We start from the raw sequence: 72,089 nt of genomic DNA, 5'->3' as shown, positions 1-72,089 counted from the left end.
GAAAGACTTTCTCAAGGTGCCGGAGGTGAGAATCAAAATCTGGGGAATAGACAATTACATCATCCAAATACACCAAAACTGAATTCATCAACTGACCTCCAAGACACCGCTGCATCAGGCGCTGGAAAGTGGCCGGAGCGTAACAAAGCCCGAAGGGCATCCGATCCCACTCAAATAATCAGAAGGGGGTCGTAAAAGCGGTCTTCTCTCGATCTGCTTTGGCCACCTTCACCTGCCAGTAGCCACTGGCCAAATCCAGAGTGGAATACCATGCCGACCGCGTGAGGCCAGCAAGAGAGTCTTCAATCCGTGGTAGGGGAAACGCATCCTTCTTTGTCACTAGGTTGAGCTTACGGTAATCCACACAGAATCTCCATGCCCCTGTCTTCTTCTGTACGAGCACAATGGGTGCCGCCCACGGGCTACTACTCTCTCTGACAATGCCTTGCCCCAGCATGCCCTGCAGAAGAGTGCGTACTTCCGTATACAAGGTAGGTGGGATCGGTCGATATCTCTCCCTGCTAGGTCCAGCGTTCCCAGTGGGGATGTGATGTTCCACCACCTTGGTGCACCCATAATCTTCATCGTGCGTTGCGAACACATGTTGCCACCTCCGAAGGAGTGCCTGCAATTTTTGTGTCTGTGCCCGTTCTAGGCTCTCTCCCTGTAATGACTCGCCTCCCAGGTGGGTCGGCACACCCTGTCCAGTACTTTCTGTCGGGGCATCCACCTGTGTCAGGGCCACCTCGATGACAGTGGGGCACACCTGACGAAAGCCTGTCTCTCTCCTCCCTCACCTGGTGGGGCGCGACCACCGTCAACCAGGCCAACCGTTGGTGTCGATGCAAGTGCACCGCGTATGGGTGTTCGTTCCGCACTCTCACAGGGACTTTCCCACGGTGGACCGTCGCCAAGCCCCGTGCTACCTCTACTTGTGGGCAATCCACGTGGGGTTCGACCAGCACCCACTCCTCCGGCCCAAGTTCCTACTTCCTCACGATCCTTACGGGCCTGTGTCATCTGTACTCGTTGGCAATCAGCCACCACACGTTCCCACTTGGGTCTCTCAGCAGGTGATATCTTTGGGCCCGGCCTAGCCCGAAACAATTCCTCCCAACATTCGGAAAGGACATTCATGCCCAATAGAGCTCGATGTGTACCTAAACATTTGTCCTGCACAATGATCACACCTTTCTGGGGGACCACCACCCCTCGAACTTCCAGGTCCGTCAGTAAGTAGCCGAGGTAGGGGATCTCAAGGCCGTTTGCGCCCTTCAGGGTCAACCAGGGGGCCTCCGCTCCATGCGTCCCTTGTTTACCAAACACTTCTCGGGAAAGGCTCTCGGCAAACAGCGTAGCTTGCGAGCCCGTATCCACCAGGCACGAAACCGTCTTGCCACACACTCTTACCTCCGCCGTCGGGCTATGCCCGACCATCTGGCTCCTAGAGCCATTTCCTCTTCTAGGGTCTTCTCGAGGGGTCCCGGCCACACGACCCACTGTGGCCGGTCGACTTAAAAACCCCCCTCAGATGCTCTGCGGGGCCCACACTGGCGACTATAATGGCCTGGTTTTCTGCAACGGTTGCAAATTGGTCTCCCCTGTTCGTCCCATTCAAAACGGGGCCGATTAAAGTGGTCCGCACGTCCAGGGGGCTCTCGGCCCCTCTCGGAATACACTCGTTCTTGGGGTGCCTGCCTCGGCTCCTCCCGCACTCGTCCCTGGCGCAACTCCCCTAGGAGGGTTTTAGATAACTCCGACATCTGGTCCCGGACATCTTTCAGAAGTTCAGCCCTCAACATTTGTTTCCAGTCAGGGCCCTCCGGTTGCGCCGACGTCGCTTCGCTGACCACCGCACACACTGGGGGCTCACCCAACTCAGTCTCGTCGCCTTCTAGAGCTAGCGCCTCCTTTCTCAGGTCTTCGAACGTGAGGCCTGGATCTCTCCTAAACTGCACTCGTAGGCTCTGTCTCACCGGGCCTTCCTTCATCCCCAACAGAAATTGATCATGCAGTAAGGCTTCCCCGTCTCCCAGCCTGTGATCGCGACGGGCCTGCAGTCGTGTAAACTGCTCTCGCAGCCTCAGGGCGAAAGCTCGAATTGGTTGGCGGGGACCTTGCTTGCAATTAAAAAATTGGGAGCGGAGGACGGCTACGGGGGTGTGGTCGCCATATTGCTCGGTAAGGAACTGGAATACTGATTGGGCGGTGGCACGGACAGCTTCAGGGGCGGCTTGCACTTCTCTTCGCGCTTCTCCATCCAGGGAATTTAGTACAAATTGGAGCCGCTGGGCTGCACTGAGGCCCTGCAAGTCGGCCAAATATTCTAGCTGGGCTTTCCATTCTGCTAATCGTACCTCCGACTCTGTCCCTCCATACTTTTGTATCCACGGGCTGCCCATAAAGACGGGCATAGCACGGGGTTGGGCTGCGGGCCCCGTGTTGTCGGTCATTGGGCGACCCTGGTTACTCAACTCGAGGTGGAATCCTGCCGACTACGCCAAAATCTGTCACGGCCAGGGGCTGGCTGTTCTAGGCTAAAGCCCCGCCCCTTCTCAACTTCCACCTCGAGGAGGTCCCCAAAGCCAACCCAATGACCAAACAACACGAGAACAGGTAAGTATAAAACAATCTTTATTGAATTTAAATATTTAAAATGTCTTGGGGAATGGGGAAAGGGGGATTAAAACTAAATCTAGCTCTGCCCTCCAGGTGGGCCTCAGCCGGGGGATGACGGGAAGCAAGGGGCCAACGGGGGTCCGGGATGTGGGACTCAGGCTCCGGCCTGGCCTTAATAATCCGTGGCGCGCTCCTTCTTCCTCCTTGAGGCAGAATCAGAACCAGTATGAGTGTGGGGGATTATTATATTGGTCGCGTACCTGAATCTTCCTCGGGGAGGCTCACAATTTTCGTCAGGTTACTCACTACTCCTTTCCTTCTCTCCACAGGTATCGACTTGGACACAGAAGCACAGTTAGTTTGCTTTAAGATGGCTCTCACCTCTCGACTGGACTCAGCGTACCGTAAGTACAGGTTTTTGCTCGGTTTCTCCTCAGGTTCTTCCCCACAAGTCTACCGGATACAGTGGATGCTCCGTCTCTATGGATCGACAGCTTAAGAGATTAATAGGCACACAGGCAGCAGTGGCGGACTTACAGCAGTCGGCGCGACGTGCGATGGGGTAGGTAGTTCCTAGGTGGCGTCGGGGGCGAACCCTCACGACCGCTAGATGGTGGCAGAGGGGTGGAATATCCCAACGTCTCACCGGGCCGAGCGCTGCCCTTTCCTCATTACCGTCGGCGTTCGAACTCTGGACAGGGGCGCCCCTTTGTAGAGGCCACGGGACGATGGAATTACGTCACCTCTCTCTCTGCAACAACAATGTTTATGCAATCGAAAACGTCAATAATAATAGCCCCAAATCGTACTCACACCTCTGCTGTTTCCTCGGCTCTTCACCGCCACTCTTCACATCCGCCCGATGTCTAGACGGGGGAAAATCGCTTCTGGGCACCGTACTATTTCTGGAGGCCCGAAGCACGCTCACAACGTATGCTGTACTGAAATGAGCTAAAGCCAGCAGCCTCTTTGTCTTCTCTCGACGAAGTGCGTGAAGGCGGGGGTTAATCTGACAAGACACACAGCAATACACCGCAACCCACGGCAATATACAGCACCACGTCAAAAATAAAGGTTTCCACAGCACAAAGACTCACCCACCACTCCAAGTGTACGAAAAAGACGCCCGTCTTCCTTCACCTCGCTTAGTTCAGAGTTGGCAATGGAAATATGCGGCCCAGCTAGTGATGTCGTTCTTGTGTCTGCTTCGGTAAGTATTTCCTCGGCTCACCCACCACACTCTGTTAGGGGTAGGGCCGTCCTCCTTCTCCTGGAGGGAGTTAACATAAGCCAGGTTAATACACAAGATACTTTCAGCTAGATCTAGGTACTCACAGCAATGCCGTTTTAAATCCCCTTTTTCACTTCGTCTCAATCCGTCATGTGTTCGTTCTCCTCACAACCTTTAAGGTTCGCGATGACTTCCCAATCAACAGTTCCAGCCTGAGAGAGAGAGAGAGAGTTAGACAGCCACAAACAGCGCACCAGCGGCCACAACACAGCGCTTCCACACACACCCAAAAGGTCTCCAGACTGTGAATAAACTTGGCCTTAAGTACTGCCTTGTTCAGCGTATCTTCCAATCACTAACCGCTGTTCCCAACTAGGTACAGGTGCATCGAATTCGACGATTTTCCCGATCGCGGCGCTTAATGGAAGTCCGGTGTTCGTCTTTTCCGGTCCGGGCGGAAACACTTCCGGGCGGAACCAAACTTCCATAATTTTGGTTCCGCCCCAAAGAAAAAAAGATCGTCACCTTGTGACAATAACAAGCTTCTTCTTCTTCTGGTGTTTAATGGCGGTTGGCAAACCAACTAAAGGTGCATTTTCCGCCACCTACTGGATTGGAGTATGGAGCACAATTTGTAATAACAAGCTACAATAGCACATACAGGCAACCGGAAGCGATCGCCATTTTCCGGTTTGGTCACTTGACGTTCGACATCTAGCGTATTCTGTCCGACTTGTCAGATGGTTTTTTTTGTAGCTGGATATATAACATTTGTTGAGTCTAAATATTAATGAGGATACGGTTTTTTATAAATCAAATTTTATTGTTGTTCTTATAATCATTTAGGGGGGCTTAGGAACATTTTGGGGTAGCTTCAGCCCCCCTAAAATAGGCCTAACGACGTCCCTGGTGAAGAGGAAGATGCGATACCCCAGACCCAACAATACAAAAGAGCTGAAGGCCACTATCAGAGCAACCTGGGCTTTCATGACACCTTAGGAGTGCCACAGACTGATCGACTCCATGCCACACCGCATTGCTGCAGTAATTCAGGCAAAAGGAGCCCCAACTAAGTATTGAGTGCTGTACATGCTCATACTTTTCATGTTCATACTTTTCAGTTGGCCCAGATTTCTAAAAATACTTTCTTTGTATTAGTCTTAAATATTCTAATTTTCTGAGATACTGAATTTGGGATTTTCCTTAGTTGTCAGTTATAATGATCAAAATTAAAAAAATAAACATTCTAAATATATCAGTCTGTGTGTAATGAATGAAAATAATATACAAGTTTCACTTTTTTAATGGAATTAGTGAAATAAACCAACTTTTTGGTGATTCTAATTATATGACCAGCACCTGTAGATGGACCTGACTGTACACACACACACACACACACACACACACAGGGCTGGACTGGTAATCTGGCATACCGGGCAAATGCCCGGTGGACCGACGTCCTTGGGGGCCGGTGAATATAATATGATTTTTTTTTTGGCCAACGACCGGCCCATAAAGCATGGACAGCAGCCCATTGGTACATTTTCAATACTGACACTGGTTTGGCCCAATCATCTCTTAACAACCTCCACCCCTCTGTTTCTTGTGTCAGATAGACAGAGCGATGATCTGACACAAGAAACGGAGAGCGAGTATCATACAGACTTATCATACATCTCACACTACTTTTGTCTGACCAGCCTATAACACTTGTACATCGCGCAACGCAGAACGTTGCTTTCTTTCTTTGTTTCTTATTTGTTTTAATGTAATTCATTAATGGCGCTAAAAGGCGCGGTTACAGTGTTCATTAATGGTGCATAAAGGCGCGGTTACAATGTGCTGCATTTTTTCAGAAAAGTTAGCGTAAGATGGGTTTTTTTTTCGGACAGACCGGCCCAGGAGACACCTAATCAGCAGCCCATTGGTTCTTTTTTATTTGCCATTTGACTAGCCCAATCACAACTTTTAGGGCATTTTATGAAGCATGCAGCGTTAGTGTGCGTCTGTCAAAATAAAAGACGTCTGAGAAGCAAGTTGACGTGCGGTAAGCAGAACTGCTTTTAAAACACTGTTGTTAGATATCCTCTTGACAAAACGCAGTCAAAAACACTAATCACACAATATTAGTGATAGACTAATGGCTGTTTGCAAAATGACAGTGATTACACTGCAACAAAATACAGTGTGGGCAGAATAATTAGGTAGCTACATCAAACTTTTGATCACAGTTTTTATCAAACATATTTTACTAATTCCAAACCAAATTAATCTTAATAACTACCATTCATTTAATAAATAAGGCATTTATAAGTAATACATTATTGTTAATGATGACTGGCTGGAGAAAAAAGCACCTTATATTCAAGTGTGCAGAATTATTAGGCAAGTTTTCTTTAACATTTAAAATGGGCCAAAAATGTTTAACACGCACACTGGAAATTCATTTTTTGATGTCCATAAGAAAGATGCCATGCATGAAAATTGCAAAATTGAGGTGTAACCATTACACAAGAAATCCTGATATGGGCTAGCCTGGGTGCCAGCCCATCTTAGCCCCGCCCACAAGATTTTGTAAACGGGAAGATGGGTCTGGGGTTTCTGCGTTGAGGAGCTACTATTTTAGGACAAATGCTGGTCGAACCAATCAAATTGTCAGGGCGGGCTTTATACGATGATGGACAGATAATCAACAGTAACGTAATGAACCACGTCACCAAAGAACGCGTGTGTTGAATGGCTGCCGCTGTAGAGTTCAGATGTGTGGATTCTGACATTGAGTCTGTACTAAAAGATATCGACAGAGCATTGATTTTAAAAGAGGAACAGAGAAACGCGAGCAGGGCATTTGTTGATGTCCTATTCGGCAAAAGTTGGTCGCAACTGAAATGGCTAACGTTATCACGGCGATGCAACTCAGTGTGCACGACGAGATGGATATAATTAGCGGTCGTTGCCAGCTTCTTTTCGGAAGCCCGGAATCGTGGTTGCTAAATAAGTGGAGGGACATGCTAGGCTCCAATATTTTCAAGCAAACATAATGGCTATCGCCGTGGATGAAGTTCGCCTAACGTACAAATGGTAAGAGATAGTCTTACTCTATGACTTAGTAAATACTTCATGTTGTGATATAAACGAAATGTTGTAAACATAATAGGTGTTGATGTACATTCGCTAACTCGGTATAATCACAATGTTAGTGTCATTGTAGCGAATAACTACCAGTTCGGTCAGGCTGCAAAGACGTAATTTCAACATACGTTACACACTCGGTTGCTCTGATTGGTCGTAGGTCTATCCAATTGAGTGCAGAGGCATTTTTCGGTTGAGACACGCCTCATAATTATAGCTCAATGGAGCGGTATCAGACTCAAATTCTGACTAGAATTGAGTATGGCAACGTCAGGCTAGATATGGGCAGCAATGGCATAAAATAGGATGAAAGGAAAAGATATATACAAACTTAATGTTAGTTATTAAAATTACTGTGGTTTGGAATTGGTAAAAGGTGTTCAGGAAAAAAAGTTATCAAAATATTCTGCACACACTGTTATGGGACTTATGGCTCAGCGGCGAGACTGCGACTTCATTGTAACATTTATCAGGTCTCAGTGTAATCAGGTGTTCGGAATGGTTAGTTTAAACATTGTGCACTCACTGACTAATACTATTATTTTTAAAACCTGCAAAGCGTTACATTTTTGTAATGTCACGTGTCAGCTCTTATACTTTTCTACTTAATCATTATATGGAGTTGGTAGTCAAGGTTGCACAAAGATTTGTGATCCTATGTAGTGGGCCGGTCTGGGGCAAAATGCCAGGGCCAATTTTTTGTCCCAGTCCAGCCCTGCACGCACACACACACACACACACACACACACACACACACACACACAAAACAAACACTACAAGTAACTCCCCACTGACTACAAGGTCTCTTTTGACTTTATACAAAAGCTACATTTACTAAAGACAACAATTGGAAGTTGAATTAGTTTGCATCCATTTATGATTCTTTGTTTTTCTTTGAGGAAAAAAATTAAGTCCCTTTCATCATGGCTTTCAATTTTTATTTCATCTAAGACAAAACATCTCTTTTTGTAATGGTTTTGTTCTGTGTTTACTTGTGTTCTGTGTATTTTTGTATTTTGGACTTTTATTTTGATACCCTGCTCTGTTCTGACTTTTATTTTGATATTCATCATGCCATGTCACAGTTCACACTTCCTGTCTGTCTGTATATAAGTCACATCCTGTTCACCTGCTCCTGGCTGATTATTACATCGCCATCCTGTTTGTATCTGCCTGTATTCTGATTCTGATTCTGTTATTCTGTTATTCTGTTTATCTGTTACCCTGTTACCTGCATCTGCCTGTTTTTGACTTCTGCCTGTATTTTGGATTTAATGCCTGTTTGCCGCCTGCCCTGATATATTTTGCCTGTCTCTGGATTACGATTGTGGATTTACCCTGTTTGGATTTGTTTGCTGGCCCTTATTGGGATTTTACTAATAAACACCTTTAGCACATGGATTCTCCTCTTCATCGCTTTCTTTAAAGCACACCACCCGTTACAGAATAATCAGCCATAACCCGGAATCCAGCGAAGGTCAGTAATCTCCCACCAGCACCATGAAACCTGTTTTTGCACTGCTTGCACTCCGTCAGAACCACCGGCCTATTGAGGAATATGTAAGTGACTTTTTGGAATTGAGTAACCAAGTACATTTTGATGAGGACACTTTAAAACCAGTTTTCTACAATGCTCTTGATGAATGGCCGCGCTTGTGTATGCCCCATGATATGTCTGCCTGGTCCCTGGAGAGTTATATTGACTTTGCCCTGCTATTGTGTGGCTCACCATTCACTGTGGGTGTTGCGGATACACCTCCAGAGAATGTACACAAACCACCAAGCCATGTCATGCCTGTTCTACCCACACCTGTACAAACCATGCTTGCTCCTAAAATGGCCGCCACCCTGCCTGTTCCCAAAATGGCCGCCATCCTGCCTGTCTCTGCACCTGCACCTGTCTCCAAGAAAACCACCACAATCCTGCCTGTCCCTAAAATGGCTGCCATCCCGCCTGTTCCCAAAATGGCCGCCATCCTGCCTGTATCCACACCTGTTTTCGAGAGAGCTACCATCATACCTGCACCTGTATTTCAGAGAGCTATCATCACCACCACACCTGCACTCATGAGGGCTATTAGTCACCCAGCACCTGATGTCAAGATGGCCACCATGCCTGAACCAACGACCACAGAGGTATGTTTCATTGACTCAATACTTTCTGAATTTGCCATAGCCCTGTGGTGCGTCTGGTCTGCCTTCTGCTCTGTTGTTCCCGAGGTTCCTCAAGGCCCCGCATCTGAACCATCCGACTCATCTGATCTGCCCGTCTCGTCTGATCTGCCCGTCTCGTCTGATCTGCCCGTCTCGTCTGATCTGCCCGTCTCGTCTGATCTGCCCGTCTCGTCTGATCTGCCCGTCTCGTCTGATCTGTCCGTCTCGTCTGATCTGCCCGTCTCGTCTGATCTGCCCGTCTCGTCTGATCTGCCCGTCTCGTCTGATCTGCCCGTCTCGTCTGATCTGCCCGTCTCGTCTGATCTGCCCGTCTCGTCTGATCTGCCCGTCTCGTCTGATCTGCCCGTCTCGTCTGATCTGCCCGTCTCGTCTGATCTGCCCGTCTCGTCTGATCTGCCCGTCTCGTCTGATCTGCCCGACTCGTCTGATCTGCCCGACTCGTCTGATTCGTCTGATCTGCCCGACTCGTCTGATTCGTCTGATCTGCCCGACTCGTCTGATCTGCCCGACTCGTCTGATTCGTCTGATCTGCCCGACTCGTCTGATTCGTCTGATCTGCCCGACTCGTCTGATTCGTCTGATCTGCCCGACTCGTCTGATTCGTCTGATCTGCCCGACTCGTCTGATTCGCCTGATCTGCCCGACTCGTCTGATTCGCCTGATCTGCCCGACTCGTCTGATTCACCTGATCTGCCCGACTCATCTGATTCACCTGATCTGCCCGACTCATCTGATTCACCTGATCTGCCCGACTCATCTGATTCACCTGATCTGCCCGACTCACCTGATTCACCTGATCTGCCCGACTCACCTGATTCACCTGATCTGCCCGATTCACCTGATTCACCTGACCTGCCTGATTCACCTGATTCACCTGATCTGCCTGATTCACCTGATCCGCCCGACTCCTCTGATTCTTCTGATTCATCTAATCCATCTGATTCATCTGATTCGTCTGTCCTGCCTGATTCACCTGTCCCATCTGATTCGTCTGTCTCACCTGATTCACATGATTCGTCTGGCTCACCTGGCTCACCTGTCCCGTCTGATTCACCTGGCTCAACTGACTCATCTGATTCGTCTGGTCCACCATCTGGAATATCATCACCCTGGTCCACGGAAGCTTTCCCAAGTTTTTTTTTTGGGGGGGGTAGTACCCGGACACAGGAAGGAGGCAGAGGACACCAAGGCGGAGGCCGAAGTGTGCTCGGACCCTTCCTTTCCTTGTGTTCCAGGTCTATTCCTGCCTCATGACCCAGGTCCAAGCCTGCCCCATGACCCAGGTCCAAGCCTGCCCCATGACCCAGGTCCAAGCCTGCCCCATGACCCAGGTCCAAGCCTGCCCCATGACCCAGGTCCTAGCCTGCCACATGACCCGGGTCCTAGCCTGCCCCATGACCCGGGTCCTAGCCTGCCCCATGACCCTGGTCCTAGCCTGCCCCATGACCCGGGTCCTAGCCTGCCCCATGACCCGGGTCCTAGCCTGCCCCATGACCCAGGTCCTAGCCTGCCCCATGACCCAGGTCCTAGCCTGCCCCATGACCCAGGTCCGAGCCTGCCCCATGACCCAGGTCCTAGCCTGCCCCATGACCCAGGTCCTCACCTGCCCAATGACCCAGGCCCGCATCTGCCCCATGACCCAGGCCCGCATCTGCCCCATGACCCAGGCCCGCATCTGCCCCATGTTCCTGGACCATCCTGGCCATATGACCCAGGACCTCTCCTGAACTGCCCTGCCTTCACCAAGAGGTCCTGGCCCGCCCGCCCACCCTCTATTGGACTGTATGTTTTGTATGTTGGGCTCCGGGAGTCGCCCTTTAGAGGGGGGGTTCTGTAATGGTTTTGTTCTGTGTTTACTTGTGTTCTGTGTATTTTTGTATTTTGGACTTTTATTTTGATACCCTGCTCTGTTCTGACTTTTATTTTGATATTCATCATGCCATGTCACAGTTCACACTTCCTGTCTGTCTGTATATAAGTCACATCCTGTTCACCTGCTCCTGGCTGATTATTACATCGCCATCCTGTTTGTATCTGCCTGTATTCTGATTCTGATTCTGTTATTCTGTTATTCTGTTTATCTGTTACCCTGTTACCTGCATCTGCCTGTGTTTGACTTCTGCCTGTATTTTGGATTTAATGCCTGTTTGCCGCCTGCCCTGATATATTTTGCCTGTCTCTGGATTACGATTGTGGATTACCCTGTTTGGATATGTTTGCTGGCCCTTTTTGGGATTTTACTAATAAACACCTTTAGCACATGGATTCTCCTCTTCATAGCTTTCTTTAAAGCACACCACCCGTTACACTTTTACAACAACAATGGGTCGCTCACTAGATCCTGGACATGGATGTCAATACTCATTACATTATCCTCATTGTGATAATGTATACACTATCATTTACTTATTTATTTGAAGCACCCTTTCACTTCCATGGCATTTTCAGATGATATTCTGATATTCTCTATCACACTGTCTTTCTCACTCAGGCAAAGTGTGTTCATCAGTGTATAAAGTCCTGTTGAGGGAATAGTATAGTGCATTGTTTCCCAACCCAGTCCTAAGTGGCTCCCCTCCCAGGATGATTTAGATCTTTCTTTATATGAAACGCCTAATTCAGCTCATCAGCTTCCTCCCAAAATGATGGAGATGTCTTCCTGATTAACACACTAACAAGATTATGAGTTAAAGCAGGTGTTTTATATAGGGAGACATTTAAAACATTCTGGGATGGGTGCCACATAGGCCTGGGTTGGGAAACACTGGTATACTGTAAAGCAGGGCTATTCAATGCCAGTCCTGAAGGGTCACTGCCATACAGAGTTTAGCTCCAACCCCTTTACATTGTACTCTTAATATCTTCCTCTGTCTCTGTTTCCTCTCCCCAACCTTCTGTTCCTCAAGGAAAAAAACTGTGCATCGGGGAAATCTAAGCAGACAATGGCAGTAAAGATAATAACACAAGACAGTGTTCCCCAGAAAGCCTGCATTTCTTTACATAGCTTATGACAAAAACAATGGACCATCCCCTTTGTTAGAGAACACCCAATGCACACTTCAGTAAATTAGCCAAGGCTTAAGCTTCTTCCACAGACATGCTTTTACACTGTTTACAATGTTAAAGACTGAAATTGAATTAGATGGCACTGTGTTTCATAATTCAGCTTCTAAACATACTAACACAGTAAGAAACGAGCACACACACACACACATCCATTATACAAGTGGTCACTAACTCTGTTCCTGCAGATCTACTTTCCTGCAGAGGTTACCTCTGACCCCAATCAAATTCTTCTGAACCTGCTAATCAAGCTTTTCACAGCTACCTTAAAATTAGAGGCGGGTGTGCTGAAGCAGGGTTGGATCTAAATTATACAAGAAGGTCTCCAGGAACAGGGTTGGTGACCAATGCATGACTGTATGCCTTTACCATTACATGTGAGCAGCCTCTATGCTAATTGAACCTTGTTTTTTTCCCTGTCTCGTCTTCAGTTCACCGAGGACATCTGAAGCAGACAGGCTCAGTTCCAGTTTGGTGTGATTCTCATCCCACCACCATTCTGCCTGATTCCTTATGCTGCCATATCGTTAACTGTCAGAGAAGTGGAGCCCGTTTCAGAAAGAAGGTTAAGTGAAAACTCTGAGTATGTTAACCCTAAAATGAAGAAAACTCTGTGTTTTCTGTTTCAGAATGGGAGGTAGGTTAAACACAAGACTGCGAGGTAAGTCAAGCCTGTTTTAGAAGGAAAGGTAACTTACCCTCAGAGTTGGGACTTCGGGAGCAGGTTTTATTCTGTAAACTCAACAGTTTCTTACGTCTCCTCCCATTTTTAAATGAGTAGCTGTGTTTAGTTCATTTAGTTCATTCATTCATTGTGCACATTTGTATTATGTACACTGTAAAACATTTTTAGCTGTCTTTAGGTTATAAACAAAGTGCAGTGCAAGTCATTTTAACTTACTACTTTATGGGGCAGTTTCCCGGACAGGGATTAGACTAGTCCTAGACTAAAACATTTTTAAGAGCTGTCCAAACTGAAAACAACTTGCACTGACATATCTTAAAATACATCAGTGTTCTTTTGTTTTGCTTCAAAATGCACACAGGTAATGTTTTTAGTTAGGTATGTTTGTTCAAACTAGTTATATTTCCTAATTAAACTAAAGCCTAGTCCTGGATTAAGCTAATCTCTGTCCGGGAAACCGCCCCTATTATATGTTTTATGTATTACACTAAGATTTTAACAAAAAAATGTAAAACAGTAGATTGAAATGACTTGTATGTAAAGCCAGTTTGATATACTTAGGTGCCGAGACCATCAGTGACTAAAATGTTATGTATTTTTATAGAGCATCCTAAGTGTAGATGATGATATTGCATTAATTTGTTGGAAGAGGATATATATCCACGTGCATTTATTTCACCAGTGTGAAGTGGCCTTTAAATATATCAACAGTGATTGCATGACTAATATCAGCCTTTGTGGCCGTGATCTGAACAGTTGCCTTTATGTTTCTTACGAATTCTGTCATCAGAGTCCTTCATGTAGTGGGTAGTGCTGTGCGCAGTGGGCAAGGCAGACATACTTTCCATGACCTGAGTTCGAATACTGGCTTGGCATTTGGTTTTAATATCGTCAAACATTAGTAAAGTCAGATAGTCTTTTAAGTCTTATATGCCTAATTTTTAGCTGCTTTCATGGTCTTTTTGTCCATCTGCATGAAAATGAATATATAATTCAATAACTTACAGTTCTCAGTTTATTTGCTTCTGATATTATAACAGTGATGAAAAATTAAACGTATGCATTTACTCAAGCAGCCATTTCCCACAACTCCTCTTTTTTATATTATATGCTCTTAGTTCCTGTACACTTGCAGTAGCACTTCTAGTTTTAGTTAAAAGTATCTGATTCACAAGCTGTTGGCATGGTGAATCGTAATATCTTAGCTCCATTGATGATGGCTTTTCATAGTGGCGGTGCACACGCTTATAGAGTCAGACTACTTTGAGTTTTCGGGTACAGAACAGCTGAAATTAGTTAGTTCAATCGACACAGAGTTTCTCATCTCAGAGTAAGTCAACTCAGAGTTGGTTGAACCTCCTTAAGGAAACAGTAACAAATTTGAATACCTCCATGTACTCTGTCCTAGACTAGGAGCGGATTCCCGGACAGGGATTAGACTAGTCCTTGACTTAAACACTTTTAAGAGCTGTCCAAACTGAAAACAACTTGCACTTACATATCTTAAAATACATCAGTGCCCTTTGCTTTACCTCAAAATGCACACAGGTAATGTTTTTAGTAAGGCATGTTTGTTAAAACTAGTTATATTTCCTAATTAAACTAAGGCCTAGTCCTGCATTAAGCTAATCCTGGTCCGGGAAACCGCCCCTAAATGTTCATAATATAGTTTGGAATGGAGTATTTCTTTTAAATAAGGAAATACATTTGAATAACTGACTTCAAATTCTCCATCCTTAATTATATTTAAAAACTGCTTTTGTTGTTCTCTGCTGTGCTGTGTTTTTGTTTCTATTTCATGTAAAACAACTTTGGAACAATGAACAATTGTGAAATGCCCTATATAAATAAAATTTAATTGAATTATAATCTTAATGCTTAGACGTAATAAAATTAATAAGCAATTGTGTGAGAGACCCGGTTTGAATCCACTGTGTCACATCATTGTGTCCCTAAACAAAAGACACTTAACCCCCAGTCAAGAGGTGTGCGACCTCTGACATATATATATATATATATAGCAATTGTAAGTCGCTTTGGATAAAAGTGTCAGCTAAATGAATAAGTGAAAACTCATGCTTGTCATGTACTGATTTGGTTATTTATGCTTAATAATTGTGTAAAAATTCCCCAATATAACAGTTTGATGTTCATGAAGATAACACAGCTTGTTCACATTGAAATACTGGGAAATAAAAATAGTGCATCTTTAAATACAATATTGCCACATATTGATACAGTTTACTGCATGGTATTATTATTTGTTTAACCATATAAAAAAACTGCTGTAAGAAATAAGGGATTATCCTTAATGTTTGTAATTGTTTTGAAGTATATCTGTATGCTTTTGCAAGATGGAGTTCAGGTCAGCACAAGATAAGCTAAATGAGGACAGAAAAGCCATTTCCGCATTTAAAATAACTTTACTTTTAATTATATTACCCTTTTATGATCTAAATAAAATACTTCTCCATACAATCTCAACATGTCTGTGTTTTAAATAATACTTCATCATGTTTTCTTTCTCTTTGTTATATCACTTAACATAGTGCCATCTAGTGGTTTTACATGGATAACAGGCACAATTAGTGGATATTTCACATATTCCACGCCTATTTATCTATTTGCCAGACACTCTTATCAAAGGTGATTTTCAAAATGGTCAGGAAAACAACAAAGCAATTCATCTTAGGGAGGAAATAATATGAGCAGTGCTGTACAAAGTTACCTTCATCTTAAAAAAAATCATCATTTCTTTAAAGCACTACCTGTTTACTAATATTCCTTTAACAATGATTAATTTGGATTAATTTGCCATGCAAACCGACTTGTTGCAGTGTGAAATGTATAGTCTAAATCGGTGTCGTCAACTCTCATGTGCCTGTTTTAAAGCCAGCTTCTGCACCTGATGCACAGCACACATACTCAGCTTCTTTGATCGAGTCTTAGAAAACCTCTGTGTGATCTTGGCCAACACTGTACTGTAACTCAGTGTCAGGGTGTCACTGATCTTCACCTCGGCCATCTTTGTGGAAAACAACAAATCAAATCCTCAGAGCGTTCTTTGCCATGAGGTGCCATGTTCAACATCCAGTGGTTATTATGAGAGAATTGCACTCAAAGCATCAAATTTTAACTACTGTAATACAAGATACATACATTTGTATGGTCCTGTCAAGCAGATTAAAACATAAAGATGATAAATAGGGCATGGCTTTGCATGGTTAAACGATATACATTATCAATCAAGGTGTACTCACTTTTGTTGCCAGCTATTTTGACAATTAAAGTTATTTAATTTTCATGTGAACCATGTGCATCATGCCTCTTGACAAAATACGAGCCTCCTGCACACACGTCAAAAGGATTTATAGTTAAAGAGACGCTTGTGTTCACAAAATACTCGCTTAACAGTAAACTCTGATTACACAAGAGATTAAGCGATAAATCTGGCAAACGTGTTTCTTTTATCATAAACCCTTTAGTAGTCTCATATTTTTATATCACACGTGGTGCATCTTAACTTACATGGCATGCAAAACACATATTTTGATATGACGAACCACACACATAATGAGCTAAATACATGTTGTGACAAGTTTCGCATTGTGCCCTCTTAAAAAGCAGTCACCGGCCACCACTGTTGACTTCTCTAAAATATATCAAAATTTCATGTTTATAGGAAAAATCTGAGATACTGAATACATACATGCACTTGTAAATGGGCTTTTTTATTACGCTCTTATGTTTAGGTTCAGTCATTTTACTTTAAAGGTTATTATTGAAGTCTTATTTTCACAAATGTTACTTCAGTCATTTCATTGGCATTTAACAAATTTGACTGTCTGTCACTGCAAAACCCACTGTCATTTATTCAATTCTTCTTCTGTCACTTAGAGGACTTTGCTGAAAAGGTTTAAAGGATTGTGCAGTATTTCTGAAGAGCCTGAGGCCGGGATTTAGAAAGTATTTGATGAACACGAGCCCCGAGCATTCGGTCAATATCACTCTTGTCATTCACCTGTCGGTTCTTGCGACATCGCATCAAACACACCTAATGTGTTAGTGCATAGATTTAAGAGATCGCTTTTGTGTCAGTTGTACTAGAAAGATTTGGAATGTTTGCATTTTTTAATAAACTGTAGCTGTTGTATCCTGTGTCTTATCAAATATACAAATTGCTCCCCCGACACTGCAAAGATAGGTGCCCACCGCTCCAGGTGTGTGTGTGTTCACTACTCAATGGGATGGGTTAAGTCTAGTCTCAGCCTTAGTTGTCTAGTGGAATATAAAAGAGAGATGTTTACGTGTTTGCTGTTGTTGTTGTTGTTGTTGTTATGAATGAATGATTTACTTGTTTTCACACTGGTCTGTTATTGTGAAGACATTTCTCACCCCTAAACATAAAGCGACATAAAAGGGAATGTGATTGGCTTTACATGTCAGTCAAATGGCCTCTTGAGCTGTCCTTGGCCATTCATGCCGGCCATGGTCCCCAGGCACTGAATGTACCTACGCAAGACCAGGTTAAATGCAGAAGTCACTTTCCAAGTATGTGTTACCATAAATTGTCCCATGTGTCACTTTGCCTTTAAATTGGTAGGTTAAGAGATAGCACACTATAGAATATAGCTGGGGGCGGCAGTGGCTCAGTGGTTCATGTAGGTTGTCTACAAACCGGAAGGTTGGTGGTTCAATCCCCGGCTCCACTGGACCAAGTGTCGAGGTGTCCATGAGCAATATATCTAACCCCAGCTGCTCCTGACGAGATGGATGGCGCCTTGCATGTCTGACACTGCCGTTGATGTATGAATGAGGGAGTGAATGTGAGGCAAATTGTAAAGTGCTTTGGATGGCCATAGGTCTGTTAAAAGCCGGCCAGGGCCTGATTAACCAAACCATACCAGGGCACGGTACAGAGCAATCACACAAGTAAAAAAAGTTTTAATTTGAGGCCTCTCTGTTGTAAAAACATTGTTTATAGCCGTTCAGTCACAATGTTGTCCACCTGTTCTTGTGCTTTGATAATCATGAATTACCAACATATGCCTGAAGCTAAAACAACTAATATTTTTCTTACAAAGAGAAGAAAAAAATGAAGTTGCATTTCAACATTTCTTCTGTTTGACACACATGCTGCCCTTTGCATGGGTTATTACAGCCTTTTGCAGCTTTTGATATCCATCAGGCTTTAATTCACTCTCTGTGTATCCGCCATTCAGCTCAGGCTGTCAGTTGACGTTGGTAAGAGGATACAATATGCCTGTGTCCAGGGTGTCTTATGAAGAGCGTGGCAATCCATCACTTAAACTTGTGATGGATTGCTTTTGCATCTGCAATGAATAGGAACGTGAAGCAGAAAACACACTGAAGCAAAAATGAAAGGCAATATACATTAATCCCAGAGCCTTTTAAAGAAAGAGCTCCAAGTTCTTTCTTCAAAAGGCAATGCTGTACCAGCCTGGATTAATATTGTTGGAGAGGGCAATATACCTACATATCAGTAAAATTATAACACTGTGAACTTATTCATACAGTGCAGAAAAAGAGAGTGAGACAGGTGATTTTTAAAAGTAGATTTTTTTCCAGTAGGACCGCAATCCTTGCATAGCTGAGTCTGATAGTGTGAAGGAGCCAATAGGACGGGCTGGCACTAGAGAGGGTTCCAGACACCCATGCGAGTGGATCCAGGGCACTATGGAAAGAGCGCAAGTGCCCAGTTCAGGGCTCTCCATAAAGTGTAATTGTGTGTGGGACTCACCTGGCTCTGCTGTTAGACAGATGGTATGTAAAGATATGTGGTTAGGATGGTTCAGCTCTGCTCTGGAGTGGTTTGGTCAGTAGCAGTAGTGATGATTGGCGATAAACCGGTGGTTATAATTAACCGGTAGAAATTTGTCAACCGATATAGATTTTGGACTATCGTCTCTATTGAGGTTACGCGCCCACATTGCTGTGCACTATGGTGGACACTATTGTCCTGTTTTACCAAGCTTAGGGAATGCCATGCCCGCTCAGGTTGCGAGCGCACTTCACCGGAAGTGTTGCTTACTCCTAGGCATGGCATGCAGCGCCTTGATAGGTGACATTTGTGGAGCTGGGGGCAAGGCAACACAGCCTTTGAATGTGTAATCACCTGAAACAAGTAAAAGCACTGAAAGACTCAACTCGTGTGCCAGCTTGCAGTGCTATAATGGTGCTGGATCAATGCAAGAAGTTCCATATTGGCAAACTCTACCACTTCCTCCAACAAGTTGGCAGCCAGACATGGCGGAGCGTCTGGCGCCAGCCTTTAATTTGTTGAATTCTTGAAAACCTTTTGCTAGGCTTGACATCCATATGTAGCGATCCATGTGGATCCCATTTTTTCTGCAGTATAGCCTTGAGCCTGTGTTTCCCCTGGCAGAGCTCGCTATTGAAGAGTCTCATTGAAGCCACCCCAGATACTTTGATATGCAGTAAAACCCTATGCGGTTGCTCCATATAGTACATCCCACTAAAAACCTCCGTAAGGAGGATGTGGCTTCTGCAGCATTCCCCTTACCACTGGAATAGGTATGCTTCCCAGCATTACAAGTGTCACTGAGCGGGTTGTGCAGGAACAAAAGTGACTCTCTACGTAAGCCCCGATCCTAGTTCCTCTAATAGGCCGGGAGGCTTACGCAAGGCACTGGAAGGGGCAGCACTCATGGCACTTTGATTTGTCAGTCATCGACATGACATCAAAATGACTGGCTGAAAGGGAACGTCTTGGTTAAAGATGTAACGCATGTTCCCTGAAGGAAGGGAACAGAAACGTCACGTCCCCTCGCCATGGTTAGAGACCATGCTGCTCAGCGGCCGGTCTTTTCTTTGGCTCGGCTCCTCAGCAGAAACCTGAAGATGAGCTGTACCTGCCGCCTATTTATACTCCACCAGCGGGGCATGGCTGGCAGATGCAAATACCGCATGCAATGTGCACTGGCTCTTTTTAGTTACTCTCACTACGCATGTGTGTTGAGGAAAGCTTCAGCTTAACACTGTAGGACACCGGCCCTCCAGGACCAAGCTTGGACATCCCTGGTGAAGACGAACATGACTTATGTTAAAGAATATAAATGAAGGCATTGCTGCCCATATTCGCTCCCTGATTAGGTGTTCTGCATATCCTACCGGTTCGTCGTCAAGTCCCTATCATATGACTGATCTCACGAGAAATCGTACATATTTCATGAGTTGGCTAATTCGTATCAATTCATACAAAGTTAAGCGTGCAAAATCGTACGATTCTCATAAAAAACAACAACGAAACTGAATCCTTAACCCTGTCCCTAACCCCAACGTCACAGGGGTCAAGGCAAATTGTAAACAAAACAAACACTATCAGCAGTCAGTTCTCTGCGCCTCCACCTCTTGCACATGCTCAAACTCCTGATGCATGATCACTCCTCTCCTTCTTTAGCGCAAAGTGGTTTGGGCATAATCAATTTTGGCATGAAGTGTTGGGGACATATCCCACCCATAAATTACGCCTATAGTTTTTTTATAGTAATAGTGAAATATGCTTTTAGGTGGATTGATTTCAATTTGTTTAACCAGTTTAACAACAAATACCATGTTGGTTTACTATAGTTACTGTTTTATTTGTAGTAAAACCACGGTCGTAGTAAAATATTTAGGGATCCACATGTACAAAACCCCTTGTAAAGAACGGGATGGTAACGGTCAGATTGATCTGGACCCAGCTCTTACAATCAGTTTTTCTGCCAATGTTCTCATCTCAAACGGACAATACAAGAGATTCCACAGATAAGCGGGTGAATAAATGAAGACTGTGACTGCTATTCATAGGCAGAGCTTGCGGGGGCCAGGCACCCCATTGGCTAATAGGATTTTTATAAAATAAGTTATATTCCACAACAAATATACGGTACATATTAATTTAGGTTCTAAAACGTTTTAAAACATTACTTTGTAAGATACTTTGTAAAACAATTGTTAATTTGTTAATAATATGTGTACTTTTCAACACATGGCACTCAGTAATATCACTTAAGTGTTACCGCTATATGTTGGCAGCCATGCCAAAAAAACATTCCCGCCACGCTTGCGATAATGGCTAGAAGGGATACAGCAAATGAAATTTTGCCGAATGAGCACTGTTTAATCCTAATCCTTCACCCAAACCTAACCCTAAACACAACATTTAATCTCTTAAATAAATCTCCTAAATATGATCATTTTCCCCAGGAGTTCAGTTTCATGCGTAAATAGCATTAAATCAACAGAACATGATGATTACGTCTCTGATTGGAGAAAAAATAATAAAATAAATAAGCTTGCACAAACTGTTTCACTTAAAGGGGACATTTCATGAAAATCTGACTTTTTCCACATTTAAGTGCTATAATCGGGTTCCCAGTGCTTCTACCAACCTAGAAAATGTGAAAAAGATCAACCCAGTAACTTAGTTTTGGTAAACCATTCTCTGCAAGAGAAGGATCTTATTATAATAATACCTCCCCTTTCCAACCAAGGCACTGCCATTTAGTGCAGAGAAAGAGAGAAAATAGTTGATAGCACAATTGATTTTCAATTTCAACAAACCACCATTATGACGATTAGTGTTTGCATGTCATCAGCTCATTTGCATTTAAAAGGGCAGTGTGGGGTATTTTAAGCTAAAACTTCACATATGTACTCTAGGAACACCAAATATTTAGTGTGTATTTATTGAAATGTCCCCTTAAAATAATAAGCAACTAATTAAAAAGTAGCCTAGCCTATGAGTTGCTGTTCTATTTTGTGACGCGGTAATGATAATTTTTAATAATGATAATCTAAAAAATGTAAATAATTCTAAAGGAAATATGTTTTAAATCCTCTAAAAATAATGGTTATAGTAATTCAGGCCTTAATCTTTTATGTGCAAAAAATTGGCTTCAAGGGCTTTTAAAAAAATCTGGATATGTGAGAATCACCTGAATGTGTTAAATCTGTTTTCAGATGGAATAGCAGGGACAAGTGCTGCACGGAGGCGGGTACCCGCGAGTGAACATCTTTGTGTCAAAGGGAATGAGTATGGCATTAAATTGAATATGGGCCAGGTGTTTTGTCAATCACTGCAGGTGCGGGTTATCAAACAGGACCCCTGCAACAGGGAACTGTAGTCTAACGTTAAAAATGCAATGAAGCCATTTAATAAAAAATATTTTTAGAAAAGACATTTTAGAACAAACATAGAAAAGCAATAGGCTACACTTGTATTTTGAATTAGGTATTAAACTGTGTTGTGTTGAGGTATAAAAAATGTCCAAAAATGAACTAACCCTGGGATTTTTTTCTTGCAGTGTATGACATTTATCCTCTTAACTTTAATATAACCGTTGTTTATATTGACCTTTAAACTGTAATTCATTGTGATTTAGGATGTTTCAATATTTGATCACTGATGACGCCATTGTGACGGTAAATGTGGCCCTATCTCTCAGTACTGAATTTAGCAGTTTGGGGTGACAGAAAAATTGCCCATTTCTGATAAAATTTGAGGACGCTTTTTTGAGGATTGGCAAAATTTTGTCTCATATCATAATGTGCTTACTTCTTGAATCATGAAAACATAATAATAGATAAAAATGACATTACGAAACTTTTAATGACCAACAAAATGAACTGCCATTTATTTTGCATGTACTGTAGTGAAAATCCAAAACAACATGTAGTCAGGGTTAAAATAATAAACTAGTCCCTAAAGAACATACATATCAGTAATAAATTATTACTATTATACTTAATTATAATGTCCCATGTCAAGTTAAACAAGACGCATACATTTCCTGGCAAAAAAAATCAACATTCTTGGCACAGCATGTGCTCTTTACAGAGAAACTTGTTGTTTATAGCAATATTTTCAATACAAAAAAAAATCATCATTACCTAAATAAAATAACAGTTCAGCGTTACATTATTATGCAGGATTTACTCCAGATGTCCGTTAATTATCCTGGTACCCCAACATGAGTGCTGCATGCAAACACTAAAGGTTTTAGCAGCCAAAGCAATGCCGTACAGTAAACAGACAATGCATCACATTCTACATGTTGAAAAAACCTTCATATACATTAAATACAAGAATACACACGAATGGGGCCTTTAGCTATAATACTGCATAATATCATACCATAAATATATGTATACACAATAAAAAAAAGAGGCAATAGCTGGCTTTGATATCTAGTGCAGTACTTCCTACGAGTAGTAAAGTAGCTAGTGCATTTACATCACACTTTGCATACTTACACAGATGAAATAAATATACACAAAAAAATTCTAACATAGAAAGCGATTTTCGTTTTTCATTAAACAACAGTTCAACTGTATTTCAGTATTGCGATCAAAAGCATATATTTATCTGTTACTGAACACTAAGGCACCAACAAAAAGCTGAAGATAGCTAAACGCAATACTGAAAATGCACTACATAACAGTGGCTTAACAGATATTTTATGAAACTTATCCATACTTAAATATTAAAGGGTTTTTAAATGTAAACATCTGCCATTTGAATCAAATACTCAGTACAGTACAGTACAGAACAGAACGCAAATCATAGTCAAGCACTACCCAGTGCCGTTTTAAAGGAAATGCAACTTGAAACATGCATAAGGGTGCATTAGTTAAGATGCAAACAACTGATTTATGATATACTCAAGGATACTTAGTTCTTAGTGCCATAACAGTCAGCAAAAAACACATAACATAACGTATTCACAGTGTAAGCAACTAGGTGGATCTAGACTAAAGAATTGTACAAATAAATTTGCTTTATACAATAAAAGCAAACAGTCCAAGGATGAAAACAAACAATAACAATGTAGTCTGCTGTTGTTTTATCTTACAGATAAAGTTTTTGCATCAAAGTCCAAAACAAGACATTTCAATATTAGTACCAGCAAGACATTCCAACGATCCTACTGGAAGGACAGATTACATATGTTATTATATGTTAATATGCAATGGGAAAAAAACTGGAATTGTAAAATAATGACACTGAGGCGATAAAGTGCTGCAAAGGCATACTGTATGTACACATCCTTGGAGACATCCATAGATATATCCAGTATTACCTTATTTAGAAATGATTACAAGCATGCTAAATTATCACCCTTGCAGAGGGAGATGACAGAAACGACTCCTCCGTTAATCTTCCCCAAATTACAACCACCACCTCGGTGGAGCTTTCAGCTTTTGGATTTCTCAGCATGCGAGAACAATGAAAGAAGCTCTTCACACGTCTGGGTTTCCACCGAGCTAAAGTGAGACTCCATGTTCCAGGCCAAATCTGCCGAAAGAAAATCATCCACTGCCGTCTGGGTCTCGTTGCTAGTGTGAAGCGATGTCGAGATGGTCTGCGTTTTAGCGCTGCTAAGTCTCACCTGTGCATCATGGGTGCACGGCAGAGACAACGGACCAGACCTAACGTCAGTCTGTGTCTCCGTGTCCGAGGACTCTGTGCTCATACTGAAGCTAGACTGTCTGAGAATACTGCTGAGGGGCATGTGCCCACTCGATTCTAGTAGGAAGTTAAGGTCTGTTTGGGTCTGGGTGTCAAACATCTCAAGCTCCAGATCATTCGGTTGCACCCTTGTTCCCACATTACCGTTGCGTCCGTCACCAAAAAGCAGGAAGTCGGTCTGTGTCTCAATGTCTAGGAGCTCCAAAGTCGTTTCTGTGTTTAGGCAGCTTGATCCACTTTCTTCTGTTTGAGTTTGAATGTGTGTTGCATTAAGGAACTCCTCAAAATCAAAGTCTATACCAGCATGATTTGGTTCATGCACAGGCACTAAACCTGAACCACAGCCCGAAGCCGCCGCACCCAAGTGGTCAGAAAGGATGTTCTCTAAGTCTCGGAAGAGTATCATAGTCTGAGTCTGGTTGTCTGCTACGGTGTTTTGGTGTAAAATGTCCGTCTGGGGTCTAAAACACATGGATGAGGGAGTCTTGTCCTCAAAGAGCCCAGCAGTAGAGTTGGAGAGGGGATCCTCTAAACTATTGGTTCTGAAAGAAGCATTCATTATAGCAGTCTGAGTAGAGACAGTAAGTGTTTCAGTATCAAAAAGGTCTGTGCACATAGCTTGGTCCATCTGGTTTTTATCCACCGCTGCTACTGCTGAGCAGCTTGTCTGTGTTTCTCGGGTCACGTTCATGGAAGAGAAACTAAAAACATCAGTCTGTGCTCCGATGGAGGACAAGGCTCTGATTCGTGATGGTAATGTTTGGGTTTGCACACTGACAGGTAGCTTAATTTGAGCGCTTAAACTAATGTCGGTCTGAGAACAAGACGACACAGAGGCATCACAACTGAGGTGAGCATTTACCTGTTCAGCTTCCATCCCCCGGCTGAGGTACGATATATCAGTTTGAATATTTGTAGAAGTGCCTTTGCCTCTAGATACAAGATCCAGCACCACTTGGTCTCCAACAGAGGCAAGGTTCTCAAGATTGACCTGTACTCCTGTGCTAATGGTTTCAGATCTAGGAACATAGAAAGTGTCTCTGAAACTTGCCGTTTTAGTGTTCAGATCAGGCACCATCGCCCCTGCAGACGGTGATAAAAGTTGCACCGTGCTAACGGACCCTTGCACACCCACAGCTAAGACCAGTGATCTCAAAACGCTGCTTTCCGTGGAGGGAAGGAGGACAGGCAGGTGTGTGAGCTGCATTACAGGAACATTGACTAGAGCCACTTTCGGCTTGGGAAGCAGGAGCTTCTGGATATTTCTTGGGGAATGAACTTTGTGTTGTGCTGTGTCTGGGACTTCAGGGACCCCCTCTGCAGGGACTGCTCCTTCGGTGAGGCTTTTCTTAGAGTCAAGCACTTCATATGTTTGTTCATTGGGAAAAACGTTTGTTGCATTGCTTGCCAATCTCTCCATTTTTCTCTTTTTTACAGGTGGATACCTAAAAGATAGAAAAAATAATGACATCCTCAGCGTTTTATAAGATCAGAAGATAAACAAGCAGTAATAGTCCTGACCCACATATTTCTAAGATTTTTTCTTTGTTTTACAGGGGGTAACAGTGTGAAAAAGTCAGATTTTCACACTGTTTAAGTGCTATAATTGGGTCCCCAGTGCTTCTATCAACCCAGAAAATGTGAAAAAGATCAACCAAGCATCTGTGCTTTGGTATACCATTTTCTGCAAGCATGTGAAAAAAAATAGGTCATTCACATTTCACCTGTTTTGTGGCGTATTACAATAATACCACCCCTTAATCTGCACTATCCAGCACTGCCAAACACCAAATTTATTTTGGTACTGTAAGTATTCAGCGTGTCTTTTAGTGTGCCAAATTTAAATTTTTCTATGGGCTGCACACAGTAAAAAGTACTACAAGCTCACTTATTCCTTTATTTATTATGCTGTGAATAGACCTTTTGCGAGTAGACGTCACAGTTACATCAGTGCAAGCTGCGCGCGCAATTTGGTGGCAGAAAAACAGTGGAAATGAATTACACACAAGTATAACAGGCAATATAACTCACTAGAAAATGTCTTGTTGTGCTGTTAAGTGTAAGAATAGGAATGCCAAAAAAAAAGAGATTCATTTTGATGGAATACCCTCGTCGAAGACACCATTTCAAGATAAGCGTTTATCGTTGCAATCCTTTAAATGGACAGACTAGAGTAATGAAATCATCTGGAATTAATTCATATTTTTTCCGTTTTCTATTATTTCTTTTTACCTTATATCTTGTCTTTTTCCTCTTTGTTCTAAAATGATTGTGTTTACATACTTGATAAATATATAAAAATAGCACACACACATGATGTTAAGTGTTATTAATATATAAACAAGCCTATACATATTAATTTGTATAATAGTTTTATAATAGTTTAAGAGTAAACATGTAGGCTATAAATATAAGGAAGAAATTATAAAAAAACTGTAAAATGATGAAAATTTAATAAACGGTATTATTAAAATACATGATAGTATTGCTTAGTTTTTCTTTGTACTTTAGCGATTCATACTGTAAACAACAGTCATACTGTAAAATAATTGATTAACAAATAAAGAACAATACATATACATTACATACATGCACATCAGTAGCCAAGACATTTAAACTTTCAATTTATCTAAATAATAAGCGCTATAAGAAACATTACACTAAAGAGAAACAGACTTCGACAGAACACCGGATCCATAAAAATCAGGGCCCATATGTATAAAGCCGCTCAGAGTAAAATTTTAGTACCTCTTACACTCTGAGGCTATTTTGGGGATTTTCGCCTGGATTTGGCCTACCCAATTTCAAAAGCTTCTCATACCCACAAGCAGAGGTGCACATACAAAAGTTTGGTATCATTTTACAGGAAACCCTTTGATATTACATAAAACACTGTTTAAAGTGCTCAACATGGTTGTATGTGTTGTCAGTCCTCTAATAAACACAAAAATAAATAGGCGCTTTTTGATGTTTTTTTTCTAAAGTCTGTATTTAAAAGTGTATAACTCTGGCCCTGAGTGGGAACGAAACCTGCAGACAGTTGTGTTTGATTCCAGCAATGGCCAGCTTACAGAGGAAAAAGGAATTTTTTCTCTATCATAATAAATGCAAAAGTTATTTTACTCCAACTGATGGAAGGAATAATACGCTTATGGTGTACAATTTCTGCCAAAAAACATTTGAAGTGTCGGCATAACCACATACAGTGGAATAAATGCAATATCTTTATATCATTTTGCAGAAAACCCTTTGAAGTTACATATAAAGCTGCTGTTTGTGACAAATATTGTTATTTATGTGGTTTTTCATATGATAAAACACCAAATTTTCTTTTTTTATGTTGTAAATACTGTCTTTGAAAGTGTATAACTCTGGTTCTGTGTGCTCTAGCAGACTGCAGACAGTTCTGGTTGTTACCAGCAGCAGACAGTAAACACCCAAAAAAAGAATGAACTCTTTATCATGTCGCATTCAAAAGTTATTCTCATTTTACTGAAGTGTGCGAAAATAAATTTTTCATATAAATATTAATTTTTAGTTTTGCACATATAATAAATAGCAAGGGATTATTCATGCACACAACCAAAGAAAATGCTGTGAATGGACTCATTTTTTAGAGTAGGACCTAAGAGAAAAGATGGTGTATCATTTGTGGCTATCTGTGCTATCTGAGGCAGTTCACAATCAAGTTTCCCATATGTTTACAAAAGACGATTTTTTACCTCATTATTCATTCGACGATTGTTGGATATGTGATGAGAGTGAGAGCTTTCATTTGATATAAGACTTGCCCATGTTTGTCATACTTGAAAAATATGAGATATGTGAATATTAAATTATATAAAAAAATATGGGGGGGGTGATAGTGTAAATTAAGTGTAACTAACTTTCTTACTGTAAAACATATCTCAAAGTGATGCATATCTGCAGAAAGTAGAGAGTCTAAGCTTTCAAACAGTATCTTATATGTGGTACTGGGTCCATGACAGATCATTAAAAATTAAAGGAATATTTTATATTAAGTCAAAATAAAATAATTCTGGACCCGGTACAGGGTCCACAGAGTCAAAAAAGTTAAGTGTGTCAAAATTCTAAGAATGATGTAATTTTACTCTTATTCCTAGACTTAAGAATAAGTTTGATTTTTAAAGCCTCCTAAGTGTTAAGACTAGGTCTCAGCTCCTAAATTATTTAAGAGAGCTGGAGAGGTCTCTTAACCTAGTTAAGACTAACAAGAGGGCACCAGAGAGGTGAAGATCATGCACTTTACAACAAAGATTGTGTTAGAATTACTTTAATTCAAATGTATTTCTAGCATTTTTGAAAAAAATTATTGTTGCATTGTTGCAGAGCAGAAAATGTAAAATAAATACATATTAGTAGTATATAGACAGTAGATAGGAATTAATATAACATTATGAAATATAAAGAGTATAGGGTTTTTATACAATGTTTATTACACAATATAATATATAGTATAAGATGTATATTAGTCAAACTTATTCAAGTGCTTGCACAGTACCAACATTTCTTATGGGATTATCAAGACAGCAATGGTATACTTAAATGTATATAAATTATATGAATAATATACACTGTAAAAAGTTAAAGTTATCAAATTATTGATAATGACTAAACAATTTACGTTTTTTCAACTTAAATTTCCCAGTTTAAGTGAAATAATTAAAGTAAAAAAAAATATTAGGTGTTACCAATTAAAGTAAGTTTTTAAATAGACCCGCTTTTACATTTTACAGTTTATGATAGGTAAATAAAAAGTCAAGTGGTATTTTCTTATCTGTGACTTCAGTTAATATTTCAGATTCAGAATCTGAAGTTTATAGATATTTCACTTCGGTTAGAAGAAAAATTTGTACTGATGATTGATATGTACTGAAAATTGATGTGTGTTATTTGTGTTTTGATAGATGTTTTGTCTTAATATTCTACATTAAAAGTAATGTATTTTTTTTATTCGGGCTACTTGCATTCATTTTGGGGTACCAAAAACTGAAGAGTGCCTGCCCGAAGGGCTACCAGGGATTTTGAGATTTTGCCAGCCCTGCCATAAATACAGCAAATGAAATCACTGTACATGTGACAAAAAAGACTGTTTATTATTCTGGCCGGTAAAAAATATGCTTGGCTGGTGGATTTTTTCATCTACCAGTCCCCGTGGCAGGTGAGCCAAAAAGTTAATTTCGGACCCTAAATATGGTTGTCTTTCTTTAAAAAAAAAACATGTAAAAAAAAGATATTTATATGTCGACTGTGCAGTCTGTTATGTTTTTTATTCGCTCCAGGCTCTCGGTGTTTTGAGCCTGTTAACATGAGGATAGCATACTTTATGTCAACTTTAAACATGACTTGAGGTTATGGTATAATTAGGGGTGTCACGATTCTCCAAATCCTCAAATCTATCCACACTATTCCTACGCCCCATGACGCTTTGCGCGAATTATGGGTGCGACTTCCGGCGCGTACTGTCACTTAACCAGAGCCGGCGATTTCCATGATGATTACGGTCATAATTTCATGTATGAACCAGTGTAAGGATGAAATTATTATCAAGATATATTCAATCGTTTCATGTTGTTCCTCGGGGGTGACGGGTCTTCAATGTGCAAATATAAAAGCACAGAGACATACCATCTCTACAATGGGACAGTCAGTCGAGTGTTTAATACATGGAATATACAGAGACTTCTTGTTTTTAACCTTTTTAGGTGATGGTTTAAAATGACACAACTGTCCCTGGTGTGAGGTTTTTTTAAACGGCAATTTTTAATCGACTTATCAAGTTTTTGGCTACACATCAAGCTTCACGCGATCCGACAGCAGCAGTAACTTGCTTCTCATTCAACACATTGTACGTTTTTTAAACAAACCATAATAAACATATTAAACTCCTATTACATGTTTTCAGTATTGTTTTCGTTTTATGAAAATATTATACAGTAAATAAGACATGAGCTTATGAAATTATTTGCTTAAAATCATTTAAAACAAAAATAACTGTATGCGTAAACACATCACGAACTATTATAAAAGATGTCGTAGGCTATTATGTACTGTAATCTCATTTTTGTAATAATATATAGTAGCAGAATAAATCAGCATATTTTTATCAGCATAATACTGTATGTTGTTTTTGAATAATTATTGTATAGTTCACTGTCAGTTTCTAAGAAAGGTTTTACTGGATGGATGTGTGGATACAGTTAATACATGCACATGCGCCACATAAACATTCAGTTCTTGTGCGTGTATTATAGTTAAAACAACTGTTTTGTAAAGATTTACTGCGTTTGTATCATCTATTATGGCAACCCGTAACTGCACAAATTATGCCGGTCTTCCTGGATTTCATAATAAGCATTATAATGCCAGTCAAAACGGCAGACTCGTATCCCTCACAATAGGACTACTATTAGCTGTAGTGGCTCACCGGAAGTTCTACCCATCTGAGCTCAAGATGGCGTCGCCCGCATTTGCGTCAGGAATAACATTTACGATTCTAAGGTCACGGTTCGATTCTCCATTTTTACTTTTTTTTAAGAACAGGTTGCTATGCCATTTTTAGATAGACTAGACTTTTATAAAATATAATATTTGACATTAAACCCAGAGATGCCCTGCCATGTTAGTCGCGCTGCCAATGACAAAATATGGTAACTTACATGATTTTATGATTTTTTTGCATCAATCTATGAGCAGAAGCATGCCCTAGCGCTGCTTCTGCAATGGGAGCAGCCAACCTAACACGCTTAGTTAACAACACTCCTGTAGATACGTTTGCAGTTAAATGTGCACCGTGTAGATTTTAGCGACATCTAGTGGTGAGTTTGCAAATTGCAACAAACGTCTCAGTAAACCGCTAGTCTCAGCCTCAGACGTCACGCCCACAGACTGTTGGCTAAACGTCTGATGTTTTTCGTACACTTTTCTGGATACCCTGTGAAAATGTCAAAATCGTCTTTGATTGGTTGAAATAAACTGGATTTCCAGGAGACGCGAGTGTCGCGATTAGTTTCGGTCCATGGAAGCATAGACTCTCTAAAAGACATCCAAGAGTTTTGCTTGAGGCAGTTAGTGGAGTCAAAAAGTTTGGTTTTCCTGAATTGCTTGTACGTGTTAAAAAGTGGAGAGATGTGCTTCAAACAGATGTTTAACAGGAGCGTCTCATTGGTGTGGCTGTTGATGAAGTGCACAACGTTGTTCTATGGTGAGTAATGTTGTTTATTTAGATGCTATTTGGTTGCGGCTGGTTATTTCAATAATGCCAGCCGGCTCGTTATTGTGGGGAGTCCAAAATGTGACGCTAGACGAAACAAACTGTGATTGGTTGTTTGACATGTCGGTCAAACAGCTTGTGGGCGGGCTTTGTCCAGAAAAGGCAGAGAAAAACACGCGAGACTATTAAACCGCTCCTTTCAAAGCACAGAGAGAACCTGCTGTAGCTGCCACAGTCGTCTTTTTGAAACAACATTGTGAGAAAACATGCACTGTAGAAACATGGTGGCGCAAAATAGTGACTTCCATTTAAGGACACCAACGGTGTATGTAGATAAAAACATATGACGTAGACATAATATTCAGCACTTTATGATTTTCTGTGAAATTGTGCAACTGTATAATGCCTTGAGCAGGTCAAGGTAGAAACATACCATCCTTCAAAAGCTGCATTTTTGAACAGATTGAATCATGTACCTGTGCTCCTTAGGAACCTCGTGGCCTGTTCTGTAGATATGAGATAGCAGTGCTGCTCTACTGGCATAAGGACAACCACATGTACAGCTATATGTCCTCCCACAATCCTCAGTGTGTCTCCGCAGATCCCACTCTGTGCTGTAGCCATTACTGCATTTCAAACACTTGTGCTTCTTCTCTGCATGCATCTTCATAAAGTGCTGCACCGTTGGTAAGATTAGGAAACAGATTAGTTAGCAACAGCTTTTCTAACAGGATATACTTGCATAACAAATTCTAACATATAATAGAGGTGTAACGGTACCCAAAAATTCATGGTTCGGAACATGCCTTGGTTTTTAAGTCATGGTTTGGCTCAATTTCGGTGCAGTTAAGAATAAATGTACAGATTTTAAACAATTTTGAATAAGAGACTTGCTTGGTTTAAATAAAATATATATAGACAAAAGTTAATAAAACACAATGAGAGAATGGAAATCACAGAAATTGCATAAAACCAAACTACTGTTAACTATTGTTAAAGATTGCATTCGATACACATTAGGTTACACAATACAGTTAGTACACGGTTCAATAAGTACCTCAGGTATTTTTACCGCAGTTTACAGTTCAGTTTGGTTCTAGCCAAAGTGTTTTTACATTATTACATCCTTAGGCGACAGGAACAGTGAGATGTTACGAAAAAAACTCTCTTTGAAATAATCGCAAAGATCTACTTTTCATGCATGTTTATTTTAAAAAATGTTTCAAAAGATAAATTGTCCAATGAAATAATTAAGCAATATCGCTCGAGTAGGAGTGTGATATAGCTCTATATCATCACGGCTGTGATTAGGCACGAGGCCGGAGGCAATCACAGCCGTGATGATATAGAGCTATATCACACGACCCCGAGAGCGATATCGCTTTTATACAACAGTTCGACAGCACACGTTTGAAAAACGAAAACTAGAAAACAACAACGGAGTTATTTTAAAAGCCTCTTTGTTTGAGAACTACTTCTTCCGCCACGGATTTGAGGGCGGCCAGAATGACAGGAAACACTTTCGGCTGCTTTGAAGCTCATAACAACTCAATGGACGGAAAAGCCGTTACTTTATATTACCGTTTCTTGGTCACAAAGTGTAGTTTTAAGATTAGTTCAGTCGAGAATGTATATGTATTATATTTAAATCTGCAGTCGATTAGTAAAGATAGCGCCTGTTTGAACGTTTGCTTAGTGAGATTCGGTACGAATGAGAACCAAAGCATGAGCGGACGTCAGTGTTCACTCGCCCCGCTGACCACCGCCCTCTCTGGGCTACATCTCTGAAAAGGATTCCCTGGCTCTCATGTTGGCCTTGTTTGTTTATGATCATCAAAATGAGATCAAATCAGCAGTATTTGGTGTCATGATCAAACTATTACTTGTTTTTTTTTCATATTTAGTGTATTTTGTGTTGTTATTGTTTTGGCGCGAGGTAAAAGTTAATAAAACTATACTTGTATAACGTTACTATTGCTTTCTCATTTATTCTTAACGGGATACGAGCACTCGATTATTATTATTAAACTTTGTTCTTGTCAGTACTATATAAAACTGTTTTTTATAAGTGTCAGAGAGATGTTTTTGCATGCTGCTTATAAATATATCAGTGGCGATATCTCATAACATGTTTTAATAGTCACGTCACGATTAAGTAAATGATCAATGTCCACATTTAAAAGCTGCGGTGCTTACCTGCAGTTTCACGGTGTTTTCGCGTTCTGATAAGAGATATAGCTCCAGAAAAAAATTAGTGTTTATATTCCTCTTTCCAAGTGTTAATCGTCCACATGATGTGACAAGACATTTCTCCCATTAACTTTAACGTAACATCCAAGAGCGCTGATCTTTGACGGAATAATAACTTCCGATTGGTGATTCACAGACTGATTTATGAGCTAGTAAACTAATGAGACACACGGAAAGTGTTTAAAAACAGGGCGTCTGTGTTTTTCCATTCAGAGATGAGGCTGTTTAGGACCTCCATTCACTAGGTGGCAGAATGATACGAAAGGTGAAGCGGTTACAGTGCCGTTATCAGCACAATATCGCATAGCTCTTAGCCAATCAGATTCGAGAACCAGAAAGAACTGTTGTATAAATATATCTATACTTGAGTAAAATAAACTTAACAGAACTGCAGTACAGTAGCTTTCATTTAGAATGTAAAGTGCAACTTTACAATCACTTTATGCTGTGTTACACTTTGTGTTGTGTATATCTCGTTCCTCGCTCTAGATAACTTGGAATTTAACTTTGCGTCATGCTAGTTTTTGCTTGAGTTGAAATTTTTCAACTTGCGAGGATGCCACATTTGAGGTAAATAGTGCGTATTAATATCATTTGCATCTATTTGCGTTGACATTATATATAATCTACTCTCACAAATAATTAACCCACACTAAAAATCTGAAAGATGGCAGAGCAGCCTTGGATTTCTCTCTCTTCTCCGCTAGCCATGGTATAGTGCAGGGGTAGTCGGTCCTGGAATGCCGATGTCCTGCAGATTTTCGCTCCAACCCTATGAAAACCTTGCCTACCTGTAGTATTTGGGTGACTCTTTAGACCTTGATATTTCAGGTGTGCTTGACTAGAGCTGGAGCTAAACTGCAGGACATCTGCACTCCAGGACCGACAATTTACACACAGGGAGGCGCGACACACAAAATTATGTGCAGGTAACAATAAAACGGACGGATTTGGATGCATAAACCAAACGGCAATTCATGTGTGTATATTAGACCTTAAAGGTCTTACCGAACAGGCATCTCTAGTAACCGCAATCCCAAACCGCAAGTCTGGTACTGAACCGGTTCTGTGCAAATACGTGTACCGTTACACCCCTAGCATATAATAATGAACTACATTCCAGTAACCTAAATAAAACATAGCAGAAAGAAACAACCAACATTTTCACGTACCTGTTTAACGAGTGAAAACTGAGAAAATGGTCTGTTTGGTCCTCTTGGGCAGCCTTCTACTGGGCAACAGTAGAGCTTCTGTGAACCCTTTATGTCTTTCCTTATGGTAGGATTGACCAGACCCTCCTAAAATAAGAAGAAATACATAGCAAGAATGTTTCCCAGCTGTGATTCCATGATTTCCATTATTTACATTTAGCAGACATTTTTATCTAAAACAACCTTGCATTACAAGGTAGGGCTGCATGATAAATCGCATGTGTTTGTCACGCGCTTCACGTCAATAATGCCGGTTCCTTGATTAGTATTAAATCGCCATCAGCTGTTTTCAGATGGCGCGACATTAACTGCACAGAGCCGTAGTTCCTTGACAATCGGGGCAATTTCGCATTAATTATCGCGGACGTATCGCCTGCGATATGTATGCGATATGGCCCAAATTGTCAGGGAACTACGGCTCTGTGCAGTTAATGTCGCGCCATCTGAAAACAGCTGATGGCGATTTAATACTAATCAAGGAACCGGCCTTACTGACGTGATGCGCGTGGTATCGCATGCGATTTATCGTGCAGCCCTATTACAAGGTATACTTTAATTCAATTCATTTTTATTTATATAGCGCTTTTTACAAATGTTCATTGTTGCAAAGCAGCTTTACATGAAATAGACAAAAATAGCTGTCAGTGCCCAATAATGCAGACAACTCGCACACGCAACAGAAGATGCTGGCCCCGCCTTGACGCAGTGATTCACAGGATGGGGCGTGGTCGACTCGGAATGCATTTTCAATTTAATTTTGCTACATCTGTTGAACGTTATGTAAATGAAAATGCAATCCCATGTTACATACCCGTAAACGTATTTATGAAAATTACATTTAAATGATAATTTTCCTACAGTTTTTGCTTGACCGTGTTAAACACATCTAATCAGTTCAGGTAATATATTTCCAATTTAATTTTGCAAATTAAAAAGCATAAAAAATGCATTTTAAACAGAACTGCCATATTGCATATTACATTCCAAATTGAAACTTGCTACCAATATGCTTCCATACTCTCCTAACTGAAAAAATGTTCTATACGTTGTAGTTAATATTTACGTAATATTTTAATCAGACGCTACTTTTATTTGTGCATTTAAACATAACATGCAATTTTTAAATAGTTATGCAATTTTATATAATTATTGAAAGGCTTATTTGGTTAATATGTTATTATTAAATAACTATGTAAAATTGCATTAGCCCAGTGCTTCTCAATTATTTTCTGTCACGCCCCCCCTAGGAAGAAGTAAACCTTTCGCGCCCCCCCAACTCTCCGCCGCGACTGTAAATAGTATAATTTGTCTATAAAATTACACATCTGCAAAACATTGTATCCTTATTAACATTAAAGAAAACACAAAAAAGAAATATCGATCAACTAACAACAAAGAATAACTTTATTAACATTGTTTTTTAGTCTGTAACTGAAAAGACAAACTCAATTTGCCTGAAATAAAAAAAATCTATCCTTATTTACAGCATATTTTTTGACCATTTAATACTGAAAAATTAAATTAAATATAATCAATAAAAAATAATAAAAAAAACTCAAGCGGCTTATCAGCGTGATTGGGGTGTAATGTCTTTAAGTGACGGTGAAAAAAAAAGACTTTCTGAAAAAGTATTTTCCCCAGGGTCTCGCGCGCCCCCCCTGGTGTCGCTTCTAGCCCCCCCTGGGGGTCCCGCCCCACTATTTGAGAAGCACTGCATTAGCCAAAGACCAAATGAAAGAATCTTTGAATTATTCGTATTGTATTGGTTTTTACCTACTCCTCTCGAAAAGTTGAAATAACGTCATTTAACTCTATCATTTTTTTTTTAATTTGAGGGAATTCTCCATTTTAAAAAAAGCTTTTGTCGTGCTTGTGGACTACAGATTTCTAAAATAAGGGAGGGGCTACAAATCCATGTTGCAAAACCATATGAATGGATTGCAAAAGCGTGCTCACAGTTTATGAATTTGTGAGTTTGCAAAAACTGAGGGTACGGTTTACAAATCTGAGAGCACGGATTGTGTAACTCATGCATACGGTTTATAAATCTGGGCGTACGATTTGTAAAACTGAGGGAACAGTGTAATAATCTGTGAGTACGATTTATAAACTGAGGGGATGAATTACAAAACCATGATCACGGATTTATAATAATCTTTTTACAACTTTTGATTGCATTTCTACCAAGAAAATAAGTATTGTAGTTTTTAAATATCCATATAGTTATCACAAAGGTAATCTCTGTTTATTATTCAAACAAATTATTTGCATGTGATTGTCATCCGCATCTCGTCAGTAATGTCAGTTCCTTGATCAGTAGTAAATCGCCATCACCTGCTATTCAGATGGAGCGGCATTTACTACACAAAGCCGTAGTTCACTGACAATCAGGGCAATTCCGCATTAATTATCGCGGACATATCGCCTGCGATATGTATGCGATATGGCCCAGCTTGTCAGTGAACTACGGCTTTGTGTAGTAAATGCCGCTCCATCTGAATAGCAGGTGATGACGATTTACTACTGATCAAGGAACCGACATTACTGACGAGATGCACATGATGTAGCGGCATTTTTACCATAATTCATTGAGAAGCATAGCAAGCATCATCGGCCGCTATATCGGTGCACCCCTATTATTTTCGCTAGTTTAGCAATCAGTCACGTTTATAGTCTCCAGTTTATTGACCCGTCACACTCATACGCTTATATTTGCTGGCCGGCTCAAACTAGTCTGACGGTTAGGGAGGCAGGCACGTAATGGTGTGATGGTCGACTGGCAGGCTCAGGCAAGTGTGACAGGTACCGAGGCTACATACTCACAAATGTGACCCTACCTGTGAAATCCCAGGTGAATGGGACTGAGTAAGGCCATGTCAAAGATTGAAATTGAAATTAAATTGACCTTTGATGCTCCTAATTTCATAATTTTGAAGCTATTTTGAAACTTTCAACTGTGCATTGAATGTGTACTGCTTGAATGGCTGACAGGTAGCGAGGTAGGTGCGAAAGAGAGTGACAGAGAAGGCAGGCGCGAAATAATTGGACGGGTCGACTCATGTGACGCTAAAGAGGCAGATGCACAAGAGTGTGACAGGTAGCGAGGCACGTGTGTAAGAGTGTAACAGATCAACTGGCAGGCTAGGTAGGGCTGGGTATTGGCAATGGTCTTACGATACGATACATATCACAGTACAAAGGGCACTGTGCGATGCGTTGCGGTGCATATTGCGATACATTGCACTACTTTTTAATCAAAAATGTAAAAAAATAGCGCTGAATTTAATAAAAAAAATTTGATTTTTTTTTTTTTTTTGATCAATACCAGAAAATGAAATAGATACACAATGTCGTGGAAAAAATGATCACGATAGTTAGCTGTATGGACATTTTTGCACAGCCCTTGTAGCGAGGCAGGTGCGTAATAGTGTGACAGGTAGCAAGGCAAGGCAGGCGTGTAAAAATTGGACTGGTCGACAGACAGACTCATACTAGTGTGATAGTAGCAAGGCAGGCATGCCGCTAAAACTTGACATTATTCAGCGCATTACAAAGCTTGGAATTATAACTAATTGTGTTCAGCTGAAAATTTGACATTTTATCATATACACCTTAGATAGCATTTTCTTGTCATAGATAATGCTATCTTAGTCATATACACCTATGATAGCATCAAGGTGAGCAAACTATGGGGTAACTTATATTTTAGGGTAAACTATTCCTTTAACTAATGAATTAAATTGCGTTTTAACAAATAATTGATCAAAATTGTTACTTTTGCTTAATGGTTAAGCAGTTAATTATGTTTTTTCTTATGTTTTGAAATTAAACTTATATAGGAATTCAGACTTTATGATTACTTTGTTACCACAACACAATGTTCGTATTTCCTCCACCTAGTTTTAAATCTAATTTACAAAACCGGCCACCCGGATACATCGGTTTACCAGTAAGTTAGCGTTTTTATCCAGTTTTTGCATTGTAGCAAAGCAGCTTTACAGAAGATACATTTCAGAACAAACAGTAGATTAATAGGAAACTGTGTATAAATATGGAATAGAAAGATTAGAAAACAGGTAGGTTATAAATCACATCAAATACATGGAATTGTTTTAGAATATATGTATAATACATTATATAAAGACAAATTTACAAGAAAATTCGAGTGTGAAAAAAACACCCTGGTGTGCAACAGAGCTTCCAAAAAAGAAATGAAGACCCAAAGCAAACTGGTTAAGGAGTAAACGAATGAGAATGAGTTTGCTTTGGGCTGATAAAATGTTGTATAAAAGATGTACCTTGATTCTGTGGGACTTGACCAGATGCATGTTAAGTGCTGGAGTGTTGGGCAGAATCTTCCCACATCCTACAACTGTACACAGTATGTTGGTTCGCACTTCTTTGGTGAGCTCCGAAATTGAGGGTTTGATAACCTCTCTGTCCTGTAAGGGCGGCTGCTCGCGGCATTTCTGCATGTCGCATTGGCTGTTTTTGCTGACTGCAGAAGCAGCCATGTTTCAACGCAGTACAGAACAGTGTACACTTTCACTTCCGGGAGACGTCACTTAGCAACGGCCATAGACATAATAAGACAAGAACATTGCACGCTGTATCGTACGTCAACGGCGCCGTCCCATTGGTCCGGGCAAGAGTAAACGGGAGCTATTTTTTCTGGGTAACAGAATGTAACACTATTTACATATTCAACCGATTTAAAGGTTTATAATCTACACTGACTACAAAAAAGTCTAATCTTCATTTACTTATATTTAGACATTAAAAATTATTAATTTTAAAAAGCTCGTGCCATGGTTTCAGTTTGTGGAGACGTCCCTTATGTAGCATAATATAATGTCTTATTCATTGCCTTTAATCATAACATTTTAGATATTCATGTGCTTCGCAACAAAGCTTATTTGCTTTGAAATACTGAGAAAACATAACCCAGAAAAAGTTTGATATTTGACATTTGTGGTGTCAGCAGTCAAAGTTATCCATTTTCCCCAGCTTGTGAAGTAACCTGAAAGTGATGCACATGTTTAATCTGCTTACTGCATTCACAGCAAAATGCTGTATATAACGTCATTATGTTGTGATTCACATACAAAATGAATTTTTTTTTCGAAGCATCCGAAAATCTTATCAGACATTATAAAAGAAGACTCTGAGATTTTATCCTTGCAAATGGAGGTAGCAAAGAGCATTACATAAGGGAATGGGGGGGGCAATAATTTTGTACAACATTTATTTGAGGAAAAAATTGATTTGATTTTACTTACACTTTCAAATATTTATCATAAATTGAACATGAGATTTTTATTTTTTTAATTTGCTCATATTTAACAAGGGTGACAATAATTTTGTCCACAACTGTAATTGATTGTGATTATTATTATTGATTATAAGGTGACTGGGAATAAATACAAACTGCAGAGATCTCAGAGAAGCATCATCATTTTTGCAAACGTCCAAAGTGAAAGCTGCAACATTCATTAAAATGCAATAAAAATCATTCTTTAACATAATTTTGCCATTTCATTTCTATACAAACAGGGTCTTCGAAAAGTTAATCTGACTAGAAAAAAGGAAAAAACATTTCAAACAAACACCCACTTTGTTTTGGTTAATTACTACAATAAATTTGAACTGCAAAATATTTTTTTATATCAAAATCAAGAGACCTGTGGCATACAGACCATACCATTGGTGTTTAGGAGGACTATCATTTTTAAATAATGCATTTTCGCATCAAACATTCACAGACAGTATAAAAGGACCTTTACACATCATTATTATTACAAAATGATAAAATCCTTTATTTAAAATCATTAACCAAACATGCTAAAATGATAATGTATTAATGAGATTGAATTGTGAAAACATTATATTGTACTGCTCCATTAGCATTTCAATGACTACAGCAGTACTCGTATAGGTACGGGGACACTGCGGTAATGCATGCTTTCACTTTGCAGGATGCACAGCTCAATATAAAGCATCTGTGGTCTCTGTTGCCATCAGGATCTTTCTGCTGACACTTAGCTGGCAACACCAGGGCCTTTGTCTGTAATGACAAAATAATTCCTTCCTCGCTGGGTGATGGCAGACAATAGTGGAGAAACTGGACCTTCGACCATGCCTGCCAAAAGAAACAGAGTTTAGTAAAGACAAAAACAAGGGTGGATAAAAGTCAGGAGGCCTGTGTGGGACTGTTTTTCTTCCTGTACTGCATCAAAACTTAGTTCATATTAATGTTTACTAAGAAACTAATAAACTACAAGTTCCTGTTAAAAGAAATACAAATAAAGTCATTTAAATTCAAAATGACATAGGCATTGAAGTTCAGAAATATGGCAGTGTATGAATGTTCTTTGACATCTCTCACCTGTAGAGACACAGTGTCGTAATGACTGTAGCAGACTGCTGCTTGAGAACTTGACCACCCCTCTGAACAACTCCTCCTGGTCACTTAAGGTGCCATTAGCATTTCCTCTGTATCTCGTCTCAAGCTGGAAACAAACACAGGGGACAATGTATTAAAGCTCATTTGTACATGTCAGACAGCTTGTTTAGTTGTATTTGTGGTTAGTATAAATTACAAGAACATTGTTATAACTGATAACTTTATTTGAAATAGTTGATGTGTCATTCATTCAGATATGTATTTCTGCCACATACTTTATACACAGCGTTCTCCAGCTTTGGTGTAGGGCCGTCTCCAAATGCTTCACAGGCCAACTGATGTCTTATCTCTTCATGGGCAGCATGCTCCTTTTCAATACAGGGATCTGTATTACAGTTACAGTTTAAGCACCCATACCAGTGCCAAAAAAAAGTATGCATCCTCTTTATACGAGAAGTACAGCGCAAACTTTATTTGTATATGAAGAGTTTGGTTCCAAACGAGGTATACACAATTTTTCACAAAAATGTACTTCGTGGTCAACAAACAAACAAAAACAAAATGATAATTTTGATAGCATTGATAAACCTGTGGTGGTCTTCTGAGGCGGGGAAGAACCGTAAGCCATCAAATTCGAATAATTTACGTGAGAGGCACTCGGGCGATGGAAAAATGCCGGTTGTTGCTTGTTCTCCCGACAGCTTTAAGCTTCTGTCATGCTAACACATTGACCACAGGGGATCTTATGGAAAACTTTCCATTATTTTACTAGAAGTCAACGAAAATCGAGCAGGACCAAAACATTTTACAGCTGATTACTGTCAAAAAAGTTCAGCAACGACGTCCCAAGGATGACAGCAGCAATGACAGTGTTATTAATATGACAAAGTGTTTTGATTAATGTTTATTTTTTTAATCATTGTATACCACTAGTCAACTAAATGAATATAACGTGGCAAAGATGAAGGCACATTTATATATTGTTGTTTATATATTGTTATAATTCATTTATTGCATTTTGCGTTAAAAATAATCAGTTTTTATAATAAATCTTTGAAAATCAAATTATGGATTTAAATTTTTAATGTTATTATAACCTTAAGATGCTATGTGAAAGTTTGTAACAGAAAATAGTGCTTTTCATCTTGTCACTTTCTTGGTATAGAAAACACGTTTTTACCAAAATTTGTCAAAATGGATTTATTGTGTTTTGGAACCAAACTATACATTAAATGCACTGTGAATTATATGCAGAAGGTTTAAAACAAATGTAAAAACACAGTATTTAAAAAAAAAACTTGATGCTAATGAAAACAGGTACATACGGGATGGAAGAGTGTTTCTTTCCCCTAAGATCCTCGGTTGATTGTTTGGAAAAACCTATTAAATAAAAACAGTATTAGTTGTCAAGCTATTTTAGTTTGTGACTCTATCAATTCTTAAATAGACCGTATTTGACCGTTTGCACAACTGCTTGGTCAGACTTCTTTTCTGAGTTTTGAGGCCTTAATACCATCACATTTGGCTTGCTCACTGGGAGACAACTTTAAGACAATGGGGATGATTTCCAGACAGGGATTAGACTAGTCCTAGACTAAAATAAATGTAAGAGCTGTCCAAACTGAAAACAACTTGTACTGACATATCTTTAAATACATCAGTGCCCTTTGTTGTGCCTCAAAATGCACACAAGTGATGTTTTTAGTAAGACATGTTTGTTATATTTCCAAATTAAACCAAGGCCTAGTCCTGATTTAAGCTAATCCCTATCCGGGAAACCATCCCATACTATATACTTTCCTAATACTGGTGTGAAAACGATAAAGGAGTTTTTAAAGTTTTATTTAATCCTACAGACACCTAATTATTTTGACAGGTTGTAATGCAAAACTAACATCATGTTATAGATAAGTCTTTCATATACAGTAACAACTAAATGGCATATACAGCTAGGAATGACGCAAGGCTTAGGATATTAAGACAGAAGATGACTGCCTTGACAAACTTAAATTGGAAACGAAGCTCTATTAAAAATGACTGTATATAACAAACGCTATAAATTTAACCCTTTAAAAGATGGTTTGTTACAGTTTTTGTAGCAAGGGTGCAGTACAACATCCTGTGACATCACAAGGTTGGTTATTCCTCCTGAGATCAACATATACAAGGGACACACAGCCCATCTCAAATTTCTTCCCTAATTCGCATTGTTTGCACATTTATAAATAAATCTTCTAAAATATACATTTTTCCAAAGGTTTAGTTTTAGGCACAAATAGCATTAATATCAACAGAACATGATTAACACGTGATCACGCAACTGCACCGTTTCCGTATATAAAATAAATAAGCCTACACGAAATAAGTTTCACTTAAATTAAATAGCAGATTAAAGAAAACAAATAAAAAAGTAGCCAGTATAACGAGGTTCTGTTACATATTCCAATACAAAGGCCACGATACGATTCCCATCACAATACAAGACCATTTTGAATTAGATTTTTGTTTAGAATTTCATAATATTATTATTATTATCTGTTTATTTTACATTGAATAAGCAGTGTTGGAATAGTTGTGTTTTTGCCATTCATTTATTAGCTTTTGGGGTAACTCATAGAAAGACATAAAATCTCAGAGCAACTGTACTTAACTCATGTTGTTTACAATGATAGTGCCTTACTCTAGGCATTATATTCTTCTATATACATGAATATATGTATAAACATGCAGCCAGACTAAATACTATGAAATGAAAAGTTTCTCCAAACAGAATTTTCATTTGTTTTTATAATAAAATGACCTGTAAATGATCTGTGAAGCTGTTTTGAAACAATGAAAACTTATAGAAGTAAATTGAATATTTTTTTCAACAAAACCTTACAAAATACAAGGTTACCTGCTGATAATGTCTCAGTAGCAGTGTCCTCATTGCAGTGAGACTTCTGGTACTAAGGTTCCCATCCTTGATGGACCCATATTTGGTAGACACCCTCAAAGCCTACCAGTGACAACATAGACATACAAACAGAAACTGTGTAAGCTGTACAAAGATTGTGGGAAGTTAACACATGCACTGATAAAAAATACAGACTGAAAGTGCCTGCCAAAATGAAAACAAATCTGTGATGTATCACCCATTTAGGAATATACAGTCAATAAAAACTTAACTGATGTTGGAGACATAATAATACCTGATAAAGAAGGATCTTGTGTTTGGCCATGAGATTGCAGATGAACACATAAGAGGTGTGCAGATGGTGCACAACATATGTTGGCTTGAGGTGATTGGGTTTGCTGAAGTTATCTCCCCAAGCAATCCTAATCCATACAGCATCATCCTCGTGTTTCTTTATCTTAATGGAAATCTTAAAAAGCACAAGATATAGGTTAACAGGCTTTCTGCAATAAATATTAAATTAGCTTATTCACAAGTCGCTGTTAAATGAAAGTAAATGACACTTTTAAATGCTTTTTAACTTTATTTTTGGTTAAAAGTTGTGTGTTACTGCTATTACATGTCTGATAACCCGGTGTAGGTGTGCTTTAAACTGCTCCTTAAATTGTGTCAACTCCACACAAAGTGCATCATCTGTGGAAAAGGAAGAAAAAGCACAACAAATTTCCTTAATATACCAATCTGTAAACATTCTTTGGAATCAATCTAATCAATTCAAAGCTCTTACCTTGTGCCTCAACAAGCTGACACGTATGCCAAGTTCCTTGATCAGGGTTTTCCATACGATCTAATGGATTAAAAAAAATAAAAATAGCTCTTAAAGGAATAATCTACATTCATAAAAAATCCTGATAATTTACTCTGTTCCAATACTTATGGAGGGCACTGTATATATATTGCATATATTATGGGAAATAAATGTACTAGTTCATTACCAGCATCTAATTTTTTTTTAAGGGATAGTTAACTCAAAAATGAAAATTCTGTCATAATTCTCATCCTCATGTTGTTTTAAATCTGTATGAATTTCTTTTAGCTGATAAACACAAAAGAAGATATTTTGAGAAATGATGGCAAGTACACTGAGTTTAACCACTGGCTGCCATAGTAGAAAAAACAAATACAATAGAGTTCAATGTGTACCATCAGCTGTGTGCTTAACATTATTTATCAAAATATATCATCATTTATCACAATACTTCCATATAATTTGAAGAGTTTGGTTCCAAAACGCAATAAATCCATTTTGACTAATTTGGGTAAAAACGTGTTTTCCAAGAATGTGACAAGATGAAAACCACTATTTTCTTTTACAAACTTTAACATAGTATCTTTAGGTTATAAAAACATAAATTCTATTTTTCAAAATTCTTTTTTCAAAATGCTATAAATCTATTAAATCAATATATAAATTCATCTTTGCCATGTTATATTCATTTAGTTGACTAGTGGTATACACTGATTAAAAAATAAACATTAATGGCATTAATCAAAACACTTTGTCATATTAAAAACACTGTCATTGCTGCGTTTATACTTGAGACGTTGTCTGAACAGCTGTAAAATGTTTTGGTTCTGCTTGATTTTCGTTGGCTTCGTGAAAATAATGGAAAGTAGGGCTGTGAAAAAAATCGTGATTATCATGCGTGTTTCATCAGTAAAGCCGGTTCCGTGATTAGAAGTAAATCACCATCAGCTGCTTTCAGACGGAGCGGCATTTATTACACAGACCCGTAGTTCACTGAGAAGCTAGGCAAAATCGCATAGATTATCTGAGTCGATATTCCTCGATTGTGAACTCGATTTTGTTATGTTGCATAAATTATTAGATGTTGATGGCTTACATTTCTTTCCCGTCACAAAAAAACCACCACAGTTTTATCAATGCCATTAAAGTATTATTTTGTTTTTGTTTGTTTGCTGATCACGAAGTACAAGATAAGAAAAACTAGGATTCTGTGTGTATTCAACGTGTCGCCATCATTGTTTACATTGTATGGAATGGTGCGCTGTGATTTGTTGAGTGGATTTATTGCATTCTGCAGAAAAGGAGGAGTGACGTTTATTGAGTTTTGGAAAAAATGGAGAAAAGATGACAGAATAACATGGCGGACATAAAATTTTGCATCACATTAAGAATTTTCTTTTAAATACTGACCTGATATAATACTGATTTTGGCAGCAACTCATTAAAAAAAAAAAGGTGTTTATCTCATTTTGGAACTAAACTCTTCATTTGTTCCTCTACTATGGACGTCAATGGTTATAATCAGCTGTGTGTTTATCATCATTTATCAAAATATCTTCTTTTGTGTCCTTCAAAATAAAATAAAAACTCATATAGGTTTAGAACACCATGAGGATGAGTAAATGAAGACAAAATGTTAATAATGTTCTGTAAAAGAAAACATGCTGTAATCTTTGAGCTTTGTAACTTTACATATGTTTTATTGCTTAACGTTTAACAATAAGTAAAGTTAAAGGACAAAATGTAAAGCCAACACAATGTCAGTTAAATTCAAGAACATTATGAAAGACAATTCAGGGTAAGTATGTGCCATATGTCTTTCTGTCTAGAGATGTACTGTTTTAACATGTATATGAAAACAAATTACAATTACTCACTGATCATTTCCAATTTAGTTATGTGCTTCAGGTTTAATCTTCTCTCCTACAACACAGAAAGAGAAAGTGATTTTCACAACCATTGCTCTTTAAAAGAAGTGCTATTAGGTGTGCATGCTTAATCCTTATGATCGGTTTTAGAGCTGGCCAATATATCGCATGGGATTGTCATGCGCATCTCATCAGGACAGCCGGTGTCGCAGCCGATCGTGTTCCCCTCGGAATGTCTGTTCCCATTCTCGCTTTCCGTACACCCAACTGTTTATTTCTTAAAGAGCACCTATAGACAGTTTCATCGGGCGCACGTGCGATGACGCGATAAGCGTCTTTCGGTTTCTGTTTGTTTAATTGTCTGACTAGTTGCTGAAACTGAACTCTTGAACAAATATCTCGTCGAAAAACAAAAACAAATGTTTTGGGTTTCTATGTAATCTACGTGTTGTTTATTTTGCTTGTTATATAAATAAAGTACTTTAAAAGGACTTTGTTGTTATTTATTCTTCGCAGAGTTCACCGGAAGTTACGTGATGCCCACTAAAGCCGTGTGTTTATGTTGTTATTGCTGAAGCCATCTATTGTCCGATTCACGATTTTACATTTCCTTTGGTGTATAAGTGTGTACTGTATTAGTTCATGTTAACAATATGCAAAATGTGCATGACCCAAAGTGAATGATGACGTTATGATGATGCTATTGTTTCCAATGAAAAACTCTTGTCTTGGACTACAACAAACACACAGATTGTAGGCATCAGTTTACTTCCTGGGATTAATGATGTAGTAAAGGCCGATATTATCATAAGTTAACAATGTAAGTTAACAACTGTTAGCATTGGCTGTTTCTCAATATGCGTTCTTCAGCGATCTTGCGTCCTCGTGTCCTCGCTCTACGTCATCATTAACGGTCGAAGTTCATTCCAATTCTCAAGAACGCAAGGACAGAGGACGCATGAAAATACCCGGATATGTTCTTGATATCGAGGATGCATCGAGTGCAGACATGCTGAAATCGCTTTACGCCCCAGAAGTCATTGCGGCTAAACTTCCGAGTTCGTTTCTTCCAAGGTCGCCTGGCAAGACCGATCTCCACGAGGACGCAAGACCGTTCTTTGCGTTCTTGGAATTGAGACACAGCCATTGCATCTTTCAAACATGGTAAGGAGCGTCACATTTCCGGCTGATTTTAGAGGTATTCAGGCCAATAACAATGTAACAAGGGGCAATATCGGATTCATCCTCGCGGACGTCTGTGAGTAATTAATTACGTTATGTGAAGCAGCTTTAAAAGCGCTACACATAGAAGAATCATATCTAAAAAAAAAAAAAAAAAGGTTATGTTTACCTTAAATAATAACTATTGACTTAATATTTATTACTGCTTACTAGGAAAGTCAATATCAACAGTACATGAAAGTAAAATTAACTGATTTGTTATTGTTTATATGATTGGGTAAATAATATGATTGGGTAAATGGATAAATGATTGTGATTTGTAATAGCTGTTATTTAGTGAATGCATCTTACCTCGCATAAACTAATGACGTTTTCCACTATAGTCCATTTTGGTCTGGTGTAATCCAAGGCGCGCAGCTGATCTGCTGCTAAACAATTCCAGCTTTTCAGAAGCTTCTCTATATTTTTACTTGGTATTCTTTGGAATATCCGGCGTAAAACACATCTGGTTTGTTCGTCCATTGTTTGGACTTACAGATTATTCGTTAAAGGTTAATACACATTGATTATCGCGTTCACGTTTCAAACGTTACACAAACCGCTAAAAATCAAACAGAGAACTGAGCTGGAACATCCGGTTACGCAGCAAGTGACAAATTACATAAAAGTCCCTGAAAGCGCAGCATTCATTTGAAAAATACTGAAGTTTATTTTCATTAAAAAGGCGATGTTAAATATGCTGAAAAACTTAGTTTAAAACTTTTGAAGAATACGTTTTTATTGAACATATAGTTGTATTATTACAAGAATTAAACAAAACAAGAATTATCATGGCAAAGATAAAGTGTACAATTAAAATAAACAGAGGGAATTGTAAAAATGAAAACAAATTTCTTGTTAAGAGAAAATTAAATTGTCTTTAAATACATGTCTTATAATCTTTTGTAACAAAAATACAAAAGAAATAGGTTTACAGTTAGAAAAATAGTATTTATGTATATCAAATCTACACAAGTATACAGAATTAGATTTATATAAAGCATTTGAATCTCCTTCAAAGAATCCAAAAATAAAAAATTTAGGACTCACAACAAAATCTTTTACAATCTTGTTTGAGGATAAACAAACCAACATATTTCCAAAACTGCTGAATATAATTGCATGAACAAAACATATAAAGAAAAGTGTCAGTGTCATTCTGGCAAAAGATACATTTGGTGTTAAAATTATAACTGAAAGATTTTCTTAGAAAATCTTTTGTAGGTATATATTATGAATTAATTTAAAAGAAATGTATTTTATCAAAAAGGTTATTCCAACATAAAACGGCAGAGGGAGCTCACGCTACATTCGAACTGAGTAAAGCTCTTATTTTATGGTTTCTTCTTTTCAATGAAACATATCTTTCCAATAGGTGTGTTAGCAGGCTCCGGTAATGAAACTGTACTCATAGTTAATGTATTATTTTGCTTGTACATAAGGTTTCATGCCAAAGGGCCTGTTGGTGAAAGTTAGAAAGCTTAACAGAAAGTTTTAAATATGATAGCCCTGCTGAAAAAAGAGCATACCAGCAAGACCAGCACCAGCATTAGCACCAGCTAAACCAGCATTAGCACCAGCATCAGCATCCCATGCTGGTCATACCAGCAAGACACAGCATATGTTGTGTTTTGGTGCTGGTATGCTGGTGACCACCAGCTAAACCAGCATATAGACCAGCATAATTCCCATGCTGGTTTGATGCTGGATTTTTTTTATGAAATGCGATATAACTTTTATAAAGAAACAATTTCAATCAATGCAAAGAAAACTGCATTCATATATGTATAGAAATTAAGTTGCTTGTCAGAATTTCCTAAGCAACCAGATTTTTAAAATAAGCCCAAAACCCTGCAACCCATGATCCATTATTTTTTCCTGTAAAGTTTAATTTAATGTTTTAACACAGAATTTTAGTAAACAAATTTAACAGAATTTGTTTACTATTAACAGACATTTATTATTATTAACACTTTTAATAAAATCAATGAGATTAACAGAATAAAGCCTGACAAATGAAATATGTCTTTATTCAGTTGCTGCCACTGGCACTGCACAATATTGGTAAAACCTCTGCATTTTCTCTCAAATTGCCTTTCTCTCAAACCGTTTTCTGTTTGTTTGCGAGTCGAGTTTTCCTTTTGGAAAGCAGATTGAGTTTGTTTGCAAGATGCTGAATAATTTGTTCTTAGTAAGCAACGTTGCTTTTGGGAAGGCACCCCTGGATGGTAGTGAATCTAGTCTCTGACTCTGATCTGTTGCCTCCAGTAGATGGCGATAATGCTCTCTAATCAATAATGCGAACCGCCGATAAGCGCGAAGAAGAAGACGAAGACAGACTAACGTTACAGTTGTAAAAGTGTATTTTAATATCATTCGGTTTTCATGCGGACTATAAGATTAGGTGCAGCTACATCTCTATGACAATATAACGACAAAGAGCAAAATCGAAGCGTTGTCCGCTTATGTCACTAGGAGGAAACTTACTTCAGCTGTCTTTCGAGATCTAACCCATGCTATCACAGATCTGAGGTCATTTTGGAAGTGTACATAGAAACACCGTAACTTATGTAACGTCAAAAAGAGTCTAAAACAGTCTGCACGTGTGCTGGTGAGTAGGCAACAATTAATAGTAGTACAAGTTATTTTTTTATAATAGTAAAACTGTTGTTGTAGCAATCAGCAGCTTGTGGATGGCATTTTCAACCTGCTGAAAAAACTGGTTGGCTGGTTTAGATGGTTAAATAGTCTGGTTTTAGAGGGGTTTTGACCACGTTTTCAGCTGACTAAATTAGTCTTAGATGGTCACCCTTGTGAAAATTTACTACAGTTAAAACAAAAAAACATGGTTACTGTAGTAAAACCATGGTTACCACAAAATAACCATGGTTTTGACAAGCATGGTTTAAAAAAAAATACAACATGGTTACTGTAGTAAAACCATGGTTTTGCTGATAGTAATCAATACACCAAAAAACATGGTTGCTATACACTTTACCACACAAAAAAACATGGTTAAGTTTTCGTAAGGGCAGCTCGTGTTTTGCTAGTCCTAGCTGGTGGTTCAGAGCTAAAAACCCCTCTGTGTTAGAAGATAAAGGCAAGCTGGGAAACCAGATAAAGCCAGGCAGCTAATGCTGGATTTAGGTGTTTTTATCCAGCAGGGATATACAACTTGAAAAGAGAGCAGTTGAAGGTAATGGCAATTAATTTACAAAAAAAACATGTTTTCTTTTGTTGCAGGTAAGTGTCCCAAAGAATTTCAGCATGGATGATGGAATGGGATGGGGAGGCAGTAGTATCCTTAAGTGTTTTTTGTCAATTTCTGTAGTTTAGTAATGTGTAAATTGAACACAGTGTTGGGTTACTCAAAAAATTATTTAATTACTTATTGCTATGCTAATTATACTTTCTAAATCCTATTTAGTAAAAGATAGGATTGAAACAGCTCGAATAAATCATATTAAAGTACATACATTATTCTGGCCACAATGCTCACTATTAACTAACTATTCATTACTTTTGCCTGAATAAAGTCTAATTACTGCTTATTAATACTATAAGTAAAGTAGATGTTAAGTTTAAGTACTGGTAGGAATTGGATAGGATTAAGGATGTAGAATAAGGTTTTGCAGAAATAGGCATTAATATGTACTTTATAAGTACTAATAAACCGCCTCTGTAATATTAATGCTATAACCAACCAGTTAATAGTGAGAATAGGAAACTACAGTAGAGTGTTACCATTATCACCTTTATTCTTATTAACTCACCAAAGTATTTAAAGTGAGAAGGCTGCATTTAACCATAGACTTTAAATTCTGATGTTAAATCCACTATTGTATATTAAATAATCTACAGTCCATACACAGTATTTAGTTCAGTTACATCAGAAGTAACTTTAATAAAATTACTAGAAAAATAAGAGTAATCCCTTGCTTTACTTTTTTAAAGAAAAACTAATTACACCCAACAATGATTGAACACATCTTCATGTCATATACACCGATCAGCCATAACATTATGAACACCTGCCTAATATTGTGTAGGTCCCTCTTTTGCCACCAAAACAGGCCTGACCCGTCGGGACATGGACTCCACTGGACCTTTCTATCAGATCGAGCATTCACTTCTTCAGCAATTTCAGATACAGTAGCTCATCTGTTGGATCGGACCACACGGGCCAGGCTTCGCTCCTCACGTGCATCGTTGAGTCCTGCTTATTCACCACTTTTCCTTCATTGGACCTTTTTGATACTGTAGGTACTGACAACTGGGAGACCGGGAGCACCACCACACAAGAGCTACGGTTTATAGTCGTCTAGCCATCACAATTTGGCCTTCCTGCTTCTAACACGTCAACTTACACTTGTCCTCAAAGTTGGAATTGCTCTGATGGGGAGGTCTGGTGTAGTCCATGCCTCGGCGGCTCGGGGCTGTTTTGATGGCAAATATTGGGCAGGTTGCAATGTTATAGCTGATCAGTGTGTGTGTGTTTATATTATTTGCTCCTCATTTGTTTTGAAACCAGACTGTTTGGACAAATAAACATGAATATAGCTCTTATAGTTGCAGTCTTGTAGCTAGACAAACTTTAACAGTTCAGTAAGATTGCTGGTTAACAAGTGTACATTAACAAGTAGTTTTAATTGGTCACTTTCAGCCATTATTTCATACTTGTTTTGATGTCTGACAACAGAACCATTTAATACAAACCTAAATAAATCCGTTCTTAGGCATTCGGCTGTATTTAAATATAGTTTGGGACGGTTCAGAGAGTTAGAAAACTGTGAAACAGCTTTGAAGAGCCAATGTAGTCATGATGCAAACACGATGTGATGACGTCACTGATATGCTAATTACGTTATGATGTAATCTAGAGAAATTTAGCAACTTTCCAAGCAGGCTTAAGCTACTTTCAGCAAAAAAGTTGGCAACACTGGTAGCATGGAAAAAGATTACAGCTAAAAATGTTTAGGGTGACGCCGGTTCTCCTGTCAAACTCTCCAGTAAACTTATATGTAAACTAAAGCAATATCACTTGAGTAGGAGTGTGATATGGCTTTTATATCAGCATCGCTGTCATTAGGTCAGAGGCATGCGGCCGCAGGGCTGAGTACAGGAGCCAGTCACATCCAGTGTTAAATAAAGCTGTTATCATAAACCACTTTCTTATCTCACATACTCTTGACTTTTTGTTTATCAAACTTGGCTAACCCCAGGGGATTTGAGCCCATTTAAGCCTCACTGTGCTTACAACAAAACACCACAGTGGCGTATGGCTGGCAGTATTTTACCGCCGTGATAGTAATGCACCATTCACAGCGGTGATTATAAAATGTGTGTGAAATGACAAAACTACTCAAGTATGCAACACATACTCGAAATGTGACCTCTGTGTTTAAACCCATCCCAGTGTGTAGTAAACACACGCACTGCAAGTTGTGAACACACACACACACTCGAAGCAGTGGGCAGCTATCCCAATGCCCTAGGAGAAATCAGGGTTAAGTTGCCTTGCTCAAGGGCACCACGTTTACAACCCGCCGGCCGTGAGACTCAAACCGCCAACTCTCGGGTTACAAGCCCGTGTGCGTGCATAGTTTACACATTTATTTATTTGTTTATTGTTAACTCATTTATGACAAGGCACTTGATTGGTGGACAAAAAAAGAAGCCATTTTACTCTAAGGGCAACATTGTCAGGACCGCAACCTTATAACTGATGCCATTAATCCGAGCACGTCATTAAAGCCCAGGCACTCTTAAATTTTCTGCGTGCCAGGGAGCAAAATTTTTAATGGTTTTAAACCCGTGTGGTATTTGGCATTATTTTTGATACATGTATTTCAAATACAAAATAGTATTTTGTCATTTGTATTTGATACGGTTGATGATAATGCCTTTGTATTTTGTATCAAAATACTTAAGTGCTTTGTATTTTTGTAATTTTAAAATCCTGTAAAATACTTTGTAAGAAGTCTATATGATGACATCATAGAGATGCGATTAAATTCAGATTTAATTTATGGCTACATTTAAAATCTAAACATATTGATCATTTAATAATTGTTTAATGTTATTTTATAAATTATAAGATGTTTGTTTTTAACTGCTAAATAGGTGTTCAATGATTTGATAAATAAATAATTGATTGCTGAGTATTGTACCCCTAATTTAAGTAGCTGTTTAGTAGGGTCATGATATTTTGGTTTGCATACCATTGCATGAAAGATTTGTGCGTGACTCAATCAGAGTCAATGTAATGGTGAAGTAATAGATCATCAAATAGTCCAACTGATGGAAGGTTTCGAAGAAATTTCATGCTCATTTGTAAAAGTATTTTTTAGTATTTGCAAAATAAAAAAATACAGTCATTTATTTTGATACACTTAAAAAATGGATTTGGCATTTTATTTTAAAATACATTTTGATGTATCATTGCCCAACCCTGCGGCTAGCAACCTCTCTGGTGCAAGGAAATGGCAAAGCTGGGCGTATTACAAGCTCATGTGCGAGGAAGAGTCAGAGTCATGCGCATTACAAGTTCAGGTGCTAGGAGTCTGTATAGACGGTTTCATCGGACGCACGTGCGCTGATGGTTTACACGTCTTGACCTCACACAAAGTGAACCCCACAAACCCTCTCATGCACGGAAAAGCACACAATGTGCATGTTAATGTTAAACTATGATAATAATAATAACTATAGCCAACTATCGTCATGAATGCCCTCTCCCGGCCATATGTCTTAGTTTTTTTTACATATGAGCTCAATTATACGTCTTAGTTTTTTGGGGGAAAAGTTATATTCTTGTTTCTTGTATGAATAAACTATTTTTATTTTTACCTGACTGTAACAGTAACTATTGCAAGGACTGCAAGGGGTCACGTTAAAGCCATACTCCAGTAAGACATACAACTTTAATTCACAATGCATCCAGATCTGTCTCCACATCTTCATACTGATGAGTGCAATGAACTTATAACACTTCTCAAGCAATGCCACAAAGAGGTATGGAAGCATGTACTGTACTTGTTTACATTTTCACCTTAAAGGAACAGTATGTAGGATTGTGGCCAAAACTGGTGTTGCAATCACAAAACTTGTGGCTAAAACTGGTACTGCAATCACACAACTGGTGGCCAATACACAAAATGACAACATAAACATCAGCTGAGGGCTGCAACTCCCTTTTTAAATGACAATATCCTGGCCAGACCACTGTTGTCAGTGATATAAGTATTTGAATTGAAAATGATTTCTTAATGTCTAGTGACATATCAGGGCCATTTTATGATTAATTGATATACATTTCTTACATACTGTTCCTTTAAATGTGCAATACATGAATGTCATAGTCATAGACATACTCCACCCCATACTGATTTAACCTTTTTTATCTGAGAGCTCATTTCTATAATCAGTGTGATTTTATAATAGTTTAATTAACTTTCAGCAGTGTAAATAAACACATTTATTGATTGTACTATTACTGTAATTCTGGGCCTGTATTCACAAAACATCTTAAAGCTCCTTACTTGCTGATTTAGGAGAAAGTCTTAAAAGCAATGGGTGTGTTATTATTCATTTTAGGGCTCCAAAATGTTTGCTCTAGAGTATTTCACAATGCATTTTAGCGTTAAACTAGCTCTTAAATCTGTGAAAAGTTAGAGGTATTCAAGAACACTCCTAAGTCACTAAGACCACCAAACCAAAAACAATACTAAAATGGCTGTTGCCTTCTTTGTATGCAAGAAGCAACAGCTGTTCTTTTATGTTTGTAGGTCTTACTATCATCTATGATTATTTTAGCTTGTTTATTAAATGTCTGCTTAACAATAGGTGCTACACAATAACATAAATGAACAATTTTGGGCTGTTCCTTTAACATCTGAAGAAACTTTCATTTTCACAAAAGGTTATTTCTAGTGGAAAAAGTTTTTTTGTTTGTTTTTTAAAAAAGCAAGAAAGAAATAATATTTTTTTAATAACCTTTGACTCAATGGTTCTTTGGGGAACCAAACATTTTTCTTTTATTGAATCGCTGTGAAGATCCTTTTGTAGCACCTTTTACACATGTAGGCATATCCGATAATTGTTTATAAAATGTAGACACACAAGAGGCATATGCAAATACTAGTTACTAGTTTAATTATTAATACTTCTTAGAATTTTTATTTAAAATGAAAACATTATTATTTCACAGAGACTCATCGCCTATCAGCCAATTACTGTGGCCATATTCTTAATGACATCATCCATAGCAACGAGGTCAACCCTGCCTTTCTCTTATAGGTTAAGATTTATACTTATTTAAAGCCTTGGTAAAAGATGCTTTGTGAATAGGTTTTAGGAGAAAACTCTTGTTAGCTAACAACTTTTACTGCTATCTAGGAGAACTCTTAGTGGTAAGATAAAATGTTTTATGAATACGGGCTCAAGTGTATTAGTGTTTGTTTCTCCTAGTATTATATTTTCTGTCATTTTAAAGTGAAGTAAGGGATGTTGCCTCAAATTAACAATATTTGGGTTTGTCTTTAGCACAATGTTCTGAAATTCTTTGGAACGTGTAATGATGTGGACCGTGCTATGCGCAATTGTCTCAAGAAAGAGGTAAGCACAGCAGATTTTAATTCTTTTAATTAGACTGAAAAGAGCATTGCACTAACTGAAAAGATAAACCGATCTGTTTAAACTGAACATTAACCGTTAATTGATAAAATTTAAATATTAAAGTGTCATTGAGTAAAAATACAATTGATGGTTGTCTGTGACCTGGTAAAAACAATACAAACATTTAATTTGAACATGCAAACAGCAGCAACAGATCAAAAACAGGACCAAGATTCATACATTAACAAATGTTCATGCAACATTACATTATCAAAGAGCATGCGATCATCTACCACAGTGGCCATTTCTAAAGCAGCACACATTTCAAAACCTTTTGCTTTGCGTCTTCTTTCGCTGTTTGTGCACAAAGAGATATGTTTATGGTAAGGGTTTTGGACAGAGGCGATTTGCCAACACACACAAAACAATTCTTTTAACTGATAATATAAATCATTTATAAATTCTTACCTTCGGTTATAATTTAACCGGTCAATATGAACATCCCTAGTTTAAACTTTAAAGTTCATTGAATGAATCATTGTATGTAAATAGTAAAGCACAACATTAGTTTTGTTTTTTTTATTTCCAGTAAACACACATACTAATGAAATGTGAGCTCAGAGTTTAAAGAAATGTGTTGTTTATTCACCAACAAAATGTTTTACATCAGCTTTTTCTTGGAGTTTGTTTCCTGGTATTCAGTCAACTGTAGAAATCATGTTAGGCTTGAAAATTGTGGATTTTTTACTTTGAAATTAGTCGTTTTTACCTTGTCTACACAGTACCACGTGAAGAGGGAGCACAGCAAGGCTCACGCAGCAGAAATGAGTCAGCGTCTAAAGGAAAATCCAAAGGGGGATTCCTAAGACCAGGCTTCTTTGGATCGCAAAACTACCCCACACAAAAAATGTTTTGTGCCATACAATTTGAATCTGGATGATACTGAACTCTTCTGTGTGGATATGTATTTATTATTATAGATGTTGGCAACAGAGAGTTATTTAAGATACTTAATTGATGAGTGGCTTAATTTGTGCATTTACAACTCCTGTATAATTGATCAGAATCAGAAACAATGTAACAAAAGCATACTGCTAAAAGTACAACTTTAATAAATTACAATTACTTTGATGTAATTATTTGGTAGTTGTATAATTAGATGTGTTAGATCCACATGTTACACTATGCTAAACATTTTAAACATGTTGTGATCCATCTTGCTTGACCATATACCTTGGTTAAAAACGAATAATCTTAATGGCATTCTCAAAGCTTAAAAAAGAAAAACTGATTTGACAAGTGTAATTATAGGGAAAAGACAGTGGAAATGTACTGCTTTACAACATTGTCTCATAAAAACCTTTAAAGGCGGAGTGCACGATTTCTGAAAAACTGTTTGGAGAAAGGAGTCGGGTTTACTACCAAAACACACTTAGCCAATCAGCAGAAAGGTGCGTGTCTACTAAACGACATTGTTGCCTGGGTTGCGTATGTGTGGGGCGGGTCTTTTAGCAGAATGTCTAGATCAGGGGTCTCCAACGTGGTGCCCACGAGCACAGGGTAGCCACACGGAGTCTGTGAGGTGCCCGCTAAAGCAGTGTTTCCCAATCCTGGTCCTCGAGGCCCCCCTCCCAGAAAGTTTTAGATGTCTCCTTATTTAAAACACCGGATTCAACTTATCAGCCTCCTTCCAAAATGGTAAACATGCCTCCCTAACAAGCTGATGAGTTAAATCAGGTGTGTTAAATACGGAGACATCAAAAACTTTCTGGGAGGGGGTCCTCGAGGACCAGGATTGGGAAACACTGCGCTAAAGCACATTCTATTAATAGTCTAAATTGTAATATTTATTTATTACATATTTTTTATATTAACTTGGCTTGGTCAACTTATGTTAACATTTTAAACAAAACTAAAACATATCAACAAGTAAAATAAAATAAAATCAACAATGAAAACAAAAAAGTAGCCCTCCAGATTGTTTTGTCCATTCTGGTAGCCCTTGCTCACAAAAATGTTGGAGACCCCTGGTCTAGATTCAATTGGGCTAGGGGCGTGTTTGGTTGGGTGATTTCAAATGTCAACATTGGCTTTCAGAGATCATGGACCCTGCCTTTAAATGGAGACGTCCAACATAAGGTTAAACAAAAATAATAGAAAATACCGGAGTCAAGAACCAACAATGGCACAAATGGACAAACCTCAGATAATGATTGTGATGTCATGCCACCCCAATGTCTCTACAATGTTCTGATGAAGAGTTATAGGTCTTGCTAAGTGGTTCCTAGAGAGTGGCTTGGCATCCACCAATGATTGGACTCCAAGCCACGATTGAAAATAGTGCATAACACTGCATGATTTATCACTTGCACGATTTTTCTACTAATAAAAATAATATTACTAATAATAAATGTTGAGCATTTAGCCCGAGATGGGCCGACCGACCCCCACTCAGGTTACGTATTTACTGGTGGCTTACTTGTGTTATCCTTTGTCTGAATGGTTTGTTCATCTATTCAAAACTAAAATGTTGCTTGACCAAGCTCAGCTGCTGCAGCAGTCAAGTGTCATGGAAACGCCAATGAGAGACACACTGACATAGTTTCTTAATAGGCTTACCATGGGTCTAATCTTATTACTATGGGTCTAATCTTAATACTATGGGTCTAATCTTAATACTATGGGTCTAATTAATTATTAAGTAACCCTTAGGATAAGTGGAACCTGTGCATGTGTGTCACACTCAGACACACAGCCTACCTTTACATTATACACACAAATGCACAAGCAGCACACACTAGCAACACTTCAGCATATTGTACTTTAATTCACAAGTAATTTTATAACATGATTTAAGTATGTAAAAGACACACACACTCACACCTTGTTATTGTTATTACTTGTTTTTATTCTGCGTATACAGAAATGTAAGTAGTGAATGTGCATATCTGTGGGTGGGTCTGTGTTGGTGTAGTGATGTGGACTAGTGTGGCTACAGTGCCATGGCTGAATTTTTGTCCCAGTCCGCCCCTGCATCCTTGTGACTGATAACACTTTACATTTGGCCTACTTTTTGTTTATAGATAGATTTAATGACAACATGTGGATAATTAAAAGTGTATTATTAATGATCTGATTGCCCTAAATGAAACTAAAATAGAATACACTTTTACTTAATGGCTTAGTTAAGTTAAATAATTTATTTTTCTTTAAAACATATTTTTAGAAAAACCTTTAAAATTATTTTGTAAAAAGTGTAAAATGTTTGAATTGAGATCTTGTTGCTTTTACAACGTTTTTACCAGCAGGTGGCGTCAAATTTACGTGTTTCAAGCGTTTCGAGTGAATCATTTTTCGAACCAGTTGGTTTAATTGATTCGAATCTTCAAACAGCTTCGTTTCTGCCATCACTAGAACACCTCACCATATCAGACACAGAACACCATTAAATAAAAACAACGGCCCTATGACTGACAAATGTCAACTGAAACACTGGGCTAAAAGATATACAAAACACACCTGGGAACCAATCAGAAAATGACACTACAAGGACTACAAACGTAAATGACAATACAGAACTTCAAAATAAAAGTACAGGAAAGGGGAACACAAGGACAAGATACGTGGATTGTAATATCGTAAATGCATCCTACTCTTATAAAATAGCACTTAAATCATGGTAAAACCTAAATACAGCTCCCAACTATAGTATTACTTACTGTAAACCAATTGAATGGAAATGTCACGGTAAAGGATTCCATTACCACAAGTATTACTATGAAATAATACATATTGGGTAATGTCATGTAATATTGTAGCTATATCTACAGAAATGTCCGTTTTCCTTTATTGGCTTTAAATCAAATGTTGTATTGCTATGCATGCATGTGATGCTAATATGATATCACAGGTACTTCTGTAACACTGCTGAGATGAGCAATCAATAAAAAATACGTCTTGCAGATGTAAATGCAGACATCAAATAGACGTCTCCGAGATGTATGCTATTAGGGATATAATCAATTGGAATGAATAAAAGCGAACTGAGTAATTTAATTACAAGTAGATTAAGCATTGTAGGCATATTTACTAAAATGACTGCTGTCTAATGAAGATGACATAGTGAATGAGATTTGAATCAATATAAACGCGTCATATTAAATATGGGAAGTCCTAACCGCTAAACGTGTATTTATCTGCTGTGAGACGTGATCGAACTCACGGGTTGAGCTGCTGAAGGGGCGTGTTTTGACTGGCAGCGGATCCTACTATGGCGACGACATGGATTATGAATATTAATTACTTAACGTGACGTTCGCGCGGAAGATCACATTTGATTGGCTGGAAGGACGACGCCCTCAAGTGAGTCAACAAATCTTAATTCGGTTGTGGTTGTGGTTTATGAATATTAATGAAGTGTCCTGACGATGCTTTGGGGGGATTGTCGAGAAACGCTATTAATATTTATGATCAAAGGCTTCGTCGTAGTATTATTCGTAACGGTGCTGATTCGCATGTAGCATGAGGTTGTGAGAGCGGCGTTTCGCCTCAGATTGGTCTAGAAATACGCAGTACCATCAACGAGTGAAATCGACATGCGCAAGCACATTTAACCCGGCTTCCACCGTCAGACCTCGACATTTCTTTTCTTTTTTATTTAAGAGACTTTTTATGGAAGCCGATGCTGTAGTAATGCTTCCTCCCAAGAACTGCATCCCCAGGAACTACAGCTGTATCGCCAGTCTGTTCGGAAGCTTGGCATCATCCGAGCAGATGCTCGAGGACGAAGAAATGGAAGGAGACGTTGACACGAATAAAGACTGCGAAACACAGGAAATCAGCGTGGTGAATGAGAAACCAAGAGGAAGAGAGGCACTTCTGAAGCCTCCACACAGCCCGACAGCCCGTCGCAGGTGCAAATCTCTCCCCACGTCGGCTGAAAGAGCCAAGCTAGAGATTGCACGAAGCCGGAGCCCAAGCAGCCAGAAAAAGGTCCGATTCGCTGATTCACTTGGTCTGGACTTGATCTCTATTAAACACTTTAATCAGATGGATATGCCCGAGGTACCAGAGCGCATCATTGACAAATTCAGAAAAGCCAGAACTCTCCATTTCAACAACTTCGACAAGTCCAACACATCAAGTCAGTCTGTGTTCATGGAGCTGCTCTTCACAAATCCAGGTTCATTGCCAGACTTCCCGAACAGAGTTAAAGAAAAGAAGGTTTTACTAGAGTCTGTTCAGGCGGATGAGTTTAGTCTGTCGGGAATCGTTCGGGTTCTTAACCTGGCGTTCGAGAAAAAGGTCTATTTGAGGTACACCTTAAATAACTGGACGACCTTTATGGATATTCTCGCGTTTTACGTTCCCCATTCAAGTGACGGACAGACTGACAAGTTTAGCTTCAAAATGATCACTCCTAACTTTATGGAGTGCGGAGGAACACTGCAGTTTGCCATCAGGTACTGTGCCGGCGGAGGTGAATTTTGGGATAACAACAATGGGAATAATTATAAAGTAAGACGCCACAGGTTTAAAATCTCTCCTTTGAGGGAATGGGAAAACGGATGGATCCATTTCATTTAGAGCACAAACTGGCGCTAAGTGCACATTTATAAACTTTAACCCTGCGTCCGAAATATCTACTTCCATACTATAAAGTATGCGAAATAAATAGTAGGCCTATGTCCAAAACCTAAGTATGGAAAAAAACAGTGCGACAAATACCCGGATGGTCTGACGTTACTGGCAAATCGTGATTAAATTGTACCTGTTTAAAAACACTTGAATTACTTATATTGCATTAATGGACGTCATATGTGAATGAACATACGGTCACGTGACATTGAAAATGTGGCGAATGTGCTATGTCCGTATTAGATACATTGAATGTAGGCCTACTGTAGAGGTCAATCAGTGGGTACACGGACGCAGGGAAGCGTGTAAAAGGCTTGGTTTATAAATTAGTGTTAACTGCGTGACGTAGCAGTTAATCAGCAGTAAACAAGCGGTATAATTTCCATTCATGTAACAAACAGGTGCATTTAACAAACCGTCGTGCGTTTATTTTTATTCCCATGCTTTTGCTGTGAAATTAGGCTATATTGTGTAGTAATGACATAATGCCCATTGCGTCATAATCATCGTGCGGGAGTTTTGTACATACAATTGTAGCAAAGGTCTCTTTGAAGCTTTATTGTATCTGACCAAATGATAAATTAAAGCTGGCATATATTTAATCACAACGATATGTGTAGGGTCAGTTTAAGAACTAGCTTAAGCTTTCTTCATGAAGTTTAGACATTTAAAATGCTATTGCAATGCAAGTCCTGTAAAATTCCATGTTTATTCCCTTGCATTAGTATTTGATGGCTACTAAAAATAGACACCACAACATTCTAGTTGAGAATGTCTGTGCCACTGGGAGCAACAAATATATCTTGAAAAGTGGTGGTTGTTTTCAGCACCTAATTTCCCTACGGTTACTTCACACTGTCAATTCAAGTATAAGTTGGCTTCTCGGCTACCTTTTCAAATTAAAAATGGATGAGGTTTGTGATGCAAAGAATAACAGACCTCATCCTGTTTCAGACAAGCCCAGCTCTCTATAAATCTTAAACCTTTCTCCTGCCCTCTATTAAAGGTACAGTGAGTAATTTTTAGAAGGATCTCTTGACAGAAATGCAAAATAATATACAAAACTATATTATCAGGGGTGTATAAAGACCTTACATAATGAACCATTATGTGTTTATTACCTTAGAATGAGATGTTTTTATCTACATACACAGAGGGTCCCCTTACATGGAAGTCGCCATTTTGGGCCACCATGTTTCTATAAAAGCCATTAACGGACAAACTTGTTTTACTAAGTTGTCTCCGACGATGACCTGTTTGTCTGGTGGTGGCTACAGTAGCTTCTTTGTGTTTCAAAAGCGAGGGGTGAGCAGTGGACTGAGCCTTTGGTTGCAATTCACAACCTCACCACTAGTTGCCACTAAAATTTACACACTGCACCTTTAATACTTGCTTGCACACAAACTTTAAAGGTTTAAAACACTGTCTTTTGGTCAGCAAGCCATGCAGCACTTTATTGTTGCACACAAATAACTATCGCTAAAGGCCCATTTTAGCATGGTTTAGCAACTGTGAAAAAGTAATGGTGTAAAAGTAATATTTTTTTATGAGAAAGCCTTAGAATAAGTCAATGAAGAACAGAGATAAAGCGTGCAGAGACACACTGCTCATTTAGCTTTTTTATGAGTTGACAGGCTAGAGTAACCAAATTACATTTTTATCATTCTCTGTGGCAGACTAACAATTATAAAATACTTTAGTTACACATTTAATGTGTTTTTATTTTGTAATATAACTTCTCAGTGATCCATTTCAGAAAGTAAATGTTGTCTTGTGGTTGACATGTTTTTAAATGGATTATTGTTGATTGATCAGTTGTGGCGCTATTGCCGTGTACTTTGTGGTAAGAAATTGCTGAATGGCATTGTGTGAATAATATGGTAGCAAATGTTTGTTGAGTGGTAGTGTTTAATATACCTCACCCTGTGTATGCTTCAAGTCTGAAAATATACTATATATAGAGTACTATATTATAAAACATATGTGTAAATTAAAAGTTTAATATTTTAAAAGTTACAAGAAGCAGTTGGTTGTCGCTGGGCGATACAGTAGAAAAATATATGTACTATAAGATTTATTAAGAATTTAGAAATTAAAGGAAGCAGTCGGTGGTCGCTGGTCAGACATCGGCTGGCAATACAATAATGGGAGGCTAGTAAGATCGATTTTCAGCGGCAGCAGGAACTGGATCTGTTAGTCTCAGTGTCCTCAGGTTCGAGGACGAGACGGGGAGAGAAAAACAAAATCCTATTAGCGTAGGGGCCGCTCATATATAATGCAAATCTCATGCGGTATAATGGATGAGAATATGATTCAGATACATTGTTATTAGAGCTTCCTGGTATTTTAGTGCTTCCTGTGGAATGTTTTTAACAGACAACCATTTCAGAGTCAGAGAAAGTTATTTCACAAACAGTATATTTTATCACAAAATATTTCAAAAACAATATTTTAACAAACAATATAAGCATAAAAATATTGAAATGCGCAGAATGGTCCAAGGAAACCTGAGCTCGACAGTAATGCTTTTCCAGTACAGGTTTAAACTAAAGGGACAAGATTGTAACTTGCCTGACCAGACAAGCAGCCTGATTAAACTATCAATAACTAGAGCACATATATATAGAGCAGTGGTTCTCAAACTTTTTCTGCGTGCGGCCCCCCTTGTGTACGGTGGATTCCTTTGCGGCCCCCCCAAAGAAAATTTATGACAAAAACTGTTCTAAAATTTAACATTTTAATTAAACAAAACATATTAAGTTATACAAAGTAGTGCTGTTGGTTAGTAGCCTTATTTTTTTTAGGTTTAATTACAGAGAATTCCTGATAAATTAATGTATTTTATAAAATGTCATAAAACTGGGGCCCCCCTGGCACCATCTCGCGGCCCCACTGGGGGCCCCGGACCCCAGTTTGAGAACCACTGATATAGAGCACATATTGTAGACTGCCACATAAAGTGAGAGGTGTTCTTAGGACACTTTAGATGATTAAAACCCATAAAAAACATGCAGTGCTTTTCTTTCGACACTGGCAGTTGTTTTAATTTTTAATTTAGCTTGCTATCTAGTAATGAGCAAAAGACCAAATAAAAACTATAACATTTTAAAAAGATTACAAATGTAAAATTAATCATGATCGTTATGGTCTATTTTTGTCTGTTATATTTATCCATGTTTTAATTTGTTACATATATATCAAGCTACATTGTTACTTCGTATGAAAGTAACGTGTTAATTATTTAGTGATTTTGAGACGGGCACCAATTAATTTAGTGATTTTTACACGGACAACAATTGGGTCATCTGACACACATGCACACTTGGTGAAACCTCCAGTGTCCTGTGTATTGCATACCACCCAATTGTTGCCTATGTATGTATTCATGAGAAAAGTGTAGTTTTGTGTTTGTTACTTTCCTCATATACACACGCGCAGGTGGCGACAGGTTGCACCTCATTCAGCTCCCTTGTTCAGTATATTGATCAGGTAGTCTACCATTTTAAAGGCCGCCTCAATCACAAAATACTTCCGGAGCACTGAAATAGTTTTTCCTTTAAATCTCACAATGAACAAGAACCAGGTTGGTGGCAAATCATTGCTCTCTATATGACCTACTAAAAATCATGTCACAAATTAACATCTAATGACTTACACACAAACAAAAATTCCACAAGCCAACTCAAAAAACATTAGGACACACCATAGACACACATTTATTTATTTTGTTTACATAAACAGATCACTAGACCGGTAGTAAACATAATCTAGTTATCATTTATTATTTAATTTTTTTAACTAACAATAAGCATTTTCTTTCCATGTCTGACCATGTGATCACTGTTGCTGTTTACTATGTCACTACTGATTAGAAAATTTATCTGTATATATTTACACAACAATTTAAGCAGTTAACCTTTTTATAGACTTTGGTTTAGATGAGTGAATAAGCAATTTACTTGTCTGAAGGGAAAAGGGATTGTTCATAAAAAAAATCACTTATGACATCCCAGTTGTATATGTCTTTCTTTTTCAGTTGAACAGACAAATAATTTTATATTAAAATACCTTTATTTTGGGACCAGTGCAAAGGCCTCTTTTATCGTAAAAAAAAAACTAAAACCACGCAATAAAACATTAGCACTAAAAAGGCGTGGACGCAGTTGGTTTAGTTTCCCTGTCAGACCCAAAATTTATGGGAGGTGAGAAATTAAATGAATCATTCAAAGCGATTTACTAATGTTTGCACTTATCAATGTACTAGTATTTGCGCTATTATTTAAAGCCCAATAAATGGAAATGAGATGGTTCTGTAAGGTGCGCCTTAATGCTTAAGGTCTTGAAAGGTGTAAAAATATTCAGTCCAGGTTTCAGCAGCAATGTTGTATAGTATTAGTGACAAATGATTGTAACTGTGTTGCAGTTAGGTATGCATAAAGTCCATTAGAAATGATATATCATAGTATATATGACTACTAAACATACAAATTGCTTGAGTGTTTTTTTTTTTTAAATAAGCAGAAGCTACACCACTTAATGCCTTTGCTTTGTGATTTATCACTTGGTTTATTCTTGTTTTGATACAGGTAATTTTCTTAGTTAAACTATTGTCTAAATGCTTTGGGTAGTTTAAAGTCAAATTAAATGCACTGTTCAACTTAAGTTCAATGCTGGCTATTTCATCTTATCATCATAATAATTTAGATGTTTAAAGAAATTTGATGTTTGTGGAAAAAAACTTAAAATGTACTTGTTTGTTTGTTATAAATATTCTGTCTCACAAATGTATTTATTTTAATCTATGCAATACTTGTCTGTACTGTTTTCTTTGATTGTATCTGTGTGTTGTTTATTGATTTACTTTAACATAGTAGCACGTAGTTTGCATGAATCTGCAGCAAGCCTGCAGTTTACTTATATGGTGAATGTCCATTGTTGCATAATTTGTTGAACCATGTATTTAAAGTAGAAAGGTTATTGTGCAATACCTCATCGTTTTAACCACTGTGCTGTGTTGAGAAGTAAAATGCACACCATATTCTCAGTTATGTTTGCTAATAAAATTATTTCGTATTTTAAAATCTATTGGTTGTACTATGTAAAATCTTATTAGGACACTCAAACCCATACAGTATGGGTCATTGGGAAACAAGGCTGTTTGAGACCCACAGCCAGAGAGCATATTAGCTACGCTTTCATTATTGATACTACTGATACAATATTTAGGAAGCAGAATTTGTAAACTGAAAAACTAAGTGAAGGAAGAAGACCACCAGTTTAAGATTGATATTAAAATCAGGTTTTCATTTGTATTGAAATTATTTTTTGTTATTAAAACCTTTAAAAGCTTTTAATTGCTTTAAATGAATGGTTAGCCTACATGATCAGTGTTATCTCAAAAAATAATTTTCAAATATGCAAAAAAAGGTTTGTACTCTAAAAATACTTTATTTGTAACAAACAAGAGATAAAGAATTTACAAACGTGTGGAGAGCCATTTCAGCACTCGGACAGCGCCATGAGTGCTTTGAAAAGCATTACTTAAAGGTCCCGTTCTTTCTGTGTTTTTGAAGCTTGTGTTTTCAGGGTGCCATATAACATGTGTTCATGTTTCACGTGTAAAAAACGTGATATTTTTCACACAATTTACTTATCTGTATAGCTCTGTTTTCACTGTCCTCAAAACGTGCTGATGATGTCTTCCTTGTTTCGTTATGGTTTGATTTTGGATTCAAACGTTTAAGGGTTCGTTCACATGTCGTGTCTAACAACGCATGTTAAAACGAGTCTTTCCAAAGTGCTTGGGAGCAGACGGTGTGCTCCGTGGTGGCTTGGCATCGCATCACCCGTTGCTATGCAGCCATGAGCCGCGCGCTCTGTGATGGCAAGGATAATGGAATGCGTGATTAAATAGTTAAAATGTTAACATAGCGAGATAACTCGTTTTTGAAAATTTTCAATAATCTCATTTTAATTCAATAATATCAATCAAACTGCAGTTGGTTGACTTCATGACTAAGCAAATACAGCTAAGTAGCACAATAAAACACAATAAAAACATGATAACATTTCTAAATAAATTCAATATTTGCACTTTTTAAAAGCAAACAAAATCAGCTACTTACCAGGCTACAGGTGAAGCAACTTTTCTTCCAGCTGATCTTGAAGAAGATTTTATTAATCAAAAAATAAAGGAGGCAAGTATAATCTATGTGAATATAACCATTTTGATTTAACCATTATGTTACAGTAGAGAATGTACCACTACTCACATGTGGTTTGAAATATCAAAAGGCCCCTCTAGAGGAATGCCCTTTTATGGTATGGTGAAAAACACTTTGTTTGGAACTGATAGCCCATATATGGTTTTAACATGTTGAGGCAAGTCAGCCTTAAATAGCTGGATGAAAGAGGAGGGAGACCTCAGTTGGTTTCACAGAATGTTCTGCAGAATTAGCTTGACTTTTTTGTCTGACAACAAGTCTATCTTTAGGAAATGTTTGAAAGTATGTGAATATGAACAGCATACAAACAAAGGGATTATTATGAATGCATATGGAGTTTTAATAATAAAAGTTTAAAGATATTGTGTTTATAGGTTATTGTAGCTGAAAATGTTAATTATTATAGTGAAGTACATGTCTAAGTGGGTGATATTGGTGTTTGACATTATTTGGATATAAAAATATTCTAAAGCCTGGGCCGTGGAGCAATTGCGGGCCTAGACCATGAAGCAACGACGGGCCAATGCCATGGAGCAATGGCTTGGACACACCGGCAATGTCCTCTGTGCTCTCAGCCTTATCTAGGGAACAGGTTCAGGCATGGCGGTGGCCATCTTGGGAACACGTTCAGGTGTTGTGGTGGCTATCTTGTGGCGTTTTTCCATTGCATAGTGCCCCACGGTTTGGTTTGGTTTGGGTCGGGTCAGCTTACTTTTGGGAGCTTTTCCACTGGGTGCAGTACGTAGTACACAATACCTTTTTTCATACCACCTCAGTTGGGGTTCCAAGCAACCCGAGCTGATACCAAATGTGACGCGAAAACACTGTAGATCACTGATTGGTCTGAGAGAATCGTCACATCATCGCATGCTAGCTTGCGCTGCCTCGAGCAAACCTGTTGTAATCTGCTCTGCTATAAGTTCCCAAACTCCCATTTAGCGATGAAAAACATCCACATGTTGAGAATCAGGGACACCATAACCGTTTTTTCCAGACTTGCAGTTTGTGGCCGAACATTTGCAACGAGCACGTCATATGCTTAAATGCAACCTAAATGAGGCTCTGCGGAGCGCCGTCGGCTGAGGCCGCGGGTATTTGTACAGAACCTGTCATGTGAGACAGAGGTATAGTGATAAACGCGATGTGCAAACATCTGTTTGTGGTGGTCAATTTTAATTTTGAGGCGGACTGAGAAATAAATAAATGTATGGGAATGTACAACGACGCTCTCACTTGTATGATGTCACAGCAGGCAGGGCAAATATAACGACACGCCTATAATCCCTCCCACTGCGAAGTGATACTAAACTCAATGCTGGAGCCACCACCGGTAGCACTGCATACAGGGAATAGATCTCCGATGTCTCTGGGGATACCTGACTTGGGACCACTAGTGGAGCAGGCTTGACGTGAGCAGACACTAGTTTGGCAGCCATTATGTGAGCAGGCTGTGGCATGGCAGGCAGGACGTCAGCAGGCTGTGGTGGGGCAGATATGAGCAGGCTGTGGCATAGCATTGGTATAGCAGGCACGACGTGAACAGTCTCTGGCTTGACAGACTTGGCATCAACTGGTATGGCAACACAAAAAAACACATCTCGGTCGACCTTTAGTCCAGACATGAAACAAGTGCTGATGAAACTTTAATAAAACAAAACATGAATAACAATCCAGACTTGAACCATGAAATCCTTGACATTGACTGTGGACAGGAACAAACACAGAGCAAATACATTCAATAACCGACAACAGACAATGGCAACAAGAGAATATATAGAGGGACAGGGGACCAATGGGAACATGACACATAGTACAATGGAGCCAATCAGAACAAGACCCATGAAACAAGTGACATGATATCAGACATGGCCAGACATGATATCAAAATTAAAGACATGAACTTGACAAGACAAAACCCTTACAAGGCCTTTCAAAAGCTGCTCTTGGAAATGGATGTGTGCAGTTCTCCTGCAAATCACTGTCACTAGTTAAAATTAGAGTCAAAGCACTGAACACAGATCTGTTAACTGACCATTTGAGATTGTTTATGTTTTGCTATAAGTTCTTTTAAAGAAGTACCGAATCTTTATTAAGAGCATTTTATAAAAATATAATTTTTAATAATATTGACTTGGTATGATCATGTCAAAGATTGAAATCAATGATTGTAATCAAACTTTAATGCTCCTAAAGTACTTTAAATCTCTTAAATAAATGCTGTTTTGTGTGTTTATAACAGTAACCATAAAATATAGAATAAAAGCAGGTGGTGGTTCTGCATATTTGTGTGATGTCCTGGCAGGAGAGATGTCTCTTGGATTCAATATAAACTGATTGATTTTATAGAGCTGCCCTTCCTTAAACCCACAGCCTGCAGCACTTTTATTACTGATAAATAAACAATGAGTTCTCTTTTTGTTTGCAGTTTATAGACCCCTTCACCGTTCACGTCACAGGCGGTTCCCACTGCGCATGTCGGGGTCACAAGTCATTACAGCAGATAGAGTTGCGTGTTATTCGGTATCGTCAAAAATGCCTACTTACATCGTGGGCTGTGAAAATCGCACCAGGTCTTCCGTTAAGTTTTTCGGGATTCCTGCAGAATCTCAAAAACAAAAAATACAACATCTGTGGCTGCAAGCAATTAAACGTGCAGACTGGAACAGTGCAAATATCAAAGAGGCTTGTGTTTGTAGTGCTCACTTCATTTCAGGTAAGTCATTATTTTTCAGCCCTGTTAGATTAAACTAGAAAGCCTAAATGGTATGAACAGTTTGACCCCATGCTGCGCACGCACCCGATAGTCATTAATTGTTTACAAACCTTGAAGGGGTCTATTGTAAGATGGAGATTTACCCTCTTTGTGGAGTTGCAAATAATAACCCAACACGATTAGCAGTTTTCAAAAATGTGGTAAATGAAGCAAGATGTGCAGTAAGTGAATTTTTAATGTTAAGTTTCCATCAAAGGATCAAAGAGTTAAGTGCATCTGTTTCTGATAGCCATTTATATTTAATGGACAGTAAATCCTTTCAGGTGACGTCTTTTAGAGAAACTACCTGCAAGTGCTTAAATAACTCTCATATAACTTATTTCTGACTGCAACAATGTTTGCAGCAGTCCACATTAAAGGCACACAAGGCAAGTCTGAGTATTATTTCTCTACTAGCTCCCCCTAGTGTCTGGGTGTAAATGCTTTCTATATCTGAGACTTTACGAGACTGAAGGACACCGGGTGAGATACAGCGAACTTGCAAGTGGGGTATTCTTCCTACAGACGGTAGGGGCGGGCGAGAGAGTCTTCATTCGTCATGTAATGAGT

The 72,089-nt window shown here is 38.7% G+C and overlaps 4 protein-coding genes across 6 annotated transcripts; 2 read left to right on the top strand and 2 right to left on the bottom strand.

Moving 5' to 3' along the window:
* Positions 1-22,520: 22,520 nt before the first annotated feature.
* Positions 22,521-39,673, bottom strand: atmin (ATM interactor). The gene is made up of 4 exons (XM_055173375.2): positions 39,393-39,673; positions 35,056-35,181; positions 32,110-32,309; positions 22,521-25,844 (listed from the first exon to the last, which is right to left on the bottom strand). The coding sequence occupies exons 1-4, from the start codon at positions 39,606-39,608 to the stop codon at positions 24,125-24,127; spliced, it is 2,262 nt and encodes a 753-aa protein (XP_055029350.2). The 5' UTR covers positions 39,609-39,673; the 3' UTR covers positions 22,521-24,124.
* Positions 39,674-40,883: 1,210 nt separating this feature from the next.
* cenpn (centromere protein N) lies at positions 40,884-48,906 on the bottom strand. Of its 2 annotated transcripts, XR_012357615.1 has the most exons (11): positions 48,603-48,906; positions 47,079-47,124; positions 45,181-45,240; positions 45,013-45,086; positions 44,689-44,862; positions 44,394-44,495; positions 42,823-42,877; positions 41,773-41,882; positions 41,480-41,603; positions 41,021-41,233; positions 40,884-40,951 (listed from the first exon to the last, which is right to left on the bottom strand). XR_012357615.1 is itself a non-coding variant. In XM_055173376.2 (10 exons), the coding sequence occupies exons 1-10, from the start codon at positions 48,771-48,773 to the stop codon at positions 41,133-41,135; spliced, it is 1,017 nt and encodes a 338-aa protein (XP_055029351.2). In that variant the 5' UTR covers positions 48,774-48,906; the 3' UTR covers positions 40,884-41,132. The 2 variants fall into 2 exon arrangements, 1 of the variants encoding a protein (XP_055029351.2); XM_055173376.2 differs by having other exon boundaries at positions 40,884-41,233.
* Positions 48,907-50,535: 1,629 nt separating this feature from the next.
* On the top strand, positions 50,536-58,042 carry cmc2 (C-x(9)-C motif containing 2). 2 transcript variants are annotated; one of them, XM_055173377.2, is made up of 5 exons: positions 50,536-50,901; positions 51,534-51,588; positions 55,234-55,304; positions 56,835-56,906; positions 57,689-58,042. In XM_055173377.2, exons 2-5 carry the CDS (start codon positions 51,558-51,560, stop codon positions 57,770-57,772), a joined length of 258 nt encoding a protein of 85 aa, XP_055029352.2. In that variant the 5' UTR covers positions 50,536-50,901; positions 51,534-51,557; the 3' UTR covers positions 57,773-58,042. The 2 variants fall into 2 exon arrangements, with proteins under 2 accessions (XP_055029352.2, XP_055029353.2); XM_055173378.2 differs by lacking the exon at positions 51,534-51,588 and having other exon boundaries at positions 50,553-50,901; positions 55,153-55,304.
* Positions 58,043-59,830: 1,788 nt separating this feature from the next.
* LOC129418608 (protein phosphatase 1 regulatory subunit 3E) lies at positions 59,831-67,624 on the top strand. Its single transcript, XM_055173379.2, has one exon. It carries the CDS (start codon positions 61,578-61,580, stop codon positions 62,490-62,492), a length of 915 nt encoding a protein of 304 aa, XP_055029354.1. The 5' UTR covers positions 59,831-61,577; the 3' UTR covers positions 62,493-67,624.
* The last annotated feature ends 4,465 nt before the right edge of the window (positions 67,625-72,089 follow it).

This window comes from Misgurnus anguillicaudatus, chromosome 15, assembly GCF_027580225.2.
Source record: "Misgurnus anguillicaudatus chromosome 15, ASM2758022v2, whole genome shotgun sequence".
In the NCBI taxonomy this organism is placed as follows: Eukaryota; Metazoa; Chordata; class Actinopteri; order Cypriniformes; family Cobitidae; genus Misgurnus; species Misgurnus anguillicaudatus.
Note: the sequence above shows the minus strand (reverse complement) of the source record. Positions and strands in the feature narration are given on the sequence as shown.

Bases quoted from the DNA above. Each gene is read 5' to 3' on its own strand.
- atmin (XM_055173375.2), bottom strand. From the start codon at position 39,608: ATGGCTGCTTCTGCAGTCAGCAAAAACAGCCAATGCGACATGCAGAAA. The intron at 35,182-39,392 runs GTACATCTTTTA...TTCTTATTTTAG, and splicing joins TCAAGTCCCACAGAATCAAG to GAGGGTCTGGTCAATCCTAC. The intron at 32,310-35,055 runs GTACGTGAAAAT...CCAACGGTGCAG, and splicing joins AGTTTTCACTCGTTAAACAG to CACTTTATGAAGATGCATGC.
- cmc2 (XM_055173377.2), top strand. From the start codon at position 51,558: ATGGATGATGGAATGGGATGGGGAGGCAGTA. The intron at 51,589-55,233 runs GTATCCTTAAGT...CAATGCATCCAG, and splicing joins AATGGGATGGGGAGGCAGTA to ATCTGTCTCCACATCTTCAT. The intron at 56,907-57,688 runs GTAAGCACAGCA...TTGTCTACACAG, and splicing joins GCAATTGTCTCAAGAAAGAG to TACCACGTGAAGAGGGAGCA.
- cenpn (XM_055173376.2), bottom strand. From the start codon at position 48,773: ATGGACGAACAAACCAGATGTGTTTTACGCCGGATATTCCAAAGAATA. The intron at 41,604-41,772 runs GTATGTGGCAGA...GTTTGTTTCCAG, and splicing joins TGGAGAACGCTGTGTATAAA to CTTGAGACGAGATACAGAGG. The intron at 41,234-41,479 runs GTGAGAGATGTC...TTCTTTTGGCAG, and splicing joins ACGACACTGTGTCTCTACAG to GCATGGTCGAAGGTCCAGTT.
- LOC129418608 (XM_055173379.2), top strand. From the start codon at position 61,578: ATGGAAGCCGATGCTGTAGTAATGCTTCCTCCCAAGAACTGCATCCCC.